General features: G+C 48.7%; 2 protein-coding genes, 1 non-coding gene and 2 pseudogenes across 7 annotated transcripts; all 5 read left to right on the top strand.

Annotated features, from left to right (window-relative positions):
- Positions 1 to 1,867: 1,867 nt before the first annotated feature.
- On the top strand, positions 1,868 to 2,001 carry LOC115892174. The gene has a single exon (XR_004052058.1). It is a non-coding gene; the product is annotated as a small nucleolar RNA SNORA70 (small nucleolar RNA).
- Positions 1,885 to 2,485, top strand: LOC104674518 (annotated as a pseudogene).
- Positions 2,486 to 5,942: 3,457 nt separating this feature from the next.
- On the top strand, positions 5,943 to 32,394 carry RNPEP (arginyl aminopeptidase). 4 transcript variants are annotated; one of them, XM_030930126.1, is made up of 11 exons: positions 5,943 to 6,440; positions 12,298 to 12,438; positions 12,777 to 12,925; positions 21,581 to 21,697; positions 22,727 to 22,965; positions 26,224 to 26,337; positions 27,641 to 27,753; positions 27,924 to 28,032; positions 29,537 to 29,761; positions 30,606 to 30,748; positions 31,791 to 32,394. In XM_030930126.1, the coding sequence occupies exons 1-11, from the start codon at positions 5,994 to 5,996 to the stop codon at positions 31,947 to 31,949; spliced, it is 1,956 nt and encodes a 651-aa protein (XP_030785986.1). In that variant the 5' UTR covers positions 5,943 to 5,993; the 3' UTR covers positions 31,950 to 32,394. The 4 variants fall into 4 exon arrangements, with proteins under 4 accessions (XP_030785986.1, XP_010377156.1, XP_030785994.1 ...); XM_010378854.2 differs by having other exon boundaries at positions 22,730 to 22,965; XM_030930134.1 differs by having other exon boundaries at positions 5,943 to 6,404.
- Positions 32,395 to 37,101: 4,707 nt separating this feature from the next.
- On the top strand, positions 37,102 to 42,929 carry ELF3 (E74 like ETS transcription factor 3). 2 transcript variants are annotated; one of them, XM_010378851.1, is made up of 9 exons: positions 37,102 to 37,306; positions 37,728 to 37,898; positions 38,885 to 39,106; positions 39,276 to 39,368; positions 39,572 to 39,691; positions 39,879 to 39,968; positions 40,113 to 40,229; positions 40,732 to 40,927; positions 42,135 to 42,929. In XM_010378851.1, exons 2-9 carry the CDS (start codon positions 37,736 to 37,738, stop codon positions 42,247 to 42,249), a joined length of 1,116 nt encoding a protein of 371 aa, XP_010377153.1. In that variant the 5' UTR covers positions 37,102 to 37,306; positions 37,728 to 37,735; the 3' UTR covers positions 42,250 to 42,929. The 2 variants fall into 2 exon arrangements, with proteins under 2 accessions (XP_010377153.1, XP_010377154.1); XM_010378852.1 differs by lacking the exon at positions 38,885 to 39,106 and having other exon boundaries at positions 37,166 to 37,306.
- A 15,490-nt stretch (positions 42,930 to 58,419) lies between these two features.
- Positions 58,420 to 58,728, top strand: LOC115897468 (annotated as a pseudogene).
- The last annotated feature ends 10,956 nt before the right edge of the window (positions 58,729 to 69,684 follow it).

Consider the following 69,684-nt stretch of genomic DNA (forward strand, 5'->3'; position numbering starts at 1 on the left):
CCAGCCTGGCCAACATGGTGAAACCCCGTCTTTACTAAAACATACAAAAATTAGCCAGGCATGGTGGTGCACGCCTGTAGTCGCAGCTACTCTGAAGGCTGAGGCACAGGAATTGCTTGAATCCTGGAGGTGTAGATTGCAGTGAGCCAAGATCGTGCCACTGCAATCCAGCCTGGACAACAGAGCAAGACCCTGTCTCAAAAATAAAGGAAAAAAAAGGGCCAGGTGCAGCGATTCACACACCTGTAATCCCAGCACTTTGGGAGGTCAAGGCAGGTGGATCACCTGAGGTCAGGAGTTCGAGACCAGCCTGTCCAACATGGCAAAACCCCATCTCTACTAAAAATACAAAAATTAGCCAGGCGTGGTGGCTTGCACCTGTAATCCCAGCTACTTGGGAGGCTGGGGCAGGAGAATGGCTTGAACCTGGGAGGTGGAGGTTGCAGTGAGCCAAGATCATGCAACTGCACTCCGTCTTGGGTGACAGAGCAAGATTCCGTCTCAACAACAACAACAACAGTATTCTCTGATCTGTTAATTACTGGGAGAGGTGTGTAACGTTTCTTACTCTGTTGGTGAATTTGTCCATTTTCTCTTGTATTTTGTTAATTTTTTTATTTTTTGATACAGGGTCTTGCTCTGTTGCCCAGGCTGGAGTGCTGTGGCATGATCTCAGCTCACTGCAGCCTTGACATCCTGGGCTCAAGTGATCCTCCCACCTCGGCCTTCCAAGTAACTGGGACTACATGTGTTCACCACCACGCCCAGCTAATTTTTGTATTTTTCTTAGAGACAGGGTTTCACCATGTTGGCCAGACTGGTCTCAAAATCCTGAGTTTAAGCAGTCCACCTGCCTTGGCCTCTCTTAGTGCTGGGATTACCGGCATGAGCCATTGTGCTCAGCCAGTTTCTATTTTATTTGTTTGATACTGTATTATTAGATAGATAATACTCCAACATGTGAGTTAGAACACTAACAAGCAATTTATACCTAGGTATTTGTGAACTCCTTACCATCCCAGGTTTCTGCCTCCTCAACTTGAAGTAATACCATCCTGTCTTATTATTTCTTTTCCTTGAGTGTTTTGTTTTATTTTGTTTTTTAGGTAAACTCTTACTCTGTCGCCTAGGCTGGAGTACAGTGGCACCATCTCAGCTCACTGCAACCTCGGCCTCCGGGTTCATGTGATTCTCCTGCCTCAGCCTCCTGAGTAGCTGGGATTACAGACATGCGCCACCACACCGGGCTAATTTTTATATTTTTGATAAACATGGGGTTTCACCATGTTGGCCAGGCTTGTCTCAAAGTCCTGATCTGCCTACCTCAGCTTCCCGAAGTGCTGGGGTTACAGGTGTGAGCCGCTGTGCCTGGCCGAGTTTTTTTTTTTAATTTTAAACTACGTATTTCCCCATTTATTGGTTTGTGAGTTATATACTGTCCTCAATTTATATTACTTAAGTGGTTTCCTTTAAAACTTTAATACAGGCCGGGCGCGGTGGCTCAAGCCTGTAATCCCAGCACTTTGGGAGGCCGAGACGGGCGGATCACGAGGTCAGGAGATCGAGACCATCCTGGCTAACCCGGTGAAACCCCGTCTCTACTAAAAAATACAAAAAACTAGCTGGGAGAGGTGGCGGGCGCCTGTAGTCCCAGCTACTCGGGAGGCTGAGGCAGGAGAATGGCGTAAACCCGGGAGGCGGAGCTTGCAGTGAGCTGAGATCCGGCCACTGCACTCCAGCCTGGGCGACAGAGCGAGACTCCGTCTCAAAAAAAAAAAACCAAAATCTTTAATACAGATACTTAAGATCTCACATTTATTCCTACTCTCCATCTAATAATACAAGGAGCTTAGAATGCCTTAACTTCCTGCAGCCAATTAAGCCGACTGAGTTCCTTTCCTCATGGGGGCCCAGTGTGCAATGGCTGCAAACAGCAGCTTCCCTGGTAGTGATGCAACCTGTTTGTTGTATGGGTTGCTCTAAGGGACCTTGGAGACAGTCCTTTCAGATGGATGTTCATGTTTCTGACCTTGCACTACCCCAGTGTAGGCTCCAAACAGGCATGCGAGGTGCCATTGGAAAGCCCCAGGGCACTGTGGCCAGGGTTCACATTGACCAAGTTATGTCCATCCGCACCAACCTGCAGAACAAGGAGCATGTGATGGAGGCCCTGTGCAGGGCCAAGTTCAAGCTCCCCAGCTGCCAGAAGATCCACATCTCAAAGAAGTGGGGCTTCACCAAGTTCAATGCCAATGAATTTGAAGACATGGTGGCTGAGAAGCCGCTTATCCCAGATGGGTCAAGTACGTTCCCAATCGTGGCGCTCTGGACAAGTGGCAGGCCCTGCACTCATGAGGGCTTCCACTGTGCTGCCCCCTCTTAATACTCACCAATAAATTCTACTTCCTGTCCACCTAAAAAAAAAAAAAAAATGCCTTCACTTCAATTACCCCTCTTTCTTACGTACTTTGTCTGTTATTTTAGTTTTATCCTGATTCCCTCAATAAATATTTAGTATATTATTAGTGTTGTTTCTATACAGTTGTTTAAATTTATCTACTTTGTTTGCTCACTGTTCCTTTTTGCATCCCATTCCTTCCTTCAGTGATTCCTTTCCTTCTTGAAATAATTCCTGGCCTAGCGCAGTGGCTCACATGTGTAATCCCAGCACTTTGGGAGGCCGAGGCGGGGGCGGGTCGGGGGGTGGGGGGGGTGGATCACCTGAGGTCAGGAGTTTGAGACCAGCCTGGCCAACATGGTGAAACCCCATTTCTACTTAAAATACAAAAATTAGCTGGGTGTGGTGGCAGGTGCCTGTAATCCCAGCTACTCGGGAGGCTAAGGCAGGAGAATTGCTTGAACCCGGGAGGCAGAGGTTGCAGTGAGCTGAGATTGTGCCACTGCACTCCAGCCTGGGGGACAAGAACTAGACTTCATCTCAAAAAAAAAAAATCCTTTAGAATTTCTTTAGAAGTCTATGGATGGTAAATACTCTCAATTTTTATCTAAAAATCTGTTTTTCCCTTTTTAATAGTTCATTTTTAATTTTATTTATGTTATTTTTATAAAGACAGGGTCTCCCTATGTTGCCCAGGCTGGTCTGGAAATCCTTGGCTAAAGAGATCTTCTTGCCTCAGCCTCCTAAAGTGCTGGGATTACAGGCTTGAGCCACTGCATGTGACCAAATAATAGTTTAGTTGGGTATACAATTCCAATTTGACAGTTGGCTTTTTTTTCTCAGTATTTTGAAGATAATGTCTCCGGCTTGTATCTTATTAATGAGAGGTCTGCCCTTGGTCCAATTTCTTATTTTGAGATGGAGTTTTGCTCTTGTTGCTCAGGCTGGAGTGTAATGGTGTGATCTTGGCTCACCACAACCTCCGCCTCCCTGGTTCAAGTGATTCTCCTCCCTCAGCCTCCAAAGTACCTGGGATTACAGGCATGTGCCACCATGGCTGGCTAATTTTATATTTTTAGTAGAGACAGGGTTTCTCCATGTTGGTCAAGCTGGTCTTGAACTCCCAACCTCAGGTGATCCACCCACTTCGGCCTCCCAAAGTGCTGGGATTATAGGTGTGAGCCACCACGCCTGGCCCCTTGGTCCAATTTCTAATTGCCATTCTTTTGTAGATAATCTGTCTCTTTTATTTCACTGCTGTAAGATCTTTATGTCTTGGTTTTCTTCATTTTAACTAAAACATGTCTATAGGTAGCTTTATTTTTATTTTTGCTTATAATTTATTGTAACTTTTTAATTTTTTTTTTTTTTTTTTTTTTTTTTTTTTTTTTTTTTTGAGACAGGGTCTCACTCTGTCACCCAGGCTGGAGTGCAGTGGCACAATGTTAGCTCACTGCAACCTCTGCCTCCCAGGCTCAAGCAATTCTCCTGCCTCAGCCTCCCGAGTAGCTGAGATTACAGATGTGTGCCACTACTGCCCGGCTAATTTTTCGTATTTTTAGTAGAGATGGGGTTTCACCATGTTGGCTAGGCTGATTTTGAACTCCTGAGTTCAAATGATTCACCAGCCTCAGCCTCCCAAAGTGCTGGGATTACAGGCGTAAGCCACTGCGCTCGGCCCTGTAACTTTTAAATCTATAGAATTATGCCTTTCTATAGAATGGAAAATTTGTGGCCATTATTTTGAAATATCCATCATATGTTACATTGTAATCATTTACAAATAAAGAAAATGCATTGGGGGAGAGGTGGGTTGTGCCCACAGTGTCCCCTTTCTATAATCCTGAATTCCTGAATCTCTCTGCCGTAAGTTATTACAGTACCTTCTACAGGCCAATTCTGAGGCAAACTAGACACTGTGGGAGCCATGCAGGGAAGCAGAAGTGGAAATGAGGTTCCTGGTATTCCTAGGAAGAAGGAAGGCTATAAGGGGAAATAATATAATTCCTAAAATCTTTTTTTTTTTTTTTGATACAGGGTCTTGCTCTGTTGCCCCAGCTGGAGTGCAATGGTATGATCATGGCTCACTGCAGCCTTGACCTCCCAGGTCAAAGCAATACCCCTACATCATCTGAGTAGCCAGGACCACAGGTGTGCATCACCACACCCGGCTAATTTTTAAAAATATTTTTGTAGAGAGGGGATCTCCCTCTGTTGCCTAGCCTCGTCTTGAACTCCTGGGCTCAAGCGATCCTCCCGCCTCAGCCTCCCAAAGTGGTGGGATTACAGACGTGAGCCACCACACCTGGCCTAAAATCTTTTACCCTTTAGCCAAGGATGACATCCTCTTCCTCTGTCAATATTTAACTAGAAGGATCAGGCTAGGCATCTCTTCGTTGTGCTCCCCAGCCTCCTTTTCTTCCCATATCAAGCACAGCACGTGGAAGTGTCATGACCTGTTTTCTTGTGCATGTGCTAAAATGTGAGGCTATGAACACCACAGGGAGAGGAATTGTGCCAGACTTAATTCCAACTGTACCCCAGGCACTTAGCTTAACAACTGGGGTCTAGTAGATACTCAGCAAAAGTGCATTGCATCAAAGACTGAATAATTTCAAGATAGGAGTATTCAATGTCTAATATGTACCAAGCATATCTACCATAAGCATTATTTCATGAAATAAAATAATTTCAACTCTAAAACTAGGAAGCACAGAATAGAATACTATTTCCCTTAATGAAAAACTCACTACATTGTTCTTTTTAAAAATCTCATTTCCTAGCTGAACAGTAAAAACGTCATCACTGATTAGCTCCTGTTCATAGAAGACCCACTGCAACCCACTGGTACAGAAGAGAAACAAAGTATTCAGTGGAGATGTCCCTAGCACAATAAGCGGTACAATACAGTAAGGGAAATAGAAGTGACATGCGATGGACAGCCAGGTCTAAAATTGCGCGTGCTGATTGCTGTCCCTTAACTCAACAGTAGAAAGATAGGCGTGCCTGGAGTTGCTGGGGGACAAGCCTCGATCCAGTGTGAATTCCGTGGACTTGTGCAGGGTTTTACTGTTTGCCAAGTGTGTTAGACACGTTACCTGGTAGAGTTCTCACATTACTTCGTGAGATACACAGATATTATGACTCTATTTTACTGATGCAGAAAGAGGCTAGGGAAGAGTCATGTTTCTTGTGCGACTTGCCCAAGGTGATACATAGTCCTAACAACCGGCCTACCGCAGGGTGTGTGATCTCGAACTCAGACCTTCCCAGCCGGGGCTCAGTCCTCGCCGCTGCCTAGATGATGAGGCAGCAGGAAGGGTCAGCAGAGAAGGGTGCCCCACCGGGACGACTGGAACACCTCAGTAGGATATAGGTGGGCAAACGTGGGCCACACGATCCCACCGGCCTCTTTTGTCCTAAGCGCCGAGGCAGTGGTGCAGCTAGAAGAGTGGGCGGTAGACCGCAGGGAGGGGATGCGATCTGGCACAGATTTCGGGGGCGGGGCCCGCGCGGCGGGGGCGGGCCCGCGGCGTTCGGGGCGGGGCTCCCCTAGGGTTCGTGGCCCGGCTGGTGAGCAACGGCGCTGCGGACCATGGCTAGCGGAGAGCCTTCCCCTGGCGGCGGCGCGGCCCGGCGACCGCTGCACTCGGCGCAGGCGGTGGACGTGGCCTCGGCCTCCAACTTCCGGGCCTTTGAGCTGCTGCACTTGCACCTGGACCTGCGGGCTGAGTTTGGGCCTCCAGGGCCCGGCGTTGGGAGCCGGGGGCTGAGCGGCACCGCGGTCCTGTACCTGCGCTGCCTGGAGCCCGAGGGCGCCGTCGAGCTGCGGCTGGACTCGCACCCGTGCCTGGAGGTGACGGCGGCGGCCCTGCGGCGGGAGCGGCCCGGCTCGGAGGAGCCGCCCGCGGAGCCCGTGAGCTTCTACACGCAGCCCTTCTCGCACTACGGCCAGGCCCTGTGCGTGTCCTTCCCGCAGCCCTGCAGCGCCGCCGAGCGCCTCCAGGTGCTGCTCACCTACCGCGTCGGGGAGGGACCCGGGGTGAGTGAGCCCTGGACTGCGCCCGCGGCTGCCTGCCCGCCCTTCTGGCCCCGAGCCGCCCTACGCCCGCACCTACCCCACCCGGGAGGAGGGACAGGGAGGACCCTTCCAGAGCGTCCCTGGAGGGGCCGAGCTCCCGGCGCGCCGCCTCTCGGCCTCCTCCCCTTGCTTCCTGTTTTCCACCCGGGCTGCCTGATTTCCTTCTTCTGAACTTGCTCCAGTCATTGGGCGGTGCACCCTTTGCCTTTTCCATCCTTCCGCGTCTCCTCCCTGGCCTCGGCGGCTTGTCTACATTGCGCCGCATTCCCGCTCATCGCACACTGCCGTTTCTGACATCTTCCGTGGCTTCCTGGATGACCTATTGTTCATGCATTTCACTTAGTGCTGTCTTGGACTTTTGGGCCGAGGTCCCTGATTATCAGCCACCTTATCTCTGCTTTATGGTGGCTCTGGAATTAGCCAGATGCTGATCTAGGTCTTTGTTCTGTGTGACCTTCTAGTTCCACGGTTAAAGCTTATATCTTTGTTTTTGTTTCCTCCTGTGAAGTCCTGGGTTTGATTAACGAAAGAATTTGAGTAAAAGTGAGAACCGGAATTAGGGTGCTATAAGTAATAATTTGGCCTTCTCACTGTTGGTTAGCTCTTTAATTTTTTTCGGAGTTGGGGGGCAAATACTGGAAATAAGAGATGGAGTTAGGTGGCTTATGTCTGTAAGAGTCAGAAAATCCTTCCTGGAGAGTCCTTAGGCTGGGGCTGCCAGTTATCTCTCAGGTAGAGTGGGTTGCAAGTTTCACAGTAAACTGCTTGCTTACAGTTTAATTTTTCTTTTATTTATTTATTTGAGGCAGAGTCTCACTCTGTCGTCCAGGCTGGAGTGCAGTGGCAAGATCTCGGCTCACTGCAACCTCTGCCTCCTGGGCAGAGGTTCAAGCCATTCTCGTATCTCAGCTTCCCTGGTAGCTGGGACTGCCGGCATGCGCCACCACACCCGGTGAATTTTTGTATTGTTTAGTAGAGAAAATTTCACCATGTTGGTCAGGCTGATCTCGAACTCCTGAGAACTCCTGACCTCGAGACCTGCGCCGGGCCCACAGCTTGGTTTTGTACGTTAGGGAGACATGATACATCAATCAGTATATGTAAGAAGTACATTGGTTAGGTCTGAAAAGGCGGGACAACTTGACGCAAAGGCAGGAAGACTGGAAGCAGGAAGGAGCTTCCGGGTCACAGATAGGTGATACACAAATGGTTATATTCTTTTGAGTTTCTGATGAGCCTTTCCAAAGGAAGCAAATCAGATATGCATCCATCTCAGTGAGCAGAGGAGTGGCTTTGAATAGAATGGGAGGCAGGTGTGCCCTAAGCGGTTCCCAGCTTGAGTTTTCCTTAGTGATTTTGGGGCCCCAGAGATTTTCCTTTCACAGCCTGATAACACCACCGCACTCCATCCTGAGCAACAGAGTGCAACCCTGTTTTAACAAAAAAAAATCAAAGATGATGAGTAAGCAATTTTGGTGGAGGTGGGGATTATGGCTAATATTTATTTATTTATTTATTTATTTTTATTTTTTTTGAGGCGGAGTCTCACTCTGTCGCCCAGACTGGAGTGCAGTGGCCGGATCTCAGCTCACTGCAAGCTCCGCCTCCCAGGTTTACGTATGGCTAATATTTAATAAGATGAACCAGGCACCAGTCTTAAGTGCTTGACATATGTTAAATGAGTTGTCTTTCCGTAAGTGGCTAATATGGTGCCTGGTACATGGTGAGTAAACTGTGTTAGCTTTTACTGCTAACTTTTGTATTTATTTATTTATTTATTTATTTATTTATTTATTTATTGAGACAGGGTCAAAAAGCTTCCTACATTGTTCTTTTTCAAAATCTCATTTCCATGCTAGGTGCCGTAGCTCACATCTGTAATCCCAGCACTTTGGGAGGCCAGGGCTGGCAGGTCACCTGAGGTCAAGAGTTTGAGATCAGCCTGGCCAACATGGTGAAACCCCATCTCCACTAAAAATACAAAAATTAGCTGGGTGTGGTGGCTCATGCCTGTAATCCCAGCTACTTGGGAGGCTGAGGCAGGATAATTGCTTGAATCTGGGACACGGAGGGTTGCAGTGAGCCAAGATCATGCCATTGCATTCCAGCCTGGGTGACAGAGCAAGACTCCATCTTAAAAAGAAAAAAAAATCTCATTTCCTAGCTGATCAGTAAAAACATCACTGATTGATGGCGTTCAATGATCAGTCAATTGATCAATCATCATTGACTGATATAGTGGCATCGTCTCAGCCCACTGCAGCCTTGACTTCCCTGGCTCAAGTGATCCTCCCATCTTAGCCTCCTGAGTACCTGGGACCAACCACAGACCTGTCACTTCCACACCTGGCTAATTTTTGTTATTTTTTTATAGAGATGGGGTTTCACCATGTTGCCCAGCCTGGTCTCGAACTCCTGGGTTCAAGTCATCTGCCCGCTTTGGCGTCCCAAAGTGCTAGGACTACGAGCGTGAGCCAACATACCTGGCCTAATTTTTTTTTTTTAATAGACTTTATATTTTAAAACATTAACAGAAGAATTGAGCAGCTAGTTCCCATATACAGTCCAGTACTCCCTACATACTCATATACACACAGATTCCCCTCTTGCTACCATTTTACATTAGTATGACACATTTGTTACAATTAACCAATGCTGATATATTATTAACCAAGACTAATTTTTACATTAGTATAATAATATATTTGTTATAATTAATAAACCAGTACTGATACTGGAGTCCATAGTTTTTTCAGAGTCCCTTAGTTTTTACTTCGTGTCTGTTTCTGTTCCAGGAAGCCATCCAGCATTCCACGTTATATTTAGCTGCCATGTATCCTCTTGGGACTCTGACAGTTTCTCACACTTTCCTTGTTTTTGATACAACTTTGACAGTTTGTTTTTTGAGACAAGGTCTTGCTCTGTCACCCAGGCTGTAGTGCAGTGAGCGACACAATCATGGCTCACTGCAGCCTTGATCCCCCTGGTTCAAGCGATCCTCCTGCTTCAGCCTCCCCACCAAGTAGCTGGGACTACAGGTGCATACAACTGCGCCCAGCTAATTTTTTGAATTTATTATTTGTAGAGATGAGGTCTCACTGTGTTATCCAGGCTGGTCTCAAATGCTTGGGCTCAAGCAATCCTCCCACCTTGGCCTCCCAAAGAAAGTGCTAGAATTACAGGCATGAGCCACTGCTCCCAGCCAGTTTTTTATTTTTATTTTTTCTATGGAGACAGGGTCCCCCTGTGTTGCCCAGGCTGATCTCAAACTCCTGGCCTCAAGCGATCCTCCTGTCTTGACCTCCCAAAGTGCCGGCATTACAGGTGTGAGCCACTGAACCCAGTCAACCTTGACAGTTTTGAGGAGTGTTGGCCAGGTATAGTGTAGGATGCCCCTGTATTGGAACTTATCTGATGTTTTCTCATGATTAGACTGGGATTATGAGTTTTGAGGGGCAATTCACAGAGGCAAAGTGCCTTTTTTTTTTCTTTTCTTGAAATGGAGTTTTGCTCCTGTTGCCCAGGCTGGAGTACATTGGCGTGATCTCGGCTCACTGCAACCTCCGCCTCCCTGGTTCAAGAGATTCTCCTCCCTCAGCCTCTGAAGTAGCTGGGACTACAGGCACGTGCCACCACGCCAGGCTAATTTTTGTATTTTTAGTAGAGACAGGGTTTCCCTATGTTGGCCAGGCTCGTCTTCAACTCCTGACCTCAGGTGATCTACCCGTGTCAGCCTCCTAAAGTGCTGGGATTAACAGGTGTGAGCCACCGCCCCCAGCCAAAGTGCCATTTTCATCGGGTATTGAGGGCGCATAGTATCCACGTGATTTATAACTGTCAGCGTTGATCTCGGTCCCCTGGCTGAAGCAGTGTTTATCAGCTTTTTCCACTCTGTCTCATCCCTTTCTATACTGCACTATACCTGTTATAAGGACACTAATTAATTTTTTCACACACAAAAACTCAAAGAAAAACCCAGCATCCCAACGTAGCTTCCTTATGCCTCTTAAAATAGGTCTCAGACACCGCTGTGTTCAGAGCCCTTCATTAGACTTGCCCAGGCCTGCCTCTCTCACTCTGCATCTGGAGCCTGCATCTGTTTATGCCTCTGCTCATGTTGCTCCTTGTCTCCTTGTGAATGTCTCCTCCCTGCCTTTCCAGCCATCTCAATCCTGCTTGTCTTTCAAGGTCCAGCCAGAAAGTTTTCTTTCTTCCTCTGTGAAATCATCCTGGAATAATCGAATCCATTTCTAAATTCTAAATGGTATTTGTTACTGACATATACTCCACCCTGCTCTGCTTCCAGGTGAATGAAAGCCTGTTTGCTCTAGGCAAAAACTGGGTTTTTTTATAATCATTCAGATTTGACTTTTTTTTTTTTTTTTTTTTTTGAGGCAGAGTCTCGCTCTGTCACCCAGGCTGGAGTGCAGTGGCATGATCTCAGCTCACTGCAACCTCTGCCTCCCGGGTTCAAGCGATTCTCCTGTCTCAGCCTCCTGAGTAGCTGGAATTACAGGTGCATGCCATCACGCCAGGCTAATTTTTGTATTTTTAGCAGCAACAGGGTTTTACCATGTTAGCCAGGTTGGTCATGAACCCCTGACCTCAAGTGAGCCACCTACATCGGACTCCCAAAGTCCTGGGATTACAGGCGTGAGCCACTGCACCCAACCCAGATTTGCCCTTTAAGAGCTAACAGAATGCAGATAAAGAATCATATAACCAGTGCCTATCATATAGAATACATTTCTTCTGAAAAGGTAAATTTTAGGAATAGAAAACAAATATTAAGCCAGGCGTAGTGGCTCATGCCTGTAATCCCAGCACTTTGGGAGACTGAGGCGGGCAGATCACCTGAGGTCAGAAACTCAAGATGAACCTGACCAACATGATGAAACCCCGTCTCTATTAAAAATACAAAATTAGCCGGGTGTGGCGGCACATGCCTGTAATCCCAGCTACTTGGGAGGCTGAGGCAGGAGACTCGCTTGAAACCCGGGCAGTGGAGATTGCAGTGAGCCAAGATCGCACCATTGCACTCCAGCCTGGGCGACAAGAGTGAAACTCTGTCTCAAAAAGAAAGAAAAAAGAAAACATATATTAGGCTGAGCATGATGGCTTATTCCTATAATCCCAGCACTTTGGGAGACTGAGGTGGGCAGGTTGCTTGAGGCCAGGAGTTGGAGACCAGCCTGGCCAACATGGTGAAACCCTATCTCTACAATACAAAAATTAGCTGAGCTTGGTGGTGCACGCGCCTCTGGTCCCAGCTACTTGGGAGGCTGAGGCATGAGAATCACTTGAACCTGTGAGATGGAGGTTGCAGTGAGCCGAGATTGCACCACTATACTCCAGCCTGGGCGACAGAGCGATACTCTGTCTCAAAAAAGAAAAGAGAATACATATTAATCACTGACTCCCAGTTGAGTTTTGCTTTTCTGAGTCTTATCACAAGTCCAAATGCAGTTCAGTAGTTTTTTGTTTGATGAGAAACTACCATAGAGACAAGGACACAGACAGGGTACAGATGAAAGGGTCAGAGGCTAGGTCCAGGGTCCCTGAGATGACCCATGGGATGCCGTGAGGAAAGTACCCTTACTGGTGGCTCTGCCCTGTGAAGTGGGTGTCATACTTTGGCCTGGATTCCAGGATGAACTAAATACACAAGAGGAGAGAGCTTTCTAGTTCGAACCAGACTGGCTGGCAGAAAGGTTTTAAGGATGACCTAAAATTCTCATTCCAGCCAGCTCACTTCTCTGGCCAGACTGAGCTCGTGTGGGAGAGATGTCAGTTCTGAAATGTTCTTCTTTTCGCTTAGGTTTGCTGGTTGGCTCCCGAGCAGACAGCAGGAAAGAAGAAGCCCTTTGTGTACACCCAGGGCCAGGCTGTCCTAAACCGGGCCTTCTTCCCTTGCTTCGACACGCCTGCTGTTAAATACAAATATTCAGCTCTTATTGAGGTAAGGAGACTAAGATTAGGTGCACCTGCCCTTGGGATTAAGAAATAATTTCAGATCTATCAAACAGGTCACATTTCAGTGGTAAATTATTATATCCATTCAGTAGTACTTCTGAAAAATTGCTTACTTTTAAATTCTTCCACCTCCTGAAGTTGTATGTAGCCTTCCTCTAAATCCCATCAGTTGAGCACAGATTTAGTTTCTTGAAACCTTTGTGTTCTCCAAGATAGACTCTGGGCCATTATCATCACACACAGGTGGCTGGTCATGCTTTATTCAAACTAATCAAAAGGAGACTCTCTCCAGGTAAAAATCTCCTAAGCTTTCTCTGTTGTCAGGTCCCAGATGGCTTCACAGCTGTGATGAGTGCTAGCACCTGGGAGAAGAGAGGTCCAAATAAGTTCTTCTTCCAGATGTGTCAGCCCATCCCCTCCTATCTGATAGCTTTGGCCATCGGAGATCTGGTTTCGGCTGAAGTTGGACCCAGGTAGGAGACAAAGACCCCACAGGCAAGGTTGGATTGGCCTCAGAGGCAAGGAGGACTCTGACCAGTGGACCTGCTGGGGTGGTTCTTGGGGAGTCTTGGATCCTCTGTCTGAGTCCAGAGCCTTTCTGCAGCTCATGCAGCATGAGCACAGCTGGAGGAAGTGCTCGTTTTCTCCCCGCCTTTCCCACTCCCTCTTTCCAGTTCTAATCCTGCTGCCTGGAATAACATCATCAGCCCTGCTAGCAGTAGTGTTGTCCTGGGCTGCCTTACAGAGGGATGTTGGAATTTAGGCTGCAATTTTGGGAAATTGTTTTTTTTTTTTTTTTTTGAGATGGAGTCTCGCTGTGTTGCCCAGGCTGGACTGGAGTGCAATGGCATGATCTCGGCTCACTGCAACCTCTGCCTCCTGGGTTCAAGCGATTCTCCTGCCTCAGCCTCACAAGTAACTGGGACTGCAGGCATGCCCCACCACACTCGGCTAATTTTTGTATTTTTAGTAGAGACGGGGTTTACCATGTTGGCCAGGCTGCTTTCAAACTTCTGACCTCAGGTGATTCACCTGCCTCGGCCTCCCAAAGTGCTGGGATTACAGGCATGAGCCATCATGCCCGGCCTGGGAAATGGATCTTCATTAATATCTTTAAGTTTTAATGCCCTTCTAGCAGCTATATCTACTTTCCTATCTTCGTACCAAATCTTCCCCATTTTCTTTTGCACTTAAGTTACTGGAAATATACAACTTTGGTATCATTATTTCCTTCTAAGAGGGAAGTGGACTCTCCTTCCTGTCTGCAGCAGATGCGTGAGTCTAAGCCTACGGTGACAGCAATGCCTCCGTGAGGTTAGATGGATCTTGTGAAGATAAAAAGTGATTTTGTAAGGTTTCCTGAGAAAAGAGGTGTGACTAGGAGTCTAGGTTTTTCCTGGCTCTCATGTAACCTGCCACCATAGCTTGGTCCCAATGTGGGAGCATCAAAGGCTGGACAGTTGGACAGTGAAACTGTGACCTTTTCCTGGTGCTGTTGCTGTTCTTTATCTCTAGCCCTGCTCCCAGTTCCTAGAGGCAGTGGTGTCATTGACAAGATTAGTTACAAGCCTCAGACTTCATAATTGGGCTCAGTGGCACTGCTGGTATCATGAGTCTTAGTTTCTGGTTATCAGATGGAATAATAGATGGGATTCCACTGGCATCTGCTCCCAGTGCACACACTCAAAACAATACCAGTCTGGAAAGACAAAGTGTGCTTCTCTTACGAAGGGCTGTCTTCCTAATAGGCAGGGTAGGAAATAACCAAAAGGATGTCATCTTTGCAACAGACAAGCAAGTAGATAAGTAAAGGAATGTCGTTTCCAAGAATACCCTTACTAAGGTTCTATTTGTGAGAGTATGAACTATTAATGGGAAATGAGAGAACAATAGATTCTAAAGATACTGAATGATAATGATTTCTTTTTATACTGCCTGTAATAAAAGACAACATGGTATATTGAACTAGGTGACAGGATCCACTTAACTGGTGGTAATGACTTATTCCTTCCCTGATTAGATGGACAGTCCTTGCCTTCTGGGTCACATTGTAGGGTCTTTTTTTTTTTTTTTTTTTTTTTTGAGACGGAGTCTCGCTCTGTCGCCCAGGCTGGAGTGCAGTGGCCAGATCTCAGCTCACTGCAAGCTCCACCTCCTGGGTTCACGCCATTCTCCTGCCTCAGCCTCCTGAGTAGCTGGGACTACAGGCGCCCGCCACCTTGCCCAGCTAGGTTTTTTTTGTATTTTTTAGTAGAGACGGGGTTTCACCGTGTTGGCCAGGATGGTCTCGATCTCCTGACCTCGTGATCCGCCCATCTCGGCCTCCCAAAGTGCTGGGATTACAGGCTTGAGCCACCGCGCCCGGCCACATTGTAGGGTCTTGTGGGGGGTTTATTATTTTTGAGACGGAGTCTTGCTCTGTTGCGGACGCTGGAGCGCAGTGGTGCGATCTTGGCTCACCATAACCTCCGCTTCTCGGGTTCAAGCGATTCTCCGGCCTCAACCTCCCGAGTAGCTGGGCCTACAGGTGCGTGCCACCGTATCTGGCTAATTTTTATATTTTTAGTAGAGATGGGGCTTCACTATGTTGGCCAGACTGGTCTTGAACTCCTGACCTCGTGATCCACCCACCTCAGCCTCCCAAAGTTCTGGGATTACAGGCGTGAGCCACCACACCCGGCTGTGGGGGTTTATTAAATGGGAGGGTTTTCTGGCAAGGTATGCCACCTATCCCAGTCCCTGTTACTGCAAGAGGAAAATCCTGGGCAGAGGGGAATTATGGATATATCCCAGTAGGCCCTTTTATGTATAATCTCTTCTAATCCTTACACAGACTCCATGAGGATGATACTCTCTACATTTTAAAAATAAGCAAACCAAGGCTGTGGTGAGTGGCTTGTGCAGGACCACTAGTTGGCAAAACTGGAATTAAAATGCAGGTATTTCCATTGCAAATCCAGTGCTCTTTGCACTATACTACGGGTGATGAGATTGCAGCTTGACTGAGAGCGTCCTCATTTATTTTGACAGAAATGTGTGTCCTGGTGGAGGTATCTTGGATGACTGTCTTAAACCTTCTAGTTATAGCAAGCTGAAGTCCACTGGGCTGAAGGACTATGGTAATTTTGATATTCAAGGTGGTGGTAGGACAGTTCACAAAGTAATTCCTTGAAGACACTGACTGCCGTCCCATGGTCTTTTTCTGTCTGGTGTCCTGTCACATCATCTTTGGCAACTTTTATCTCCTAACACCCGGGGTTGAGGGTGGCTGCAGGGTTTCTTGTGCTCTGACCTGCCCTTCTTGTTTTCCCCTCTCTCCCTCCCTCTCTCTCTTTCTTTCTTTTCTTGTCTCGCTCTCTTGTCCAGGCTGGAATGCAGTGGCACAAGAGCCCTCTGGCTACCAGGCTCAAGCAATCCTCCCACTTCAGTCTCCAGAGTAGCTGGAACCACAGCTACTCTGTCACCATGCCCAGCTAATTTTGTTTATTTTTTGCAGAAGCAGGGTCTTGCTATGTTGTCTAGGCTGATCTTGAACTCCTGTGCTCAAGAGATCCTCCCACCTCGGCCTCCCAAAGTGTTGGGATTGTAGGCATGAGCCACCGCACCAACCTTCAGGGTTTCTTGACCTCTACTCAGAGAGCCTTCTTCACTCTGTCAGCCACCCATATTCACAGCCATGCTCTGGAATCTAGAGCTAGACATCGTCATTGTCATGAACTGTACCATATCTGAACTTTTAAGCCACTGGTCCTCATTCATCCTGACTCTGCTAACCTTCCAGCTCTCTGACAGCCTCCCTCCCACTATATTCCACCACGTCTCCTCCTTGAGCTCATGGCAGCCTCCCTTCCGGCAAGCCACTCATTTCTCCTGGGCAGTCAAGACCCTCCTGACTGGGCTTCCCTCCCTGGCCCAAGTGTGTGGTTGGTTACCTCTTACCAACACCCCAAACCTCCTTGCCCACTATTCCGCTGCTGTAATGTCCCAGTCCCTTGTTATACAATTCCTTTTCTCTACTTCTATGAGTGGGTATTTGGGAGATATAGAAAACAGTGAAACTACACAGTAATACCACTATAACTTTCTTTTCTTTTTTTTTTTTTTTTTTTTTGAGACGGAGTCTTGCTCCGTCACCCAGGCTGGAGTGCAGTGGCGTGATCTTGGCTCACTGCAACCTCTGCCTCCCGGGTTCATGCCATTCTCCTGCCTCAGCCTCCTGAGTAGCTGGGACTACAGGCACCTGCCACCACACCCAGCTAATTTTTTTGTATTTGTAGTAGAGACAGGGTTTCATCATGTTAGCCAGGATGAGCTTGATCTCCTGACCTCGTGATCCGCCTGCCTCAGCCTCCCAAAGTGCTGGGATTATAGGCATGAGCCACCATACCTGGCTACCACTATAACTTTCAATTCTTCATGAAAAATTGGAATTAAAGGAAAGTCAAAATAGACATTTGTGAGGTTTTCCAGAAAAATGTAACAGATGTACAGTCTTCAACAGCAGGTGTGCTTTCAAGGTTGTTCAATAGTCCTTTTATTTATCTTTCCATCTCACTCCCTTTACACTGTTCTAAGACTGTACTCTTCAAGTTTACTGTCCAATCCCATCCCCTCACTTAAGCAGAAGATCTTGTCTCCTGTTTTACTGAGAATATTAAATTCATCAGATATGATTATGTCAGCTTACTGTCCTCCACTTAAAAAGTTATCTTCATCTGCTTCTATCCTTCCAGACTGCGATGAGGGTCCTTCCTTCTATTTAAAGCCAACTCTCTTCCCTCACATGTCCTCTGGGACTTTGCCTCATCATTTACGTCTCTGTCTTCAGATCTGCAGCCTCCCCCTCTAGACAAGCACCAGTTTCTCTTAGATCTATAGCAAAGCGAAAAACAAACTCAAGGCTGGGCGCGGTGGCTCACCCTTGTAATCCCACCTCTTTGGGAGGCCAAGGTGGGTGGATCACCTGAGGTCAGGAGTTTGAGACTAGCCTGGCCAACGTGGTGAAACCTCATCTCTCCTAAAAACACAAAAATCATCCCGACATGGTGGTGCATGCCTATAACCCCTGCTACTCAGGAGGCTGAGGCAGGAGAATCACTTGAGCATGGGAGGTGGAGGTTGAGCCGAGATTGCACTACTGCACTCCAGCCTGGGCGACAAAGAGAGACTCCACCTCAAAAAAAAAGCCAAAAAAAAAAAACAACAACAAACAAACTTGGCTGGGTGCAGTGGTTCATGGCTGTAATCCCAGCACTTTGGGAGGCTGAGGTGGGTGGATCATGAGGTCAGGAGATCTAGACCATCCTGGCTAACATGGTGAAGTCCTGTCTCTACTAAAAATACAAAAACAAAAATTAGCCAGGTGTGGTGGTGGGCGCCTGTAGTCCCAGCTACTCAGGAGGCTGAGGTGGGAGAATGGTGTGAACCCAGGAGAGGAGCTTGCAGTGAGCCTGGATCGCGCCACTACACTCCAGCCTGGGCGACAGAGCAAGACTCCGTCTCAACAAACAAATAAACAAAAACTAAAAAAACCCTTAACTCCATATTCTTTTCTGGCACAACACACTGTCCTTCCCTCTGTAGCCAGGTGATTTGAGTAGGATGTATACTCACTGGCTGCACTTCTTGAAACCCCCCCAACCCACCATCATTTATTGCTACAATCTACAATGGAATCCAGCCCCCTCCCTTGCCATGCTGTTGAAACTCTGTAGTAAGAGAGGTCATTTGCCTGAATACAGGTAACACATGTGATGCTTTTTAGCCCTCGCCTTCATGTTCTGCTGTTTTTCTTCAGCCCCGGTGGACCCTCCTCTAGCTTCTGTGACACCACCCATGCTGGTCGTCAGGCCTCCTGGTTAGTCCTTTCTCATCTTCTTCCCTGACCCTTTGCCCAGCTCCTTGTGTGTTGGTGTTGCCCAAGGCTCTGTCCTTGACCTGTTCTTTTCTCCTACATGCTTTCCTTGGAGAAACTCACTCATTCTTGTAGTTTAACATATTTTCTGTGTCCTGCAACCAGAATGATCTCTTAAAACTCAATCTGATAATGTCACTTGTTGCATTAAAATGCTCCCATGGCTCTGAAGGTCCAGTTCTGTAACAGGGCATCTGAGGCTCTTTGTGACCCGACCCTCTTGGGCCTCTCATGTCCCACCTCCTGCCACTGCCTCCCCCACTGCAGTCTGATCCTGTCCTCAAGTAATCCCAGACCCTCGGTGCTTCCTCACATGCATATGCAGCCTTCCATGGCTGGGTCTTTGCTTTTGATATTTGGGAAGTGCCTGATACTGGTTTCCCTATATCTTTTCTTCCTGTTAGAATAGTTCCTATGCTTCAGGCCGGGTGCGGTGGCTCAAGCCTGTAATCCCAGCACTTTGGGAGGCCGAGACGGGCGGATCACGAGGTCAGGAGATCGAGACCATCCTGGCTATCCCGGTGAAACCCCGTCTCTACTAAAAAATACAGAAAAACTAGCCGGGCGAGGTGGCGGGCGCCTGTAGTCCCAGCTACTCGGGAGGCTGAGGCAGGAGAATGGCGTAAACCCGGGAGGTGGAGCTTGCAGTGAGCCAAGATCCGGTCACTGCACTCCAGCCTGGGTGACAGAGCGAGACTCTGTCTCAAAAAAAAAAAAAAAAAAGAATAGTTCCTATGCTTCAGCAAAGGCAGAGAGGAAGTTTTCCCTCATCCTGGCCTGGACCCATCCCACTTTGCCATCAGTCCTTTTTTTTTTTGGAAACAGTCTTAACTCTTGCCCGGGTTGGAGTGCGATGGTGCGATCTTGGCTCTCTGCAACCTCTGCTGCCCGGGTTCAAGCAATTCTCCTGCTTCAGCCTCTCAAGTAGCTGGGATTACAGGCACGCATCACCATGCTCTGCTAATTTTTTTTTGTATTTTTTTTTTTTTTTTTTTAATAGAAACAGGGTTTCACCATATTGGCCAGGTTGGTCTTGAACTCTTGACCTTGGCCTCCCAAAGTACTGGGATTACAGACGTGAGCTACCAGCCCAGCTAGTCTCTCATTCATATGTCCATATGGAAAAGCAGTTCTTTTTTTTTTTTTTTTTTTGGTTGAGACAGAGTCTCGCTCTGCCGCCCAGGCTGGAGTGCAGTGGCCGGATCTCAGCTCACTGCAAGCTCCGCCTCCCAGGTTTACGCCATTCTCCTGCCTCAGCCTCCCGAGTAGCTGGGACTACAGGCGCCCGCCACGTCGCCCGGCTAGTTTTTTGTATTTTTTAGTAGAGACGGGGTTTCACTGTGTTAGCCAGGATGGTCTCGATCTCCTGACCTCGTGATCCGCCTGTCTCGGCCTCCCAAAGTGCTGGGATTACAGGCTTGAGACACCGCGCCCGGCACTGGAAAAGCAGTTCTACAGTGCAGCCAGGGACTCTTGGTCAAGCAGAGCCTTTGGCTGCAGGAGCCGAGTCCATTGCATCTTTCCATTAGACTGGATCTTCTTGTTTGTTTTTGTTTCCTCCAAGCCACCTTTGTTTCTCTATCTTTTTATTATGTAAATTTCAAACATCTAGAAAATTGAAAGGATGATGCATTGAACACCTTTAGAACCATCTACTTTGTTATATCAGTTATATGAGTGGATTTGTTTTTATTTTTGCTAGACTGTTTAAAAGCAAGTAAATCTGTGTGCCTCTCTGAAGAATAGAGGCATTCTCCTGTATAACCACAATCCCATTATTGTACCTAAGGCAGTTAACAAATTTCTATTAACATTAGTAGGTTTGGATCGGACACAGTGGCTCATGCCTATAATCCCAGCACTTTGAGAGGCTGAGGCAGGTGAATCATTTGAACCCAGGAGTTCGAGACCAACCAGGGCAACATAGCGAAACCCTGCCTGTACAAAAAGTAAAAAAATTAGCCAGGCATGATGGCATGTACCTATAGTCCTAGCTACTGGCATTGGGGAGCTGAGGTGGAAGGATCACTTGAGCCCCAGAAGGCAGAGGTTAGATCACACCACTATACTCCAGCCTGGGCAACAGAGCAAGAACCTGTCTTAAAAAAAAAAAAAATAGGTTTGTCTCTTAAAGTTTTATTCAATTCCAGATTCTATTATTAGAATCCTTTCTTTTTTTTTTTTTTTTTTTTTTTGAGGCGGAGTCTCACTCTGTCGCCCAGGCTGGAGTGCAGTGGCCGGATCTCAGCTCACTGCAAGCTCCGCCTCCCGGGTTTACGCCATTCTCCTGCCTCAGCCTCCCGAGTAGCTGGGACTACAGGCGCCCGCCACCTCGCCCGGCTAGTTTTTCTGTATTTTTTAGTAGAGACGGGGTTTCACCGGGATAGCCAGGATGGTCTCGATCTCCTGACCTCGTGATCCGCCCGTCTCGGCCTCCCAAAGTGCTGGGATTACAGGCTTGAGCCACCGCGCCCGGCCTAGAATCCTTTCTTCTTCTTCTTCTTTTTTTTTTTTTTTGAGGTGGAGTCTCCCTCTGTCGCCCAGGCTGGAGTGCAGTGGTGCCATCTCGGCTCACTGCAAGCTCCGCCTCCCGGGTTCACGCCATTCTCCTGCCTCAGCCTCCCGAGTAGCTGGGACTATAGGTGCCCGCCACCACGCCTGGCTAATTTTTTGTACTTTTAGTAGAGATGGGGTTTCACTGTGTTAGCCAGGATGGTCTCGATCTCCTGACCTCATGATCCACCTGCCTCGACCTCCCAAAGTGCTGGGATTACAGGCGTGAGCCACCGCACCCAGCCTTAGAACCCTTTCTTATCTCTCCTATAAGTAGAGAGAAAAAAACTAACATTTACTGTATAAACAGCTGTTTGAAGGGCTCTTGTGTGTTGTCTTGTTTAATCTTCACTCATTTTACAGATGAGGAAACTGAGGCTCAGAAAGGTTAAATCACTTTTGCAAGATTGCATTCAGTAGTGAAACCATAACCATGTAGCACGGTTCCACCTCCATGAGGCTGTCTGGGGTCCTTGTTTCTCTGGTGTGGTGAGCGGTCTCTTGGATCTATGTGGTGATCTGATCTTGTACCCCGTCACTGTGGCTGACTGCATTGTCACATTCACTTGTCTGAGGCCAGTTTTCTACGGGTGCTTTCAGGATCGGGTCACTGTGATGGTCTCTAAACACCATTCTGCTTTTTCTGTTCTCTTGTCTTTAGGAGCCGGGTGTGGGCTGAGCCCTGCTTGATTGATGCTGCCAAGGAGGAGTACAACGGGGTGATAGAAGAATTTTTGGCAACAGGAGAGAAGCTTTTTGGACCTTATGTTTGGGGAAGGTGTGATATCACATTGACTCTAGTGTCTCCTGTTAAACTGAGTCCCTGGTTTCCATTCTCCCTCTTTGTGTGGCTTCTCCACCTCCTGCCTCCCAGAACAAAGTTTCCCTGATCCCAGAAGTGAAGGAGAGGAGCAAAAGAGGAGGATGTGAGCCAGGCTCCGCACTGTTGCTGAGGAGAGGACCTAGGAGACAAAGTTCTTTTTTTTTTTTTTTTTTAAGATGGAGTCTTCTTGCTCTGTCGCCCAGGCTGGAGTGCAGTGGCATGATCTCAGCTCACTGCAACCTCCACCTCACCTCCCAGGTTCAAGCGATTCTCCTGCCTCAGCCTCCAGAGTAGCTGGGATTACAGACGCCCCCCACCACACCCAGCTAATCTTTGTATTTTTAGTAGAGACAGGGTTTCAGCCTGTTGGCCAGGCTGGTCTCAAACTCCTGACCTCAGGTGATCTGTCCACCTTGGCTCCCAAACTGCTGGGATTACAGGTGTGAGCCACCAGGCCCAGCCGAGAAGAGGTTCTTGAGGTGATGAAAATGTGACCTGCAGTTGCCAAGTTTGAGATGGGGCAGCACCGTCAAGATCCTTTGTTGACCTGTGTTTTCCCATTGCTGCAAGTTTCCCCACACTCTGTTTTTAACTTTGACATCTTCAGACTTAGGCTCCTTAGATAAAAGGGTGCACATTGGTCTTTATGACCCCAAGTTGGCCTCCAGGGGACTCCATGTGATGGAGCTGATAATATACTTACCACCTCCACACCTGCTTGGAAGGAGAGAGGGAAACAAATGCCTGGAGAGTGAGCTCCAGGAGAGCAGACACCACCTGGATGAGGGAAGTCCCGGCAAGGCAGGGGAGCCACCTGGGAGAAGCACTGAGGAGCCTGGCTTTATTTTCTGCACTGGGCCCGAAATCATGCTCTTCCTGTTTAGTGACTGCTTCTCTTAGGGCTTGGAAATAGGCTGGTAAAGGAAGCGAGGTAGGGTCTACTCCAGGAAGCCAGGGCCTCTCGGTGACCTCCCTGCTTCTCAGCAGGTACGACTTGCTCTTCATGCCACCGTCCTTTCCATTTGGAGGAATGGAGAACCCTTGTCTGACCTTTGTCACACCCTGCCTGCTAGCTGGGGACCGCTCCTTGGCAGATGTCATCATCCATGAGATCTCCCACAGTTGGTTTGGGAACCTGGTCACCAACGCCAACTGGGGTGAATTCTGGCTCAATGAAGGTTTCACCATGTACGCCCAGAGGAGGATCTCCACCATCCTCTTTGGTAAAGTGTCCACCCCTCTCCTAAGGACTCTGCATCCCATTCTTAACCTGTGGGGCCAGTGTGTTCTCCTTATGGGGTTTCAGAATACAAGTGGGGTTTCAGAATACAAAGCACATACATGGTTTGACAACTGACTTTTTCTTTCTTTCTTTTTTTTTTGAGGCAGAGTCTTACTCTATCGCCTAGGCTGGAGTGCAGTGGCCCGATCTCGGCTCATTGCAAGCTCCACTTTCCAGGTTCATGCCATTCTCCTGCCTCAGCCTCCTGAGTAGCTGGGACTGTAGGCGCCCACCACTATGACTGTAGGCGCCCACCACTATGCCCGGCTAATGTTTTTTGTATTTTTAGTAGAGATGGGGTTTCACCATGTTAGCTAGGATGGTCTTGATCTCCTGACCTCATGATCCGCCCACCTCAGCCTCCCAAAGTACTGGGATTACAGGCATGAGCCACCGCGCCAGGCCGACAACTGACTTTTTTTAAAAAAAACATTTCCCCAGGTCATTAAGTGTTTTTTTTTTTTTTTTTTTTTTTTTTGAGACGGAGTCTCGCTCTGTCACCCGGGCTGGAGTGCAGTGGCCGGATCTCAGCTCACTGCAAGCTCCGCCTCCTGGGTTTATGCCATTCTCCTGCCTCAGCCTCCGCAGTAGCTGGGACTACAGGCGCCCGCCACCTTGCCCGGCTAGATTTTTGTATTTTTTTAGTAGAGATGGGGTTTCACCGTGTTAGCCAGGATGGTCTCGATCTCCTGACCTCGTGATCTGCCTGTCTCGGCCTCCCAAAGTGCTGGGATTACAGGCTTGAGCCACCGCGCCCGGCCTTTTTTTTTTTCTTGAGACACAGTTTCACTCTTGTTGCCCAGGCTGGAGTGCAATGGCACGATCTCGGCTCACTGCAGCCTCTGCCTCCTGGGTTCAGCAATTATCCTGCCTCAGACTCCCGAGTAGCTGGGATTACAGGCACGTGCCACCACACCTGGCTAATTTTGTGTTTTTAGTAAAGACGGGGTTTCTCCGTTTAGGTCAGGCTGGTCTCGAACTCCCGACCTCAGGTGATCCACCTACCTCGGCCTCCCAAATTGCTGGGATTACGGGCATGAGCCACTGTGTCCGGCTCATTAGATTTTCTTCTATAGCTGCATATATGGATGTTTTTTAATTTACTGGTTGTTTCTAATTTTCTGTTGAAATATGTTGACAAACTTCCTTACCTATAAATGTCTATTCATATCAGATGATTTCAATAAGGATAAATTCTTAGAAACACAATTTCTGGGTCTGAACTTTTTTTTTTTTTGAGACAGAGTCTTGTTCTTTTGCCCAGGCTGGAGTGCAGTCTTGCAATCTCGGCTCATTGCAACCTCCGCCTCCGTGGTTCAAGCAATTCTCTTGTCTCAGCTCCCCCACATCCCACCCCTGTAGCTGGGATTACAGGCGTGCACCACCACGCCTGGATAATTTTTATGTTTTTAGTAGAGACGGGATTTTGGCATATTGGCCAGACTGCTCTTGAACTCCTGGCCTCAAGTGACCTGCCTGCCTAAGCCTCCCAAAGTGCTGAGATAACAGGTGTGAGCCACTGTGCCTGGCCCTGAACATTTTAAATTACAGAGTCTTTTTTAGTATATATTGTCCATTATCTTCCAGAAAGTTTGTACAAATCTGTACTTTCATTCAGAATATATATAGCAAGAGCCTATTTGTGAATATCTTAATCAGCCATTAGGAATCCTGCAAGCAAATATTTTTATCCCATTGTACAGTTGAAGAAACTGAGATTGAGAGAGGCTGAGTCACTTACTCAGAGTCAAAACATCTAGGAAAGGGCAGAGCTGGCTGGTTCCAAAACCCTGTCCCCCTCCCCTCCACTATTCCCTCAGTCATTGTTTTTAATGCAGAAGGAGACTTAGAGATCCTTAAAATTTTGGGGTTGGTAATTTCTTTTGTCTGACAGAAACAGTCAGATGAAAATAATTCTAAGTTTTCACAGAAGATCAAATCATTGCCAAGCACGGTGGCTCACGCCTGAGGCGGGTGGATCACCTGAGGTCAGGAGTTTGAGACCAGCCTGACCAATATGGTGAAACTCCGTCTCTACTAAAAATACAAAAAGTAGCCAGGCATCGTGGTGTGCGCCTGTAGTCCCAGCTACTTGGGAAACTGAGATAGGAGAATTGCTTGAATCCAGGAGGCGGAGGTTGCAGTGAGCTGAGATTGTGCCACTGCACTCCAACCTGGGCAACAGAGCAAGACTCTTGTCTCAAAAAAAAAAAGAAGATCAGGCTGGGCGCGGTGGCTCAAGCCTGTAATCCCAGCACTTTGGGAGGCCGAGACAGGCGGATCACGAGGTCAGGAGATCGAGACCATCCTGGCTAACACGGTGAAACCCCGTCTCTACTAAAAAATACAAAAAAAAAACTAGCCGGGCGAGGTGGCGGGCGCCTGTAGTCCCAGCTACTCAGGAGGCTGAGGCAGGAGAATGGCGTAAACCCGGGAGGTGGAGCTTGCAGTGAGCTGAGATCTGGCCACTGCACTCCAGCCTGGGCGACACAGCGAGACTCCGTCTCAAAAAAAAAAAAAAAAAAAAAGAAGATCAAATCATTTTCTAAAAATAAGGCCGGGGACCGGGCGTGGTGGCTCACGCTTGTAATCCCAGCACTTTGGGAGGCCAAGGCAGGCAGATCACCTGAGGTCAGGAGTTTGAGACCAGCCTGGCCAACGTGGCGAAGCCCCCTCTCTACTAAAAATACAAACGTTAGCTGGGCGTGATGGTGCACACCTGTAATCCCGGCTACTCGGGAGGCTGATGCAGGAGAATGGCTTGAACCCGGGAGGAGGTAGAGGTTGCAGCAAGCCGAGATCGCGCCATTGCACTCCAGCCTGGGCGACAGAGCAAGGCTCTGTCTCAAAAAATTAAAATAATAAATAAAATAAGATAAAAATATAGTACTTTGATAAGGAAAGGTAACTGTCAGAAAGGTGCGATTCTCCCAGTCCTCATCTAAGAGAGAGACTAACAGCCTGAGTTAACCAAGTCCTTTGTAGCCCACAGCAACAGGGAGCTAGGGACTTAATCAGGCTCTTTGTAACTGTCCCTGTTTGCCCTGGGTCCCCAGGAGGGTAATGTTATTAAGCTTCAGGTATCTGTTGCTGTTCTTCTTGAAGCCACAAAGAGGCAGCACAGTGTCTCTGTCAGGAAAATACACTTGGATGTGGTGACAGACTTTTTCCTGGGGGCTTATGTTTGATTCTGCACCAGGCGCTGCATACACCTGCTTGGAGGCTGCAACGGGGCGAGCTCTGCTGCGTCAGCACATGGACATCACTGGAGAGGAAAACCCACTCAACAAGCTCCGCGTGAAGATTGAACCAGGTCCAGGAGGCTCCTCTGTCTGACACCCACTCCCCTCAATTGAGCTTGGAGCCCCAAGTTAATGTGAACTTCATGTTGATCAGTGCACACTTAGAATGCTGTATTCGGAGGGAGGGGCACTCCAGAGCTCTTTCTGGCCAATTCTCTGGCCACTAGGATAACTGAACCCAAGCTACTGCAGCCAGATAGGAGTTCTGTCCAGTCTGTATGGTTCGTGATGACTTTATCATTGCTTTGCATTTGTACAAGTCTGTATTATTTTACCAGGCTCTTTCCCATTCCTTCATGATCATCAGGGCAGATCTGTGGATTCTGTAGAGTAAAAGCATTAGCCTTATTTTACAGAGGACGGGACTGAGTGCCAGACAAGTTAAGTGTCTTGTCCAGGTCATATACCTAATCAGTGCATGACTGCAACTGAGATCCGGGTCCTCTCTCTAAATTCAGAGCTTTTTACTTCCTAACATTTTCCTTCATTCCATGTGTGACTAATCTGAAACCTTTTTATGCAGTCGAAGCTCATGTTCCTTAATGCTGTTAAGTGTGCAGATGAATTTCTTGGAGACTGGTAATTAGTTTTAGCCTGGAACAGCTGTGAAAACAGCACATTGTCTGGGCATGGTGGCTCATGCCTGTAATCCCAGGTCGAGGCGGGTGGATCATGAGGTCAAGAGTTCAAGACCAGCCTAGCCAATATGGAGAAACCCCGTCTCTACTGAAAATATAAAAATTAGCTGGGCGTGATGGTGCTACTGGGGAGGCTGGGGCGGGAGAATCGCTCGACCCCGGGAGACAAAGGTTGCGGTGAGCCGAGATTGTGCCACTGTACTCCAGCCTGGGTGATAGAGCAAGACTCTGTCTCAAAAAAAGAAAAAGAAAAAAAAAAAAAAACACTGATCTGGGACGGGAGGTTGAGTATTTAGGTGGTGACCAATAGGGATGGAAAAGACACAGCCTGGTGCTCAGTGGGAAGAGTTGATGGAACCTACCCACACAAAGTATATCCTGGGACGAAGGAAATGTGTCCGCTCCTCTGGAAGGCTGGTTTCTTTGTCTTCATATTAGATCCACAGTAAATGACCCTCTGAGATCTCCTTGGAAGCACCTTGAGAGAGGCCAAGATCTGGAGAGAGATCTTGACCTTGAGAGAGAGATCTTAAGAGAGAGATCTTGGCCTTGCTGTCCCTGGGGAAGCTGAATTCTGATCTCTTCCATTGCTAGTCTTTGACTCTAGAGCTAGAGAAGAATGTTACGGGTGACAGGCTACAAAAGCTTAAATCTTGTCTGCTTTCTGTTCTGCCAGGTGTTGACCCGGACGACACCTATAACGAGACCCCCTACGAGAAAGGTTTCTGCTTTGTCTCATACCTGGCCCACTTGGTGGGTGATCAGGATCAGTTTGACAATTTTCTCAAGGTATAGTCACATGAGGGGAGAAGGAAGAGGAGTGGATAAAGCCACTGGGCCTGAGCAAGGGTAGAGGCAGGGGGCGAAAGAGGTAAGGGGTTGGAGGAGAACCCAGGACACAGAAGGACTTCACTCCCCACGGGGCCAGAGAGGGTCTGAAGAGCCTTCCCTCCTCACAGGCCTATGTGCATGAATTCAAATTCCAAAGCATCTTAGCCGATGACTTTCTGGACTTCTACTTGGAATATTTCCCTGAGCTTAAGAAGAAGAGAGTGGATATCATTCCAGGTAAGCAGAGGAACTGGCCCACAGGCTTCTAAAAATGCGTAGAGAATGATATCTCATATACACTCGGAAAGATGGTGGTGGGTGGGAAAACACTGGGTCAGAGTCGGCTAGGTAGGGGCATTTTGAGGAGCAAACCCAGAATCCTGGGATTTATTCCAGACAAATGACTTCTTTTGACTCCTCTCTGCCTCATTTTCTCCCAGTCTGTTTCCTTACTCTCTCCTCTCCGCTCCTCTTGTTTTCCTCATACCTGGACACACATAGTCAGACCCTTAACTTGCCCAGAGAGCTGCCACTGCTGCTGCTGCTGCTGCGCCACTGCTCCGAGCTAAAACTCACAGGGCAGGAGCGGAGGCAGTGCCCCCTCCTATGGTCTTCTGAGTGAAGGCAATCCCAGTAGCTGTCCTAATTTCTTTCTTTCTTTCTTTTTTTTTTTTTTGAGATGGAGTTTCACTCTTGTTGCCCAGGCTGCAGTGCAATGGCATGATCTCGGCTCACTGCAACCTCTGCCTCCCGGGTTCAAGCGATTCTCCTGCCTCAGCATCCCCAGTAGCTGGGATTACAGGCGTGCGCCACCACGCCAGGCTAATTTTGTGTTTTTGGTAGAGACAGGGTTTCTCCATGTTGGTCAGATTGGTCTCAAACTCCTGACCTCAGGTGATCTGCCTGCCTTGGCCTCCCAAAATGCTGGGATCACAGGCATGAGCCACCGCACCCAGCCCCCAATTTCTGCCTGGGAGGTACTGCTTCCAAAGAAAAAAGGAAAAATGTCCTGTCATGGATGACACAGTCCATTAGATAAACCCCCACTTTTTGCTGTGGCCTGAACCGCCCTGAGTCACTCTGTGTTGGTTTGACGAAGTCTGCGTCCTCTGACAGTAGGATTGGTCAGACCTTTAGCAGCACCTGTTGTTCGGTTGGAGGCTTGCATTTTAACGTCATGGGACTCCGGAGCTAATGGTAGTTAATAATTCCAGAGTACTTACTATGCATCAGGTGGTACGCTAAGCTTTTAATGTTTATTTGCTCATGTAATCCTCATAGCCATCACTGAGGCAGGGCCTATCACCCCCACTTTATAGATAAAACTGAGGTGCAAAGGTGAAGTAACATGCCTGTGGCCTCCCAGCTAGTTAATGGCAGAGCAGGGGTAGGAACCCAGGCAGCCTGGTCCTAGAGCCCCGGTGCTTAAGTACAGTGTGGTTCTGGTGATCGGTAGGAGAATGTACACGTGAATAGAGCATCCACCAACTTGGCTCTGACAACACGGTGCTAATTTGGAATGAAAAGCACTTTCACGGTCGAAACGGCACAGTCTCTAGATACCATTATAACTAGGACTCTGCTGGAGCAAGTGGTTACATGGGAAAGTAATGTTCAATGCTGGGGAAAGAGTTTGGGATGGAGAGAGGAGAAACTTGAGGTCTCTGGGAGTTGCTTGAACCAATTGACCATAACCTGGCCAGAGAATTCTGATAGTATCTTCTCTCCTTCTCCCAAACAGGTTTTGAGTTTGATCGATGGCTGAATACCCCTGGCTGGCCCCCTTACCTCCCTGATCTCTCCCCTGGGGACTCACTCATGAAGCCTGCTGAAGAGCTAGCCCAGCTGTGGGCAGCCAAGGAGCTGGACATGAAGGCCATTGAAGCCGTGGCCATCTCTCCCTGGAAGACCTACCAGCTGGTCTACTTCCTGGATAAGATCCTCCAGAAATCCCCTCTTCCTCCTGGTAAGAAAATGGTGAACCAGGGCTCCTTGTGTGCAGAGCTTTATGTCAGGGGCTAGAGAGAGACTCACAAAAGGTAGTGATGCCTGCCTCTAGGGGACTGCCACGTACAATAGGGAGGCTGGCCCTCCACAAGGAATGTGCCATCAGGAGGTTATGGGTTCTACCTACAAGCACCATAAGGACAAAGTCACAAAGCCTGGCATTGCTCAAGTCCGAAGCTTCTGCAGGTGACTCTTGTAAAGCCTTTGTGTCTATTAAGTCATTTAATTCACACAGCTCCTCTGGGAAGTAGGTGGTGTGATTTAAATACCCGAGTGACAGAGAATGAACTTGAGGTACAAACAGGTCGCACAGAACCCAGTCATCCAAAGCTGTCAACCACTAATGCTTTGTGGCTGCTCAGTCAAAATAATGTTCACCAAGAGGTTAAAAAAAATAAGTTAGAGCCAAGATGACCTTTAGCAGGTGAGTGGCAGGAATACAAATGGGACAGGATATTGGGGGAATATGTCTGCTTTAATCTTGCCCTGTCGACCAGGCTGGAGTGCAGTGGTGCTATTGGCTCACGGCAGCCTCCGCCTTCTGAGTTCAAGCGATTCTTGATTCTAGCGCCTTGGCCTCCAAGTAGCTGGGATTACAGGCGTGCACCACCACACAGGCGTGCACCACCACAACGGCCAATTGTTTTTGGTATTTTTAGTAGAGACAGGGTTTCGCCGTGTTGACCAGGCTGGTCTCACACTCCTGACCTCAAGTGATCTGCCCACTTCAGCCTCCCAAAGTTCTAGGGTTACAGGCGTGACCCACCTTGCCCAGCCACAAATCATTTCTTTCTCTTCTCCAGGGAATGTGAAAAAACTTGGAGAGACATACCCAAGTATCTCAAATGCCCGGAATGCAGAGCTCCGGCTACGATGGGGCCAAATCGTCCTCAAGAACGACCACCAGGAAGATTTCTGGAAAGTGAAGGAGTTCCTGCATAACCAGGTGGGTGACCTCTGCCTCGCTCTTCCCGAAAGCACACCGGGACCCACTCGGCCATACGTGAAGTGATCATGTGGACCGGGCTCATCGAGGACTCATCTGAGGCACAGAGGGAGGGGCAAATGGCCTGAGGATCCTACCACTCAGCCTCTTTACTAGTGTGGCTTTGAAGGCATTGCCCTAGGGACAAGAGGAAGCCTGCAGGCCTGCGGAGCTTTCTGCAGTTCAGCTGGTGAGACACCAGGGGAAAAAGCTGGCCAGAGCCAACCCAGAGGCGGGAAAGAGGGTGATCGCATCATGCGGGAAACGCAAGAGGGAAAGGGGCCAGAGGTCGAGCAAGAAGAGCAAAGGCTTGGAGGATAGGTCCCTGCTGCCCTGTGACTTGGGCATGGTTGGGACAGCAGCCAGACCCTCTGTCACTATGTGGAAGTTGCCCTGTTGGGGAAGGGCCCCAGGCTCTCAGGATGAACTGAATGTCATCAGATTCTGGAGCAGGGAGGGGCTGGACTGGAGATGAAGCAGTGCTCTGCATAAAGTCAGGGCTGCGTGCCTGTTTGGGGATATTCTGAGCCCTCTGACGGCTTCCTCAAGGCTCTGGATTTTAGGAACTTGCGATGTCGCTGGCTTTTATTTGTGTGAATTTGACCTGTGGGTTTTCCTTTGTTTGACTGCAGTTGGACCGTATGCAGCTGTGAGCTTTATGTGCTGCAGCTGTTGATATCTGCTATTCACTTGGTGGCTCACCACCTACCCCTTTCCAAAAGTCTGGAGTCCCACTGTGTCAGCCCAACTCATTTGTTTTGTTGAGTGTAGACATCCCCAAGTTAGCATGGATTGGGATGCATCTCCCATGCATCTCCATGGATCTTTGGCCCCCCAAGAAGATGCCGGAATTAGAGCACTTCTGATGAGAAACTCCTCATTCCAACTGTGGTACCCACATCCCTTTTAGCACCTAGCCATGGCTGCTATTAGGCTGGTACAGGAGGGCTGGACAGACCCACCGGGCAAGCTTCTTAGGCATGTGTATGTGTGTTTCTTGCAGGGGAAGCAGAAGTATACACTTCCGCTGTACCACGCAATGATGGGTGGCAGTGAGGTGGCCCAGACCCTCGCCAAGGAGACCTTTGCATCCACCGCCTCCCAGCTTCACAGCAATGTTGTCAACTATGTCCAGCAGATCGTGGCACCCAAGGGCAGTTAGAGGCTCGTGTGCATGGCTCCTGCCTCTTCAGGCTCTGCAGGCTTTCAGAATAATTGTTTGTTCCCAAATTCCTATTCTCTGATCAACTTCCTGGAGTTTACATTCCCTCAGGATAATCTGTTCTCTAGGCTTAGGTATCTGTGACTCTTGAGCCTGTGCTCTGGTGGAAACTTACTTCTCTAGTCCACTGAGCCCTGAGACAGAGAACCTGCCCACAGCTCTCCCCGCTACAGGCTGCGGGCACTGCAGGGCAGTGGGCCTTCTCCGCCTCTCCGCCTAAGTCTCTGGGAAGAAGTGGAGAGGACTGATTCTCTTCTTTTCTTTTTTTTCCTTTTCTTTTTTCTCTCTCTCCTTTTTCTTGCTGATTTTATGCAAAGGGCTGGCATTCTGATTGTTCTTTTTTCAGGTTTAATCCTTATTTTAATAAAGTTTTCAAGCAAAAATTGTTATGGATTGAGTGACTGTTACATTTCTTCCACCAGGGGTCCCCACTGTGTTTGTTCAGGAAAGGTCACTGGGGGAAGCCCAGAGAATGACAGTGTTTCCCTGTCCTCAGCAAACAGCCAGCGTGAAGGAGGTGGGTGTCCCACCCATGCAGATGAAAAAATATATGGCAAAATGGCACAGCTGGTACAGGAAAATGAAAAAGGAATAGCATTCCAGTTCTCCTGAAGCAACTGAATTCTCTCCCTGCAGCAGCATTCCTATTATCATTTCCATCACTAAGAAAAAAAAAAAAATGGGCTGGGCACAGTGGCTCATACCTGTAATCCCAGCACTTTGGGAGGCTGAGGCGAGAGGATCGCTTGAGCCCAGGAGTTTGAGACCAGCCTGCCCAACATAGTGGGACCTCATCTCTACCAAAAAAAAAAAAAATGGTCAGGCGTGATGGTTCACGCCTGTAATCTCAACACTTTGGGAGGCTGAGGCAGGCAGATCACTTGAGGTCAGAAGTTCAAGACCAGCGTGGCCAACATGGTGAAGCCCCATGTCTACTGCAAAAATTATATATGTACAAAAATTAGCCATGCATGGTGGCGCACACCTGTAGTTCCAGTTACTTGGGAGGTTGAGGCAGGAGAATCACTTGAACCTGGGAGGTGGAGGTTGCAGTGAGCTGAGATCATGCCACTGCACTCCAGCCTGGGTGACAGAGCAAGACTTCTAAAAAAAAAAAAAAAAAAAAAAAAGATAGCTGGGCGTGGTGGTGCATGCCTGTGGTTTCAGCTACTCAGGAGTCTGAGGCAGGAGGGTCACTTAAGCCCAAGAGGTCAAGGCCACAGTGAGTCTTGACTGTGCCACTGAACTCCAGCCTGAGTGACAGAGTGAGACCCTGTCTCAAAAATAAAAATAAAAAACTGTCTTAACGACTTTTTCTCTACCCTTCTTCCCATCCCCAAGGCTTCACTGGGCCTCGCCTGTCTTTGCTCCTGGATGACTATTTGAATGGCGTGGTAATCAGTAGTCTTTTAGAACTTAGCACTAAATTCTGATTTCCTGGCCTCAACATGGGGACCTAAACAGTTAGCAATCTGGGTTTGGGAGTGGGATGAGGGGAGGGTTGGAAGAAATATTTAGTGTGTTTCAGTTGCCTTTCTTTAAATACAGGGCACCCCTGAACCAGCCTCTGTTCGCAGCTCTGCTCTGTCCTCGGCTTTAGGTTATCAAACAGGCTTTCTCCCTCCCCTGCACAAGGGTTGGGAATGAGTCGATTTGCTTTTACTCAGCAAGAGCAAGGGACTAGTGGTGACCAAGTGGTAGACTGGAGAGGCCTCTGCCCCATGGCACACTCAACTTCACCATCAGAGAGGGCGATGTGGGTCACAGGAGAGGAATCTGGAGGCCCAGGATCGGAAGAGCTACTCTAGGCACTGGCATTTTGACAGCAAACTCCTGTGGCTCTTTCAGGACTGTTCCTGGCAATATGTTATTGACAAGGACTATTTTAGGGCTATCCAGTTGCCTCCCCCTCTCCCCAACCTGGTATCTAGCTTATCAGTAGCTATCTTTCCTTGCTCTTTACAGAAACCTATAGCACCAACAGGCCCAGTAATCATGAAGGGTCACTGGAAGGAAAGGCTGGAAGTCCTTCTTCTAACAGCCGTTCTGTGACTCCACTAACTTTGTGGGGTCCCATTTCATAGCATGGGTATCCTGAGCTGTGTAGCCTGCCTCACCACCTTTGTACCCGACAGGCCTAATGGATGTGGCTGTCCTTTTGTAGGACATCCTCCCATCCCAAAGATGAGGCTGTGCTGCCATGTGGGCAAGCTCCGTGGGGAGAGGGGAGGCCAGTGGGCTGTTTTTGCCATCACAGAGTACTGGGAAGCCCCTGGCATCCTGCTCCGTAGCTCTCTTGACCACTATCCTGGAATCTTCTCCCCACCCCCATCCCCATGCTTCCAAGGCACTGACCTCAAATCCAAGTCTTTCCCACTTATCTCAAGCTGCTAGTCTGTAGGGATTCCTTATCTCAGCTCCATGTCACCGGTGAGGAAGCCCCAAGAAGGCAAGGGAGCTGACAGCCTTCTCATTTTTCTCATACATCCTCCTCTTCACCCTGCCATCCTGGGAGCCCCAGCCACATACTCTTCAGGGCAGGGAGCACGTGAGCAACCCTGGGGCTAGAAGCCGGTTCTCCCACATTCCTGGGTGAGGGACTGGGTGGAGGGTGTGCCTGCCTCAGGCTCCTTGGGGGAGGTCCCCTGAAGGGCTGGGGAAAATCCTACTGAGCCCCAGGCTCTCCTGCCTGCACTGGCCCAGTGCGGGGGTGGGGGGTGGGGGTGGGGTTGGGGGGGAATCCTGGACATTAACTCTCTCCTAGGCACCCAGGCGCTTCAGACAGGAGGAAGGTAAGAAGCAGATTCTCTGGGCAGGACTTTCTTCGTCCTCAGGCTATAGAGTTAAAGAAAGGAGTATCTGTGGAAGGTGGAGTCACCTTTTGTTTGAGTAACCATTTACCCACCCTGGCTGAGGGTGGCCAGGAACTCCGCAAGTTATGCATTAATGGAGGTGGGTCATACAGATCCTACATTTTTTTTTTTTTTTTTTTTTTTTTTTTTTTTTTTTTTGAGATGGAGTGATTACAGGTGTGAGCCACCGGATCCTACATTTTTAGATGCATAAAAATCTAAATCTGGGCTAGGCACGGTGGCTCATGCCTGTAATCCCAGTACTTTGGGAGGCCGAGGCAGGCAGATCACAAGGTCAGGAGATCGAGTCCATCCTGACTAACACGGTGAAACCCCATCTCTACTAAAAATACAAAAAGCCGGGTGTGGCGGTGGTCTGTAATCCTGGCTACTTGGGAAGCTGAGGCAGGAGAATTGCTTGAACCCAGGAGGCAGAGGTTGCAGTGAGCAGAGATCGCGCCACTGCACTCCAACCTGGGTGACAGAACAAGATTCCACCTCAAAACAAAACAAACAAAATGCTAGATCTGGAAGAGATCTTAGGGATTATTAAATTCAGACAACCTCATTTTTTATAGATGAGGAAACAAGCATAGACTCCAAGGGTCTCACCCAAGATGACACAGTTGCAGATGTTGGCTACAAGTCTCCTGCCTCAGCCACCTGTATTACCCCATTCAGGATCTCAAGGAGGGTCTATAAGACCCTGTCCATTGTGTTTCAGGCTGAGTCCATAGAGACAACCACAGACATGGGGGACTCTGCCCACAGGGAAGGCAAGGGCTCTGGCCATGGAGCTGGGAGGGAAGGCTCTGAGTCCTGTGCAGGGAAAGAGCAAGGGTTTCGTGTACAACACACCTGCATACCTGGGTGTGAATCTCAGCCCCACCCCTTCACCAACTCTGTGTGGCCTGGGCAAGCCATTCTAAGGGAACCCTCCACGCTGCAACTTTCTTGTCTATAAAATGGGAGTAACCATGCATTCCTTACACGACTTTTTTGGTGTGAGGATTAAATGAGAGACTATGTTGAAAAGTGCTTGGTGCCGGGCGCGGTGGCTCAAACCTGTAATCCCAGCACTTTGGGAGGCCGAGACGGGCGGATCACGAGGTCAGGAGATCGAGACTATCCTGGCTAATACGGTGAAACCCCGTCTCTACTAAAAAATACAAAAAACTAGCCGGGCGACGAGGCGGGCGCCTGTAGTCCCAGCTACTGGGGAGGCTGAGACAGGAGAATGGTGTGAACCCGGGAGGCGGAGCTTGCAGTGAGCTGAGAGCTGGCCACTGCACTCCAGCCTGGGCGGCAGAGCAAGACTCCGTCTCAAAAAAAAAAAAAAGAAAAAAAAAAAAAAAAGAAAAGTGCTTGGTAAATATATTAATACTATGCGTTCCCTCTTCTTTGAATGACGTGACCCAGATAGTCAGGCTTCTGACCACTAGAGGGCAGCAGAAGGCACTGGAAAACTGGGCAGAGTGAACCAGAGATTAGATGGAGTCCAGAGAGCAGGGATGAAGTTATCCGTGTGGATTCTGGCAACTCTGGCAGGGAGGGCTTCAGCAGGCGCTGAGGGAAGAACTTTCAAACAGAGCCGGGTCTCTTCAGGAGTGACTGCAGCAACCCGGATGCTTGGATGCAGTCCAGGCAGGTGATGGTAGTGAAGACCTTGCCAACAGATTGAGTGCTGGAGAAGGACCCCTTTAGTGGGGACCCTGGAGCCAAGGCTAGGCTGGCAGGCCCAGCCACCACCAATTAATCCATGAGTATTGCCCAGCGTTGAGCCTGGAGCACCTGCCAGCCCCTGGCCAGAGTCCTGGGTGTTCTGGGAAAAACCCCTAAACCTAGTAACTCCTCTCCCTACTAGGCCTCTTTGTTGCCGAATCTCTGGAATTTAGGGGCCAGCAGCTTTCTGATCCAGGTCAGCCAGGGGTTCACAGTCCCTCACTTTCCCTCCCCCTGCCTGGCCCATCTCTGGCCTGGCCCCTGGGAGGATTTTCCTGGGCCAGAGGGCAGCAGAAAGCACAGATGCCCACCCCAGCAATGTTCCCGCCACCTGCCCAGGCTAGTGCCCTGTGCCCAACCCCAGAGGGTGCGGGATGACAGACTCTGACAATCATTAAACCAGCCGGGCCTGATTTCCCAGCACCGCCTGCTAAGATCCGGGCCAAGTGGCACTGAATATGCAAATCACCTGGGGCCAGGAGCCCAGTCTGAAGGCCAGGAAATCCCCTCCGTCCAATGAGCCACCAGCTCAGGTTACTGCAGGGGACGTACTATAAAGGCCTGAGCTCAGGGAGGAGCTCCCTCCAGGCTCTATTTAGAGCCAGGTAGGGGATCACAGCGGCCAGACACCTCAGCACTACCTGGCAGAACTGGATTTCTCTCCCACCTGCGGCTTAAGCCTGACTGCCGGCCTGCCTGCCACAGCCAGACTCCACCACTCCGGTAGGATTCCCTGTCTGTCATTCCCTAGAACAGCTCTTGGGAAACTGCAGAGGGGTCCAGAGGATTTGCGGTTCTGAATCTGCGCACTCCAGTCTAGGATCTCCGAGCAAGAGCATAGGTGTTCTAAGTGTCGAAGAACAGAGAGAGATTGTCTCTGGGAGGGCAGAATGGCCACGACGCTGCCATTCTGGCTCCAGGGCCCCAGAGATCTGAGGAGGGAAGTCCAGCTGGAGGCTCCTGTGGTCCTGCCCTGGTCTGAGATCTTGGAGCCCTTCTTGAAGAGAGGGTGTCCGCAGGTTGATGATCTTCCTGCCCCTGGGGGCTACTCTTGCCCATCATTGGGCAAAGCAGAGTAGCTGGGAGTGTAAGGAGAGGACCCTCGTCCCCTCACCAACCTCATCCCCTCTCCCCCTATCCACAGGTAGCCTCATGGCTGCAACCTGTGAGATTAGCAACATTTTTAGCAACTACGTCAGTGCGATGTACAGCTCAGATGACTCCACCCTGGCCCCTGTTCCCCCTGCTGCCGCCTTTGGGGCCGATGACTTGGTGCTGACCCTGAGCAACCCCCAGATGTCATTGGAGGGTACAGGTGGGTCTCAGCGGGGTGGGATGGGGCACGGTGTGGGAGACAGATCCATCTAAGGTCCTGTTAGACAAATGGGAGAATGGGCAGGGAGGAGGGTCTCTGGGCGAATTCCAGGGCTAGAGGCTGAGACTTAGTGACTGAGGTGCTGGGGGTTGTGGGGCTGTGACAGTCAGAGGGAGGTGTCAGATACTAGGACAAGGGTGTTGTGAATGCTACCTCCTGCCCCTACTCTTGGGATGGCTCCAAGGGCTGAGGCGTGAATCCCCAGTGTGCTCCAGGAATGGGGCTGTGTGGGCTGAGAATGGTGGCTCACACCTGTATTCCCAGCACTTTGGGAGGCTGAGCCGGGCGGATCACCTGAGGTCAAGAGTTGGAGACCAGCCTGGCCAACATGGTGAAACCCCATCTCTACTAAAAATACAAAAAATTTTTTAGCCCATCTTGGTGGTGGGCACCTGTAAGCCCAGCTACTCGGGAGGCTGACGCGGGAGAATTGCTTGAACCCAGGAGGTGGAGGTTGCAGTGAGGTGAGATCGCGCCATTGCACCCCAGCCTGGGCGACAGGAGCGAAACTCCATTGCAAAAAACAAACAAACAAACAAACAAGGCCGGGCGCGGTGGCTCAAGCCTGTAATCCCAGCACTTTGGGAGGCCAAGGCGGGTGGATCAGGAGGTCAGGCGATCAAGACCATCCTGGCTAACATGGTGAAACCCCATCTCTACTAAAAATACAAAAAACTAGCCGGGTGAGGTGGCGGGCACCTGTAGTCCCAGCTACTTGGAGGCTGAGGCGGGAGAATGGCGTGAACCCGGGAGGCGGAGCTTGCAGTGAGCTGAGATCCGGCCACTGCACTCCAGCCTGGGCGACACAGCGAGACTCCATCTCAAAAAAAAAAAAAAAAAAAAACACCAAACAAAGAAACAAAACAGGGCTGTCAGGTCTGCTGGGTGGCCTGGGCTGAGCCTGTTGCCATGCCTGGCCCTTGCAGAGAAGACCAGCTGGTCGGGGGAACAGCCCCAGTTCTGGTCGAAGACACAGGTTCTGGACTGGATCAGCTACCAAGTGGAGAAGAACAAGTACGACGCAAGCGCCATTGACTTCTCACGGTGTGACATGGACGGGGCCACCCTCTGCAATTGTGCCCTTGAGGAGCTGCGTCTGGTCTTTGGGCCTCTGGGGGACCAACTCCATGCCCAGCTACGAGACCTCAGTGAGTCCAGGCCCCTGGAAGCGGGGGAGCAGCTCCATATGTTGAGCTGAGTTGAGTTCAGTGTGACAGTGGGCAGGCCCTGGAGCTCTGGGCCAGAGGCACAGCCAGAGAGAGCTCTTGAGGGAGGGATGAAGGGAGTGTGACCCTTCCTTCCTTCCTTCCTTGTCAGCTTCCAGCTCTTCTGATGAGCTCAGCTGGATCATTGAGCTGCTGGAGAAGGATGGCATGGCTTTCCAGGAGGCCCTAGACCCAGGGCCCTTTGGTGAGAACCCGTTTTCTCCTTCCTTCCCCAGCCTGTCTTGTCCCATCCCTGCCCCTCCACAGAGTGCTAAAGATGACCCCCTCCCCGGACTTCTTCCTCCCTCAATTAGAAAAATTGCAGCAGGTCATCAGACCCATGGGCAGCCTCACCTGTCCTGGTCTGGTCCCCTGAGCCCTCTCTGAGTTCTCACCTCCTCTTCCCAGACCAGGGCAGCCCCTTTGCCCAGGAGCTGCTGGACGACAGTCAGCAAGCCAGCCCCTACCACCCCGGCAGCTGTGGTGCAGGAGCCCCCTCCCCCGGCAGCTCTGACGTCTCCACCGCAGGTGAGAGTCCTCTCTGGGCCACAACCTCTCTTCCCCAAAGTGTCCCTGGTTCCCTCTGGCTCCCAGCACCAGAACTCAGGCCTTCTGGCAGGAATAGGAACAGGCTGGGAAGTGTGTCCTGAGAGCCAGGAGCATGGTTCAGCAGAGGGTGGGCCGGCAGGGGACTTACTCTGACCCCACCCCCCAGGGACTGGTGCTTCTCGGAGCTCCCACTCCTCAGACTCCGGTGGAAGTGACGTGGACCTGGATCCCACGGACGGCAAGCTCTTCCCCAGAGGTGAGTCGAGGGAGGTCCCCAAGAGAGTGTCCCATTTAGCAGTGTACAGAGGGCCCGGCTCTTTCTGCAGCCTTTTCCTGTAGAGGGGCTGCTTTCCCTAACTCCCCCCTTGCCCTCCTTGATCTTCCACCACCGTCCCCACAGATGGCTTTCCTGACTGCAAGAAGGGGGATCCCAAGCACGGGAAGCGGAAACGAGGCCGACCCCGAAAGCTGAGCAAAGAGTACTGGGACTGTCTCGAGGGCAAGAAGAGCAAGCACGGTGAGCTCCAGGGGCACCTGGGTCCTCCCTGCACCGAGGCTGAGGTGCTTCCTGGGGCACTGCGGGTCATTGTGGGTATCCTTTCTCCCGTTTTCTCTGGCCTCCGCGCGGCCTTTGTTAAGGCTGTGCACAAGCTGGGGGCTCTATGGTATTGGTCACCACCTAATTACAGAGCCTGGCTTGGTGGTCCTGGAAAGGAGGAGGAAATAAGGCTCCCAGGGGGAGGCTCATGGCACTAGAGTCCTGTCCACTGACTCCAGCCTTCTCTGCATTTGACCACTGTGCTGCCTTCTGAGACACCCTCGGTGTAAGGAGGTAGCTGGTGGGTGCTCACGTGGGCTGAGGAGAAAAGCAGTCACTGCAGTACCCACACAGAGGGCACTCTGCAGGGGCTTGCTCCATGCTGTGGCCGAGGCAGCAGTGCGCTGGGGCGGGCAGGGCCAGCTGGCCTTGAGTGAGAGGGGACACCTGGATGGCAAACTGATGGAGGCTGGCCTTGTAGCACCCAGAGGTACCCACCTGTGGGAGTTCATCCGGGACATCCTCATCCACCCAGAGCTCAATGAGGGCCTCATGAAGTGGGAGAATCGGCATGAAGGCGTCTTCAAGTTCCTGCGCTCCGAGGCTGTGGCCCAACTGTGGGGCCAAAAGAAAAAGAACAGCAACATGACCTATGAGAAGCTGAGCCGGGCCATGAGGTGAGCTGGCGGCCAGGACCCTCACCATGCAGCCAGACACGGGGACAGTGCTCACACTCCCACTGCCCTCCTCCTGGATGCCACTTGGCTTCATGCAACAAGGCTGAGTCCTGTAGAGTGAGGACAACATCTGGGTTGGCCTACTTGGTGGATTAAATGACAACATGGAGAAAGTTTTAGCCTGGCAGACAGCAGACACAGTGTGCTTGAGCTAACAGCAACATTTCTTGTATCACCTGTGAGGCTGGTCCTCAGGAAGGCACCTGGAGAGTCGGGAAGTGGGCGGGAGCTGTGCCCACCCAGGGCCTGGCTCTCTCCTCGTCGAAGCACTTAGGTTGCTTTTCTCTGGGCCTCAGTTTCCTCCTATGTCCAGGGGTAGAGTAGGTCATCTTAAGGTCCCATCCAGCCTTAAAATCATGTACTTTCTTTCCTTTTTTTTTTTTTTTTTCTTTTTTAAATAGAGACAAGGGTCTCTGTGTTGGCCAGGCCAGTCTCAAACCCCTGGTCTCAAATGACTGTCCTGCCTTGGCCTCCCAAAGTGCTGGGATTACAGGTGTGAACCACTGTGCCTGGCCTTTTCTTTTTTCTTCTTCTTCTTCTTCTTTTTTTTTTTTTTTTTTTTTTTTTGAGATAGGGTCTTGCTCTGTTGACCAGGCTGGAGTGCAGTGGTACAATCTTGGCTCGCTACAACCTCTGCCTCCCAAGTTCAAGTGATTCTTATGCCTCAGCCTCCCAAGTAGCTGGGATTACAGGCACCTGCCACCATGCCCAGCTAATTTTTGTATTTTTAGTAGAGATGGGGGTTTCACCCTGTTGGCCAGGCTAGTCTTGAATTCCTGACCTCAAGTGATCTGCCTGTCTCGGCCTCCCAAAATGCTGGAATTACAGGTGTGAGCCACCGTGCCCAGCCACCTGGCCTTAAAAATCATGTACTTTAATGATCAGACCCCAGTCATAGCCATAGGATACAAAGAAGCAAGAGCAGAGAGCCATGTGTCCTGGGCACAGTTACTGGCCAGTATAGGGACAGAGCTTCTGCTTACGGGTGGGAAGAACAGAGGAGTTCAAGAAGTGTGAGTCAGGCTCAGCTTAGGCAGATACCAGTGGGCATGGGTCACCTGAGGGTAACGCAAACTAGGTGGGAGGGCTGGCAACTTGGGGCCCGTTTCCTGCCTAAGCACCTCTGACCATCCTTCTCCCCACCCAGGTACTACTACAAACGGGAGATCCTGGAACGGGTGGATGGCCGGCGACTCGTCTACAAGTTTGGCAAAAACTCAAGTGGCTGGAAGGAGGAAGAGGTTCTCCAGAATCGGAACTGAGGGTTGGAACTATACCTGGGACCAAACTCACGACCACTCGAGGCCTGCAAACCTTCCTGGGAGGACAGGCAGGCCAGATGGCCCCTCCACTGGGGAATGCTCCCAGCTGTGCTGTGGAGAGAAGCTGAAGTTTTGGTGTATTGTCAGCCATCATCCTGGGACTCGGAGACTATGGCCTCGCCTACCCACCCTTCTCTTGGAATTACAAGCCCTGGGGTTTGAAGCTGACTGTATAGCTGCAGATGTGTCTCCTTTAATCTGGTGCCTCCTCAAACCCAGTCTCAGTAAATACAGACAACACCTTCCTCCTGCAGACACCTGGACTGAGCCAAGGAGGCCTGGGGAGGCCCTAGGGGAGCACCGTAATGGAGAGGACAGAGCAGGGGCTCCAGCACCTTCTTTCTAGACTGGCGTTCACCTCCCTGCTCAGTGCTTGGGCTCCACGGGCAGGGGTCAGAGCACTCCCTAATTTATGTGCTATAAATATGTCAGATGTACATAGAGATCTATTTTTTCTAAAACATTCCCCTCTCCCACTCCTCTCCCACAGAGTGCTGGACTGTTCCAGGCTCTCCAGTGGGCTGATGCTGGAACCCTCAGGATGGGACTCCCGGCTCCTTTCTCCTGTGAATGGAGGCAGAGACCTCCAATAAAGTGCCTTCTGGGCTTTTTCTAACCTTTGTCTTAGCTACCTGTGTACTGAAATTTGGGCCTTTGGATCGAATATGGTCAAGAGGTTGGAGGGGAGGAGAATGCAGGTCTACCAGGCTGAGGGTGAGGGTAAAGGCTGACGAAGAGAGGAGTTATAGATTTCCTGTAGCAGGTTTGGGCTTACAGACACGTGGACTGGGCTGGGAGGCGAACAAAGGAAGCAGGTGAGACTGTCAGAGAACGCTTACAAGACTTCATGCAAGCAAGGACATGAACTCAGAAAACTGAGGTCAGGAACATCCTGCTGTCGCGACACCACTTGGGTGACCTTGACCTTGACCAAGTCTGTCCTGTTTGGGACTGATTCTTCCTATAAGGCTAGGGTTTGGACCTGATGTTCTCAAGATGTCTAGAATTGCATGGCCGGCCTTGTGGAATAGATGGTTTTGCATTCCAGCCAAGTGGGCTGTAAGCTGTCTATCTGTAATATAAATAAATCCCAGCTTTTGAGTCTGACAAAATCAGAGTTAGGATCTTGTAAAGGAAAAAAAAAAAAAAAAAAAAAAAAAAACATAATGGAGATGAGTACTTGCTGAGAAAGAATGAGGGAAGGAGTCGGCATTTGTTGAAAGTATAGCCTGTTTCTCTTTATTTAATAATTGCAACTATTACTCTAGATTTAGGAGGTACGTGTGCAGGTTTGTTACATGGGTATATTGGGATGCGAATGATCCTGTTACCCAGGTAGTGAGTATAGCACCCATTGAAAGTGTAGTCTCATGCCAGGCACTGTGCTGGCCCACTCTGGCTCATTTAATCCTCTCCCAAGGAGAGAGGAGACGCAGTATCCCCATTTGACAGATGCGGAAAGAGGTTCCACACGTGTGCCTTGATTCTGTCCTAAAACTGTTTCCTGGGAGCTTTTCCTGGTGTAGGCTCTCCTAACCTAATCCTCAGCCAACTCTAGAACTATTATTCTGCTTCCACAGCGATAATGTGTCTAGGTTTTAGGGAGGACAGTTCATTGATGTTACTTATGAAGAATGCTTTCCAGGTGAAAAGTTCCTTAAGTTTGAGGCTTAAAATTCCATAAAGCACATTAAAATCCCATTCATGAGTTTGAAATACTGCTCTGTTGTCTTGGAAATACCAACCAGATTATTGGCTGAAGTGATGTGGGTAAAGAAGGGATCGTAGAAAAACTAAAGCTTGTGTGTGGATTTCTAGAAATGCAGCTTGCTCTGGAGAAGCAAGAAATGGTAGAAAAGAGAGTGGGGAAGTTGATTGGAGAGAAAAGTGAGATCATGAGAGAACCCAGAATCCTGGAGCCATTTGGAAAAAGACTTTTATTTACATTTCCCTTCTGAAGTGTGAGCCAGTTAGACAAAGGGGATGCGGGCCAGGGCGTAGGTTTAGCCTCAGAAGCTGGGGAAGCTTTCACAGCTACTCAGTCTAAAAATGACCCCATTTCTTGAAAGTTATGCATTAGACTCTGGTCTAGTTTCCCTAGCCACAATATCTCAGGGTCCTTGCACCCTTAAGAGATGTGGCCCAGCTGGGCACGATGATTTATGCCTGTAATTCTAGTACTTTGGGAGGCCGAGGCAGGAGGATCACGAGGTCAGAAGATCCAGGCCATCATGGCCAACACGGTGAAACCCCGTCTCTACTAAAAATACAAAAATTAGCTGGGCATGCTGGCACGCGCCTGTAGTCCTAGCAACTCAGGAGGCTGAGGCAGGAGAATCACTTGAACCCAGGAGGTGGAGGTCGCAGTGAGCCGAGATCGCGCCACTGCACTCCAGCCTGGCGACAGAACGAGACTCAGAAAAAAAGAAGAGAGGTAACCCAGTGTGGCCTGAAGTCACCTAGCCAAGAAGTGGGGGAGGGGCCTCTGAACCCTGGGACATGCTTGTTCGGCCTCCCTTGACTCCCAGCGTCTTCAGCTCCTAAAGGAAATCGTAGCAGGGAGGAGGGCTGGGAATATGGCGCTCAGCCCCTTCACCCTCTTCTGGAGGGCTGAGGGCAGGTGCTGCCCGCTGCGCACTGACCTTTGTCCTGCCATTTGCGGTTTATGAGGTGTTTTCCTCATCCCATTATCTCATTTGATCCGCCCCACAGCTCTCTGAGGAGACCGGGCGTCCCCATTTTACCGACAAGGTGGGCCGAAGTCACTGGCTGGGTGAAAGCAGGGACCAACTGACAGCATGCCTGCCCCCACGCTGCAGCTCAGTGAGGCCACCTGGGCAGCGCCTGGGACAGCCCAGAAGACAGCTGCTCTGGGAGGGACGTCTTTCTCCCCAACAGTTCTCTCCCCTCTCACCCCTCAGGATGCTGCATAGTCCTGGCACAGACCCCTGGGCTGGCCTCTGTGCTGCCCTCTCTGTCAGTCACCAGACACCCTTACCCCAACGCTCACCAGCCCAGGGACCTCCGAATGGACTCCTCCTAGCAGGAGACGGCCCGTCTCTCGCCCACCCCAGTCTGCATCCCCTCAGGTGTGTCCTGGGCTGGGGAGTGGGGGTGGGGAGGAAGCCACAGGGCCGGGCTGTTTATATCCTACCCTGCTGGAGCTGCTGGTCACCTCTTATCTGCTTCTGTGGGATTGGGTGTGTCGCTGTGCAGGTCAGAGGGAGGTCACCCCTCCTGTGGTGTTTGGGTGTGCCTGAGGAGGGGCTGGGGTCGGCCTCCTGGGACAGTTCCCGGCTTTTCCCACAGCCCCACCTGTCCCACCAATTCTGGGGAAATCTGGCTTCTCCTGGGGGAAGTGGGTGAAGGGTTTGTATTTCTGAGGAGTCTGGTTTCAATCTGCTCTCTCACTGCAGTTGTCTGTTTACACATCTCTCTCCCTCGCCTGGCTGTGAGCACCTTTGGGCAAGTGCTGGGGCTTACTCACCTCAGCACCTTGCACAGCGCCTGGCACAGAGGAGGTGCTCAATAAATATTTGTTAAATAGCCCCGTGACTCTCCCTGCCCTGGCCACCACCTCCCCCACAAACCACACACATTCATACACACTCATGGGAACCAAAGTCACACACACACTCACACTCACAAAGATAAATATCCACAAGCCCTCACTCACATGCCCCTGCAGTCACCACAGACACTGCCTGCTCTCACACACTTGCGTGGACCATATTCACAGCCTCACACTTGCACACACTGGTGCATACAACACACTTCCACCTCACAGTCTCACATAGCCACACCCAGGCCTACTTGCAGGACTTGCCTCCTCCCTCGGGGTCCTTCTGTGAAGCATTTCCTGACTCCTCTTTGGCCCTTTTCCACCACCAGATGGGTTCAGCCCTTGCCTCCAGTCAGGACAGGCTTGGTAATTTGCAGAGCCCAGTGCAAAGTGAAAGCCTGGGCCCTTGTTAAAGAATTATTAGGCCGGGCGTGGTGGCTCACACCAGTAATCCCAGCACTTTGGGAGGCCGGTGGATCACCTGAGGTCAGGAGTTCGAGACCAGCCTGATCAACATGGCAAAACCCCATCTCTACCAAAAATAACAAAATTAGCTGGGTGTGGTGGTGTGCGCCTATAATCCTAGCCACGCTGGAGGTTGAGGCAGAAGAACCGCTTGAACCTGGGAGGTGGAGGTTGCAGTGAGCCAAGATCAAGCCACTGTACTCCAGCCTGGGCAACAAGAGCGAAACTCTATCTCAACAAATAAATAAGTAAAAAATAATAATTAAAAATTTCAAAATGGCAATAGCAGAGCAGAGCATGAACCATGTGTGAGGTGCGGTCCTCCTCCAAGTGCAGGGCCCTGTGGGACCACTGTACAAGTTGCACTCAGGAAGCCACCCCGCCACCATTTGCCACTGGCCCATAAGAGCTCCACTGAACTAACTACCCACCATGACTTCTACTACAGATATGTTTGCCACAGTCACAAAGAAATTTTGTTTTTGAGACGGAGTCATGCTCTGTTGCCCAGGCTGGAGTGCAGTGGCGCCATCTCAGCTCACTGCAACCTCTACCTCCCAGGTTCACGCCATTCTCTTGCCTCAGCCTCCTAAGTAGCTGGGACTACAGGTGCGCACCACCATGACCAGCTAATTTTTTTGCATTTTTAGTAGAGACGGGGTTTCGCCATGTTAGCCAGAATGGTCTCGATCTGCTGACCTCATGATCTGCCTGCCTTGGCCTCCCAAAGTGTTGGGATTACAGGCGTGAGCCACCGCGCCTGGCCCAAGTTGTCAAGTTTTTAAAAGTAGGAAAATTTTCACAGGAAAAAACCCTGAATTTATGGCTTGTCTTTTTAAAAAATTGGCTGTGCGAGGTGACTCACATCTGAAATCCCAACACAGGGAGGCCGAGGCAGGAGGATCACTTGAGCCCAAGAGTTCAAGACCAGCCTGGGCACAATAGGGAGACCCTCTCTCTACAAATAATTTTTTAAAACTTAGCCAGGAGTGGTGGTATGCACCTGTGGTCCCAGCTACTCAGGAGGCTGAGGCAGGAGGATCGCCTGAGCCTGGGAGGCTGAGGCTTCAGTAAGCTCTGATCGCACAATCCAGCCGGGGCATGATTTGTAACTTTGAACAAGTTACCTTCCTTTTCTGAGCCTCAGTTTCCTCACCTACAAAATGAAGATTGTGCTACTTCGAGTGCTTTGTCCTACAAGTCACCAGAGTGAGACCTGGTCTCAAAACAATTTAAAAATAAAAATAAATGTGAAAAAAAAGAATCAGAAGATTTGGCCCAGCTGAGTTAGCTCTCCCTGGACCACAATCTGTCAGAGTGGAGTCAGGCTGCTCCATACAGTCTTGAGTTTACCACCGTCCCCACCATGCAGTACGTGTATGGCCCCAGAAGCGCTAAGATTTCAACTCCTGGTTAAAAACATCTAAGCCTCTCCCACCTACTGCTCCCAGACTAGGAGCACATTTTGTACCCTCTCTACTTGGCAAAAGGATGTCTCGTTGGGCATGTTAACAAGTAAATTAATGAAGTGGGTTGGGGGGATGGGAGAATGCTCATGAGTATGAAAGCCCAGCCAGCTCCTTCTATTATGAGGGTCTGGGATGGACACCAGAGCCCTTGATACTTACTGGGAAATATTGAGTTTTCTTAGCTCCAAGACCATTGACTTTTAACCCAATTCAGTGCATGGCATAGCATGGGCCCTCATACACACTGGACTATCTCTGCATGGTCTTCTGGGCTGTGCATGGCTGCTTAACCCAGGGTGCCCAAAGATGCCACCACTGCCCAGCACTCTTGTCCCATCTCCTCTCTCTGCTGAGGGAAGAGAGTTGGCAGAACTTCATTGTCCGTGATAGCTCTGCATGTATTTCCCCCTCAACCCATCTTTTCTCAGGAAGAACAAGCACCTTAAATTGGTCCTTACATCGGCTGGGTGCAGTGGCTCACGCCTGTAATCCCAGCACTTTGGGAGACCGAGGCAGGCAGATCACCTGAGGTTGGGGGTTTGAGACCAGCCTGACCAACATGGAAAAACCCCGACTCTACTGAAAACACAGAATTAGCCAGCTGTGGTGGCGCACGCCTGTTATCCCAGCTACTCACGAGGCTGAGGCAGGACAATTGCTTGAACTTGGGAGGCAGAGGTTGCGATGAGCCGAGATCGTGCCATTGCACTCCAGCCTGGGCAACAAGAGCGAAATTCCATCTCAAAAAAAAAAAAAAAAAATTAGTCCCTACATCATAACTACCAGTGATTTGTAGGACAGAGCACTCAATGTAGAACACTTTTCACTTTGTAGATGAGGAAAGTGAAGCTTAGAAAAGAAAGGTAACTTGTTCAAAGTCACAAATCTTGTCGAATGGAGCTTGAGCTTCATGTTGACAGGTTACCACTTACTGAGTATCTACTAGGTGCCAGGCAATGTATCAAGTTATGCTTTATATACATCATTCATTCTCTCTGTATTCATTAACTGTCTGCTGTGTGCATGACTCCATGCTGCGTGCAGAAGACCCAGTAGGGAAGAGGTCACTCAGGGGGAGTAGGAAGCCTAGACTGTGGCTGGGCGCGGTGGCTCATGCCTGTAATCCCAGCACTTTGGGAGGCTAACGCGAGTAAATCACTTGAGGGCAGGAATTTGAGACCAGCCTGGCCAACATGACGAAACCCCATCTCTAGTAAAAATACAAAAATAAGCCGAGATTGGTGGCGGGTGCCTGTAATCCCAGCTACTTGGGAGGCTGAAGCAGGAGAATCGCTTGAACCCAGGAGGAGGTTGCGGTGAGCCGAGATCACGCCTCTGCACTCCAGCCAGGCGACAGAGCAAGATTCCATCTCAAAAAATAAAAAATAAAAAATAAAAAAAGTTCAGGAGCAGTGGCTCATGCCTGTAATCCCAACACTTTGGGAGGCCGAGGTGGGTGAATTATGAGGTCAGGAGTTCAAAACCAACCTGGCCAAGATGATGAAACCCCGTCTCTACTAAAAATACAAAAAATGTAGCCAGGCATGGTGGCGGGTGCCTGTAATCCCAGTTACTTGGAAGGCTGAGGCAGAGAATTGCTTGAACCTGGGAGGCAGAGGTTGCAGTGAGCTGAGATCACGCCACTATACTCCAGACTGAGCGACAGAGCGAGACTCTATCTCAAAAGGAAAGAAAGAAAGAGAGAGAGAGAAGGAAGGAAGGAAGGAAGGAAGGAGGAAGGAAGGAAGGAAGGAAGGAAGGAAAGAAAGAGAAAGAGAGAGAGAGAAAGAAAGGAAGGAAGGAGGAAGGAAGGAGGGAGGGAAGGAAGGAAAGAAGGAAGGAAGAAAGGAAGGAAGGAAGGAAGGAAGGAAGGAAGGAAGGAAGGAAGGAAGGAAGGAAGGAAAGAAGCCAGCCTAGGCTACAGCCTAGGAAATTCCAAAGACATCTATATAAACCTCTCAACGAGGTAGAGGATGAGTGCCTCATTTCACAGATGAGCAAACTGAGGCTTCAGAGAGGTTAAGAAACAGCTTAAGCGCTCATGCCTGGGGTGGAGGGCGGATTCAATGAGCATTGCTTTCCAGGGACCCTTGGATCCTGCAGGGTAGATGGAAAGTGAGTTTTCAGTTCTTGAGAACCTCACTGTGGCCGTCCCTTGGGAGTGCTGCCCTCTCATTCTTTTTTTTTTTTTTTTTTTTTTTTTTTTTTTTTTTTTTTTTTTTTTTTTTTGAGACGGAGTCTCGCTCTGTCACCCAGGCTGGAGTGCAGTGGCCGGATCTCAGCTCACTGCAAGCTCCGCCTCCCGGGTTTACGCCATTCTCCTGCCTCAGCCTCCCGAGTAGCTGGGATTACAAGCGCCTGCCACCTCGCCCGGCTAGTTTTTTTTTTTTTTTTTTGTATTTTTTAGTAGAGACGGGGTTTCACCGTGTTAGCCAGGATGGTCTCGATCTCCTGACCTCATGATCCGCCCGTCTCGGCCTCCCAAAGTGCTGGGATTACAGGCTTGAGCCACCGCGCCCGGCCCTCTCATTCTTATCCTACGCTCCTCCTCCTCCTCCTTCTGCTTCTGCTATTCTTATCCTATGCTCCTCCTCCTCCTCCTCCTCCTGCTACCTGCAGGGCTGGGCTGGGGCACCAGCAGCAGCAATTAGCCCAGCTCAGCCACCCGTTACTGGAACCTGCATGTCAACTCTGGAGCTGATCCAGGAAACCACACCCAGTGTCCTGCATGACTCAGCCTCACCTGCCCCCTCCACACCTGCCAGCCTCAGTGACCCAGGCCACAGTGCCCAGGGGAAAGTCCCAGCATCCTTTGGTCAGTCCTCATCTACTCCATGTGTTTGTAAGGCAAGTTGGGATTTAGAGTCTTTGTATCACAGGCTTGATTCCAGGCTGATTTCTAGCCAGGAGAGAATGCTCCAGGCAGAGCAAATGCTGGTGTTTGGAAAACTAGACTCTCTATGGCAAACGCAGACAGTTGGACCTCCTCTTCACTATCATTGCTTGAAACGTGAACAGCTTAAGGCCATGGGAGATATTACTTTTCATATGTCAAACTGGCAAAGAATTAAAGAATGCCCCTGATGTCTAGAGCTGGTGAGGATGTGAAGAAACTCAAACTTGACACAAACCACTAGTCAAGGTGTGAATTGAGAGACACTTTTTTTTTTTTTTTTTGAGATGGAGTCTTGCTCTGTTGCCCAGGCTGGAGTACAGTGGTGCGACCTCAGCTCACTGCAAGCTCTGCCTTCCAGGTTCAAGCAACGCTCCTGCCTCGGCCTCCTGAGTAGCTAGGATTACAGGCATACCACCACGCCTGGCTAATTTTTATATTTTTAGTAGAGACGGGAGTTTCACCACGTTGACCAGACTGGTCTTGAACTCCTGACCCCAGGTGATCCGCCTGCCTTGGCCTCCCAAAGTGCTGGGATTACAGGCGTGAGCCACCATGCCTGGCCGAGAGACATTTTCTTTCTTTTTAATTTTTTAATGTTCATTTTTATATATTTTTTAACTTTTTTTTTCTTTTGAGATAGGGTCTTACTCTAGCACCCAGGCTGGAGTACAGTGGCATGACCATGGCTCATTGTAGCCTTGATCCCCGACTCCTCCAGGCCCAAGTGATCCTCCCACCTCAGCCTCCCAAGTAGTTGGGACCACAGGCATGTGCCACCACACCCATGTGCCACCACACTCAGATAATTTTTTCATTTTATTTTATTTTTGTAGAGACAGGAGTCTCACTGTGTTGCCTAGGCTGGTCTTGAACTCCTGAACTTAAGTTATCCTGCCTCAGCCTCCAAAAGTGTGGGGACTACAGGTGCGAGCAGGATAAACTTTCTAAAGAACGATTTCACAGAGTGTTTAAAAGCCTTAAAAAACGGCCGGGCGCGGTGGCTCAAGCCTGTAATCCCAGCACTTTGGGAGGCCGAGACGGGTGGATCACGAGGTCAGGAGATCGAGACCATCCTGGCTAACACGGTGAAACCCCGTCTCTACTAAAAATACAAAAACTAGCCGGGCGAGGTGGCGGGCGCCTGTAGTCCCAGCTACTCGGGAGGCTGAGGCAGGAGAATGGTGTGAACCCGGGAGGCGGAGCTTGCAGTGAGCTGAGATCTGGCCACTGCACTCCAGTCCGGGCGACAGAGCGAGACTCCGCCTCAAAAAAAAAAAAAAAAAAAAAAAAGCCTTAAAAAACATGCATATGCTATTACACAGCAATTTCATGTCTAAGAATTTTTCCAAGAAAAATAATTGGAAAAGTACACAAGGATGCTTGTTGTGGTGGTGTTATAACCGAAGACAAAAGCTAGCAACCCAGTGTCAACCAAAAGAGGACTGGTGGCTGCTCTGCCTGTGAAGTAGCTGTTCTTTTATTTCTTTACTTTTTTTTTTTTTTTTTTTTTTGAGACAGAGTCTCACTCTGTAGCCCAGGCTGGAGTGCAGTAGCGCTATCTCCTCTCACTGCAAGCTCTGCCTCCTGGGTTCACTCCATTCTCCTGCCTCAGCCTCCTGAGTAGCTGGGACTACAGGGGACCACCACCACATCCGGCTAATTTTTTGTATTTTTAGTAGAGACAGGGTTTCACTGTGTTAGCCAGGATATTGTTTTACTTTCTTAATAAACTTCCTTTCAGTTGAAAAAAAAAAAAAAAAGGATTGGTGACAGAGTCTCTCTGAACTTATTCTGGTTCAGGACATCCTTAAAAAAAAATTATACATAGGGCTGGGCATTGTGGCTCAAGCTCTTTGGGAGGCTGAGGCAGGAGGATCACTTGAGACCAGTTCCAGACTATCCTGGGCATATAGCAAGACACCATTTCTAAAAATATAAATACATAAAAATTTGTAAGTAAATTTTTAAAGAGAGGATTGGTGAAATAAACTACAATAGAGGTATTTATTCAAATACTAGGCAGTCATTAAAGTGATGCTGTGGACTATATTTATTGACATGTAGCATTGTCCATGATATATTATTAAGTGGAAAAAAAGTAGGTTTGTACTCATTTTGTATAGAATGATTCTACTTTGTAAAATGTTAGTGGTTATCTCTGGGTGGTATCAAACATACATCTTCTGAAAAGAGTTAAATAGAGCATATGTTATCATAAAAAAGTAAGCTGTTTTCCATATTGGGAAAGAAAAAAAAAAAGCATCAATGGGACTGAGGAAAAGCTTCCAAAGGCTGTTATTTACATCTCCATAACACTTTAAAAGTGTCTCTAGGCCAGGCGCAGTGGCTCACACCTGTAATCCCAGCACTTTGGGAGGCCGAGGTGGGCAGATCACAAGGTCAGGAGTTCGAGACCATCCTGGCTAACATGGTGAAACTCTGTCTCTACTAAAAATACAAAAAATTAGCCGGGCATGGTGGTGGGCGCCTGTAGTCCCAGCTACTTGGGAGACTGAGGCAGGAGAATGGCGTGAACCCGGGAGGTGGAGCTTGCAGTGAGCCGAGATGGCACCACTTCACCAAAGCCTGAGCGATAGAGCAAGACTCTGTCCCAAAAAAAAAAGCGTCTCTAGGGCCAGGCTTCATGGTTCATACCTGTCATCTCAACACTTTGAGAGACCAAGGTGAGAGCCAGGAGTTCAAGTCCAGCCTAGGCAACAAAGTGAGACCCCCATCTCTGCAGAATCAAAATAATTTTAGGCTTGGTGCGGTGGCTCACGCCTATAATCTCAGCACTTTGGGAGGCCAAAGTGGGCGGATCACCTGAGGTCAGGAGTTCGAGACCAGCCTGCCCAACATGGAGAAACCCCGTCTCTACTGAAAATACAAAATAGCCGGGCATGGTGGCGCATGTCTGTAATCCCAGGTACTCGGGAGGCTGAGGCAAGAGAATCGCGTGAACCCGGAAGGCGGAGGTTCCAAAAAAAAAAAAAATTAGCTGGATCTGGTGGCATGTACTTGTAATCCCAGCTACTTGGGACACTGAGACAGGAGGCAGAGGTTGCAGTGAACCAAGATCAAGCCATTGCACTCCAGCCTGAGCAACAAGAGCAAAATTCCGTCTCAAAAAAAAAAAAAAATTAATGTTTCCAGAGACATTTCTTTCTCTTAGGTACTCAGAGACAAGAATTGTTCTTTTCAATTTGGCAAGAAACCTTTGACTCCGAAAAATTAAAACTTTGTCCCAAGATTCACAGCCAATTGTACTGTTTTTAAAATTTATTCTTTTGGGCCAGGCGTGGTGGCTCACGCCTGTAATCCCAGAACTTTGGGAGGCCCAGGTGGGTGGATCACGAGTTCAAGAGTTTGAGACCAGCCTGGCCAACATGGTGAAACCCTGTCTCTACTAAGAATACAAAAATTAGCTGGGGGTAGTGGTGTATGCCTGTAATCCCAGCCACTCAGGAGGCTGAGGCAGGAGAATTGCTTGAGCCCGGGAGGCAGAGGTTGCAGTGAGCAGAGATCACGCCGCTGCACTCCAGCCTGGGCGACAGAGCAAGACTCTGTCTAAAAAAAAAAAAAAAAATTCATTCTTTCCTCAGCTGTTTTGAGTCTACTGATGAGCCCATTGAAGATAGCCTTTATCTCTATTTCCTTTGTGTTGTTGTTGTTTTTTATTTTTAATTTTTGACAGGGTCTCACTCTGTTGCCTAGGCTGGAGTGCAGTGGCACCATCTTGGCTCACTGCAACCTCTGCCTCCCGGGTTCAAACAATTCTCATGTCTCAGCTTCCTGAGTAGCTGAGATTACAGGCACGCACCACTGCACCTGGCTAATTTTTGTATTTTTATTTTTATTTATTTTATTTTATTTTGAGACAGAGTCTCGCTGTGTCGCCCAGGCTGGCATGCAGTGGCACAGTCTCAGCTCACTGCAACCTCCACCTCCCAGGTTCAAGCAATTCTCCTACCTCAGCCTCTCGAGTAGCTGAGATGACAGGCACGCACCACCATGACCAGCTAATTTTTGTATTTTTTAGTGGAGATGGGGTTTCACCATGTTGGCTAGGCTGGTCTTGAACTCCTGACCTCAAGTGATCTGCCTGCCTCGGCCTCCCAAAGTGCTGGTATTACAGGCATGAGCCACCATACCCAGCCATGTTTGAATTTTTGTGTGCATCTCATAATTTTTTATAAAGTGTTAGACATCTTTTTTTTTTTTTTTTTTTAAGACAGTGTCTCACTCTGTTGCCCAGGCAGGAGTGCAGTAGTATGCAATCTTGGCTCACTGCAACCTCTGCCTCCCAGGTTCAAGGAATCCTTCCACCTCAGCCTCAGCAGGGGAGATCACAGGCATGCACCACCATGCCCAGCTAATTTATTGTATTTTTGGTAGAGATAGGGTCTTGCCATGTTGCCCAGGCTGGTCTTAAACTCCTGAGCTCAGGCAATCCCCTCGCCTTGGCTAACCAAAGTGCTGGGATTACAGTCATGTGTCACCATGCCTGGCCAGATGCTGGACAGCTTATGTAGAACAGAAACTATTTAATTTCTAGTGACTTATTCTTCAGATATCAGATAATATACTTTTTTTTTTTTTTTTTTTTTTGAGATGGAGTCTTGCTCTGTCGCCCAGGCTGGAGTGCAGTGGCCAGATCTCAGCTCACTGCAATCTGCGCCTCCCGGGTTCATGCCATTCTCCTGCCTCAGCCTCCCGAGTAGCTGGGACCACAGGCGTCCGCCACCTCGCCCGGCTAATTTTTTGTATTTTTAGTAGAGACGGGGTTTCACCGTGTTAGCCAGGATGGTCTCGATCTCCTGACCTCGTGATCCGCCCGTCTCGGCCTCCCAAAGTGCTGGGATTACAGGCTTGAGCCACCGCGCCCGGCAGATATACTTTCATATTGGTACAAGGAGAGTCATTGCACTATTTTTTGGAAAACAATTATTTGTATTTGGAGACAAATAAAAAATAAGTCATTTGCCCAGGTGTGAGGCTCATGCCTGTAATCCCAGCACTTTGGGAGGCCAAGGCGGGAGGATCACTTGAGCCCAGGAGTTTGAGACCAGCCTGGCCAACATGGCAAAACTCTGCCTCTACAAAAAAATACAAAAAATTAGCTGGGCGTGGTGGCATGAGCCTGTAGTCCCAGCTACTGGGGAGGCTGACTGGATCACTTGAGCCCAGGAGGCAGAAGTTGCTGTGAGCCAAGATCACACTATTGCACTCCAGCTTGGGTGACAGAGCCAGACCCTGTTTCAAAAAAAAAAAGAGAGAAGAAGTCGTTCTATAAGTGGTCCTATGTGCCAGATCTTGTTAGTGTTTTACAGATGCAAACTCTGAATCCTCACAACCGCATTTTGAGGTGAGTCTATGTCATTTCCATTTTATTGATGAGAAAACCAAGGCACTAAGAATGTCAGTCAATTGCTCAAGATTTTACAACTAGTAAATTGTGGAGCCGGTACTCAAACTCAAGCAGTCTGATTTCAGAGCTTATGCGTGAATCTTAAGCATGATGCCTAGATCTCTGCTAATATAGAAGTAGTTAAAAAAAATTACAGTGCACTGAAAAAAAAATGAGGTGATTCTGCATGAATTTATGTGGGCCAATCTCCAAAACAGATTAAGTGAAAAAAGCAGACGTAGAACAGTGTGTATAGTTTACTGTGTGTATGTGTGAGTGACAAAGAAAGGAGAGAATCTCTGGAAGGGTGTAAAAGAAACTGATAAACTGTGTTCCTTCTGGAATAGGAATGGAAGTCAGAGTAGGTGAGGAGACTTTTTATAATATAACCTATGGGACCACTTGAAATTTTTTTTTTTTTTTTTTTTTTTTTTTTTTGAGACTGAGTTTTGCTCTTGTTGCCCAGGCTAGAGTTCAATGGCATGATCTCGGCTCACTGCAACCTCCGCCTCCCGGGTTCAGGCCACCCTCCTGCCTCAGACTCCTGAATAGCTGGGATTACAGGCACCTGCCACCACACCCTGCTAATTTTTCTATCTTTAGTAGAGATGGGGTTTCCTCATGTTGGTCAGGATGGTCTCAAACTCCCAACCTCCAGTGATTCACCTGCCTCGGCCTCCCAAAGTTCTGAGATTACAGGCGTGAGCCACCGCACCTGGCCCCATTTGAATTTTTTGCCATAGAAAAGTATTTTTAGGCCGGGTGCAGTGGCTCACGCCTGTAATCCCAGCATTTTGGGAGGTCGAGGCAGGCGGATCACTAGGTCAGGAGATTGAGACTATCCTGGCTAACACGGTGAAACCCCATCTCTGCTAAAAATACAAAAAAAAAAAATTGGCTGGACACAGGGCCGGGTGCCTGTAGTCCCAGTTACTCGGGAGGGTGAGACAGGAGAATGGCATGAACCTGGGAGGCGGAGCTTGCAGTGAGTGGAGATCACGTCACTGTACTCCAGCCAGGGCAACAGAGTGAGACTCCACCTCAGGAAAAAAAAAAAAAAAAGTATTTTTAATGCTTTTAGCTTTTTTTTTTTTTTTTTGAGACAGAGTTTTGCTTTTGTTGCCCAGGCTGGAGTGCAACGTCTCCCAGTACTTTGGGAGGCCAAGGTGAAAGGATTGCTTGAGCCCAGGAGTCTGAGACCAGCATGGACAACATAGTGTGACCCCATCTCTATTTTTAAAAAGCCCAAAGATAGGTGATCTGTTAAATAAATTGTCATATCCCTAAAATGAAACACTATGCAATCATTATAAACAACGATCTGTATTTAATGACATGGAATATTGTTCATTACATACTGTTAAGTGAAAAGACTGATTGCAAAACACCATGCATAGTATTTCTCAATTTTGGTTTTAAAATGTAGAAATAACTATGGGTATAAGTATGCATAGAAAACAGTCTGGAGCTAGGCGAGGTGGCTCATGCCTGTAATTGTAACACATTGGGAGGGCAAGGAAGGCAGTCAAGAGTTTGAGGCCAGCCTGGCCAACAAGGTGAAACCTCATCTCTGCTAAAAACACAAAAATGAGCCAGGCGTGGTGGCACACACCTATAATCCCAGCTACTCTGGAGGCTGAGGCAGGAGAATTGCTTGAACCTGGGAGGCGGAGTGAGCCTAGATTGCACCACTGCACTCCAGCCTGGACAACAGAGTGCAACTCCTTCAAAAAAAAAAAGAAAGGAAAAGAAAACGGTCTGGGAGGCCGGGCGCGGAGGCTCACACCTGTAATCCTGCACTTTGGGAGGCTGAGGTGGGCGGATCACCTGAGGTCAAGGGTTCAAGACAAACCTGGCCAACATGGTGAAACCCCCTCTCTACTAAAAATACAAAAATTAGCCGGGCATGGTGGCAGGCGCCTGTAATCCCAGCTACTCAGGAGGCTGAGGTAGGAGAATTGCTTGAACCTGGGAGGGGAGGTTGCAGTGAGCCAACATCATGCCATTGCACTCCAGCCTAGGGGGAAAAGAGCGAGACTTCATCTCAAAAAAATAAAGAAAAAGAAAAAAGAAAAAAGAAAACAGCCTGGGAGGATGATATCAGTTTAATAACAACAACTATCTTTGGATAACGATATGATGCATAACTTTTACTATTGTCTTAATGCCTTTCCATATTGCCTGAATTTTCCTTTATAAAAAGCCTATATTTCTGTTAAAATAAAAAAGAAGACATCATGTAGGATGTAGTTGGAAGGGGAAAAAAAAAAGAAGAAGAAAATGAGGCGGGAAAGGGCACAGGGTTTGAAATATGGCAGAAGACATAGACCAGCATCAAACTACCAACACCGTAGAGGAGCCCCTGGATCTTATCAGGCTCAGCTTAGATGAGCGAATTGATGTGAAGATGAGAAATGACTGAGAGCTTCGAGGCAGATCACATGCTTATGATCAACATTTAAATATGACCTTGGGAGATGTGGAAGACACTGTGACTACTATAGAAAGTGATGAAGAAACATATGAAGAGATATATAAATCAACACAACAGAATCTTCCAATGCTCTTTGTCCGGGGAGATGGCGTTGTCCTGGTTGCCCCTCCACTGAGAGTTGGCTGAAGCAAAGAATTTGTCCTGTATGGAAAGCAGGAGACTTTGCACAGTGGACGCTCTAAATGTAGAAGACATTCAAAAGAGAAACCTGCATACATGTTGATATTAAGAAATAATTACAGGGATTCTTCCACTCCTGAGACGAGTTGATTTGCAGATAACTCACAACTTCTTCTTTTTTTTTTTTTTTTTTTTGAGACGGAGTCTAGCTGTATCACCCAGGCTGGAGTGCAGTGGCGCGATCTCGGCTCACTGCAAGCTCCGCCTCCCGGGTTTAGGCCATTCTCCTGCCTCAGCCTCCCTAGTAGCTGGGACTACAGGCGCCCGCCGCCTCGCCCGCCTCATTTTTTGTATTTTTAGTAGAGACCAGGTTTCACCATGTTAGTGAGAATGGTCTCGATCTCCTGACCTCGTGATCGGCCCACCTCGGCCTCCCAAAGTGCTGGGATTACAGGCGTGAGCTACTGCACCCGGTCTAACTCACAACTTCTTAAGCTAAATGGTATTTTCATTTTTCTCAAGCTCTTCCAATAAACATGACCAAGATGCAGGACTCTTTTTAAAGACTTGTTTTGCTCCATTATTCTCACAGATATTTTTCTGATTTTTTTTTCTTTAAATTAAAATTGGTGTTTCCTCAGAAAAAAAAAAAAAAAGAAGAAGAAAATGCTTCCTTCGTTTTGAAAAATAAACATTAGTAATTCAAAAAAAGTAAAATAAACAACATGTCTATATTTGGAGTGAGTTAACCGAAGTATGACTCATCTATTTCTAATATGGAATACAATGCCTTCATTAAAAATGATGATTCATTGAAGAATCTGCTTTGTGCCAGGCATTGATGATATAAAAGAAACCAAGACGAGGACAAGGACTCTCCCCTCTTGAGGTTATATGAGTAAACAGATGCTTAACACATAATGGGAATAATTGTATGACAAAAGTGTCTATAGTGACACTGAAAGCATAGAGAATGACACAGACTTTGGAACCAGGTGCATGGGGGTTCTGGGAAGATAAGTAGGAACTCACCAGGGCACAGAGATGGGGGTCACTTAGGCAGAAAGAACATCACGTGCAAAGGTCAAGATGCATGAAATGGTATGATTTAAACAGAGGACAGGAAGAAATTGAATAGGATAGGAGCCTAGCATTTCGGGAAGGAGTGGCCAGAAATGAGGCTGAGAGATTTGTAGATCATGAAATGTAAGATAACAGAGTCAAAAGAGCTTTTTGGTAACGTCTCACTGATGGCAATGTGGAGGGTAGCGTGATGGGATAGTATTGAAGAAAGGACACCACCCAGAAAGCTGTTACAGTTCCCATGAGAAGGGGATGAGGGCCTAAGTGGCAGCGATGACAGCAGAGATGATGGCTGGAATGGAGCAAGGGATCGGGAGACATCACAGAGGTCTAAAGGGCAGGACTTGGTGAGTGGTGAAGGGGAGGGCAGAGTCAAGATAACACAGACAGTCTGACAAGTGGCTGGGTAGGCCGGGTTCTGGTCTTCAGGGGGAAGAGCAGACTGGGTGCTGGATCTGATTACTGTGCTTTGAGGGGCCTGAGATGTTCTGTAGGCAGATGTTCAGGAGGGAGGCTTGGGTCAAAAAGTAGCTTTTAGGGTCTTGAAGCATTTAAATGATAGTTGAAGCTAAGGGTTTGAACACAAATCAGGGAAAATGGGCAGAAAAATACAGGGGAAAATAGTCCAGGGATAGAACTTCTGTATGTTTAGGGACTAAATGGAGAAAGAAGGGCTGGTAGATTGAGAAGGTGAGATCACCTAGGTAGGAAGAAAACAGAAACGAGGGAGGATGGTGTCAGAGAGACCCAAGAAGTAGAAACCTCAAGGTAGAAGTGGTCAATAGTATCAAATGTCAAAAGATGCTCGTAGGCCAGGCCCGGTGGCCTACACCTGTAATCCTAGTACAAAAAAAGACACTATGGTGGGCATATTGTCTCACACCTGTAATCCCAGCCTTTTGGAAGACTGAGGCAGGAGGATCAATTGGGCCCAGGAAGTTAAGGCTGCAGTGAGACATGATCGCACCACTGCACTCCAGCATGGGTGACAGAGCAAGACCTTGTCTAAAAAAAAAAAAAAAAAATACATACATACATACATATATCTATATATATATATATAGTCCTGCTGGGTGCGGTGGCTCATTCCTGTAATCCCAGCACTTTGGGAGGCTGAGGCAAGTGGATCACCTGAGGTCAGGAGTTCAAGACCAGGCTTGCCAACATGGTGAAACTCCATCTCGACTTAAAAAAAAAAAAATTAGCTGGGCATGGTGGCATGTGCCTGTAATCCTAGCTACTTGGGAGGCTGAGGCAGAAGAATCGCTTGAACCTGGGAGGCAGAGGTTGCAGTGAGCTGAGATTGTGCCACTGCACTCCAGCCTGGGTGATAGGAGCTAAGACTCCTGTCTCAAAAAAAAAAAAAAAAAATAGCCCTATGGACTTAAGACAAAACAAAAGAAATCATTTCCAGGCAAAGAGAAGATCCAGGGCACTGTCAGGAAACATTGTCTGAAGATGAAATCAAGGATGTGACTGAAAAACCCTTTGTTAAGACTTCAGGGGGTTTGTCCTCCACATTAATTCAACTACAGACTCCCTTGGTCATCTCTCTTTTTTTTTTTTTTTTTTTTTTTGAGACGGAGTCTCGCTCTGTCGCCCAGGCTGGAGTGCAGTGGCCAGATCTCAGCTCACTGCAAGCTCCGCCTCCCGGGTTTACGCCATTCTCCTGCCTCAGCCTCCTGAGTAGCTGGGACTACAGGCGCCCGCCACCTCGCCAGGCTAGTTTTTTGTATTTTTTAGTAGAGACGGGGTTTCACCGTGTTAGCCAGGATGGTCTCGATCTCCTGACCTCGTGATCCGCCCGTCTCGGCCTCCCAAAGTGCTGGGATTACAGGCTTGAGCCACCGCGCCCGGCCTTGGTCATCTCTTAAACCTTGTCATTACCAGACACCGAACATCTTAATATTCTCAGTTTCACTGCCTCTCATTTTTATTGCTCACCTCTGTGGAATTATAACTCCAGCACCCCTTCAGTTTCACAGGGATCTCTAATCCATTGACCATTCTGTCTTTTCTCTGTCCCTCATCCCTTCATGTTTTCTCTCCCTTCTTTACCCAGATTAAATTTTATGATCTATCGTTACAATCACTTTCTTTCAGAAACCCTCAACTCTCTTGGCTCCTTTTGCTTTGCGCTTCTCGCTTGGCAGAACCGCAATCTTGATAAAATCCAACCCTCCATCCATTCCAAGTATGCACCTGTGCTGATCAACAGACACATTGACTGTTCTCAGTCTAAATCGGTGGTTCTCCATAGGGAGCAGCTTTGTACCTGGCACACCCACCCCCCGCCCCCATCAGGGACATCAGTGTTTGGAGACATTTTTATGATCACACCTGACGGTAGGTGCCACAGGTATTTAGTGGGTAGAGAGCCCAGCCATGTTAAGCATCCTGTAGCTCACAGGCCAGCTCCCCACAACAAAGACTTAACTGGCCTAAAATGTCAATAATGCTGAGATTGAGAAATGCTTCTCTAAATTATTGATCATGAATTTTATGTGGGCCCTAGTGTTACCTGACAATCATACTACATTTCCCAAGTTGACTCACCCTCTTGTTTTCTCAGAGGAATATTTTATACCTTCTCTCTTATCAAACCTTCATCTCCTTTCCACTTCTCACTCAGGGAGGATCTTGCCTCCTAGTTCACTGAGAAAATGGAAGCAACCAGAGGAGGACTCCCTCCAATGTCTTACCCCTGCACCCATCCACCTACCTGCCTTCACACCTAAACCCTCTGCCTTCTCTCCTGTTACTGCAGATGACCGGCTGGGCTCCTGGCTGAGGTCAACCCCTCTGCTTGTGCACTAAATCCCCTCCCATCTCGCCTACCCAAGGACAGTGCTCCAGCAACTCTCCCCTTTCTCAAAAATTTCCTTTTTACTTGATTATTTACATTGGCATATAAACATATTATAATTGCCCCCATCTTAAAAACAGGCTGGGCACAGTGGCTCACACCTGTTATCTTAGCATTTTGGGAGGCCTAGGGAGGATCGCTTGAGGCTGAGAGTTTGCGATCAGCCTGGTCAACACAGGGAGATTCCAGTCCCTACAAAAAAAAAATTTTTTTTTTTTTTGAGATAGAGTTTCGCTCTTGTTGCCCAGGCTGGAGTGCAATAGCACGATGTCGGCTCACCGCAACCTCCGCCTCCCAGGTTCAAGTGATTCTCCTGCCTCAGCCTCTCGAGTAGCTGGGATTACAGGCATGCGCCACCATGCCCAGCTAATTTTGTATTTTTAGTAGAGACGGGGTTTCTCCATGTTGATCAGGCTGGTCTCAAACTCCCGACCTCAGGTGATCCACCCACCTCGGCCTCCCAAAGTGCTGGGATTACAGGTGTGAGCCACTGCGCCCGGCCTCTACAAAACATTTTTAAAAGTTAGCGAGGGCCAGGCACAGTGGCTCATGCCTGTAATCCCAGCACTTTGGGAGGCTGAGGCAGGCAGATCACTTGAGGTCAGGAGTTCAAGACCAGTCTAGCCAACATGGTGAAACCCTATCTCTACTAAAAATACAAAAATTAGCTGGGCGTGGTGGTGCACACCTGTAGTCCTAGCTACTCAGGAGGCTGAGGCAAGAGAATCGCTTGAACCTGGGAGGCAGAGGCTGCAGTGAACCAAGACTGTGCCACTGCACTCCAGCCTGGGCAACAGAGCATGACTCCATCTCAAAAAACAAAACAAAACAAACTTAGGTGTGGTGGTACATGCTTGTAGTCATAGCTGCTCAAGAGGCTGAGGCAGGAGGATGGCTTGAGCCCAGGAGTGAAAGGCTATAGTATGCTATGATTGCACCACTGCACTCCAGCCTGGACAATAGAGTGAGACCCAGTCTCTCTCTCTCTTTTCTTCTTTTTTTTTTTTTTTTTGAGATGGAGTTTCACTCTTGTTGCCCAGGCTGGAGTGCAAGACGGCGCGATCTCAGCTCACTGCAAACTCCACCTCCCAGTTTCAAGCAATTCTCCTGTCTCAGCCTCCCAAGTAGCTGGGATTACAGGCGCCTACCACCATGCCCAGCTAATTTTTGTATTTTTAGTAGTGATGAGGTTTCACCATGTTGGCCAGGATGGTCTTGATCTCTTGACCTCGTGATCCACCCGCCTCAGCCTCCCAAAGTGCTGGGATTACAGGCATGAGCCACCTCGCCCAGCAAGACTCAGTCTCTTAAAAACAACAACAACAACAACAACAACAAAAGACCGGTGGGATAGCATTAGGAGAAATACCTAATGTAATGACGAGTTGATGGGTGCAGCAAACCAACGTGGCACATGTATACCTGTGTAACAAACCTGCATGTTGTGCACATGTACCATAGAACTTAAAGTATAATAATAATTTAAAAAACAAACAAAATAATTAAAAAATAATTGTAACCCATTGCCCACCCCAGTCCTGCCCGCCTCCCTATCTTCTTTCTTGGTTTTATTTTTCTCTATAGCATTTATCACGCTCAGATACACAAAATATTTATCTATTTTTGCCGTTTTTAATTGTCTTTCTCCTCCCACTAAAATGAACACTCCGTGAGGCCATGGCATTTTGCCCGCTTTGCTCACAATGCCTACCACTGAAGACATTCAATAAACAGTTTATCGAATGAATGAATGCATCTACCTGATACTTCATTGAGAAATTGGTGGCCACTAATTATCATCTTTGAACCTCTGATTGGTGACCTCTGGCGAGGCTGAGGACCTTTAGCTCTAATCAATGGGCAAAAGGTTGACCTCTTTGCTACTGATTGGCTTTTCTTCTTCATTATACCCTTGGGCTGGATGGGGAAGCTGTGTGAATCAACGCTTCATAAACCTTCCTCTTTGAGAACTAGGGCTTCCAAGGAATTGGATATGAAAAGGCAGGGAGGAAGGAGGAGGATATGAGATGGCAGATGGGAGAGGGCTGGGGCACAGGTCCCAGAAGAGGTCAGCTGGGGCCCAGGCAGGATGGCATTGTGGCTGCGGGTGCCAGAGCCAGTCTGCCTGGGTTAAAGTCCTCAGTCAGCCTTGACTGCTGGGTAATCCATGGTAAGTACCCACTGCTCCTGCCTCAGCTTCCCCACCTCCCACATGCGACTGATCCTCACAGCCATCTCTTGGGGTGGTTCTGAGGATGAAATGAGATCATCTATGTAAGCAGCTGGCACTTAAAAGCAGAGAGAGGGCGCCAAGGAACGTATGGTCTGTCCTTATCTGGGGAACGGAGGTGGAAGTCGCCCAGCAGGGCATGGGGCGTGGTATGGCAGAGCCAGGACCAAGGGTCTGTAGCCTCCTAAATCAGGGCTTTCTCTGCAGGAGTTCCCATGTTCTCACCATCTACAGAGTCACTCCACTCCACTTGTTGCCCCCTTCCACCAAGTGCCCCTCAAACTAGGTGGAGGAGCTCTCACAGATCTCTTCCCTTTAGCCTGCGGTTCTTTCTGCAGCACCAGGGCCCTGGGACCAGCTGGTGGTTTCCACCAGAGCAGACTAGGGGTGAATTTTATCAGGAATGTGCCCTTAGCTCAAGAGAATCCATCCCCCATCTTCCACTCCCCATCCCCACCCCCAACCACAGGTTTCCCACCCACCCGTGTCCTGGCCAGCCAGCAGCAACCTCCGCTAGCTGCTAGCTCACTAGCTCAGTGACGGTGACATCAGCCCTGCAGTGCAGGTTGGGCTGGTTTACCAGCAAGTTTCGCCTCTCCCTGGGGAGACTGGATTACCTCACCCTGGGAGCACAGTGAATGGTTAACCAGCCTCATCCTGGAGGGCCTCAAAGGCCCGTCCTCAGGTGCAGACCTACAGGGCAAGGGGTTGCATGGTCACATCCCTTAGTGTGCGTGGTCACATACCCTAGTATGCGGGGTCACATACCCTAGCCAGGGCTGGGGTGTGTGACCCCCCCCCTTGGCCACTGCCCTCTTATCTGCATCGCTGCTCACAAGTGTCATAAAAATTTGTCTATAGCATATATAAATATACATATGACATGGAAGGCTTCCTGACGGCAAATAACATTTTTCATTTTGCATAAGCTTGGGTGGCTTTTTATTCATCTATTGTTGTTTTAAGTACATATTTCCATCTAAACTTAGATATAAGTTTAGGCCAGCCGTGGTGGCTCACGCCTGTAATCCCAGTACCTTTGAGGGGTTGAGGCGGGTGGATCATTTGGGGCCAGCAGTTCAAGACCAGCCTGGCCAACATGATGAAACCCTGTCTCTACTAAAAAATACAAAAATTAGCCAGGCGTGGTGGCAGGTGCCTGTAATCCCAGCTGCTTGGGAGGCTGAGGCAGGAGAATCACTTGAACCCGGGAGGCGGAGGTTACAGTGAGCTGAGATTGCACCACTGCACTCCAGCCGGGGCGACAGAGTGACATTCTGTCTCAAAAACAAAAACAAAAAAACAAACAAGCAAAAAAAAAAAAAAACAAAACAAAACTTAGATGTATATTTAAAAATTGCTTTTTACCCCTGAAGATCTCAGCATTCTACCTGCTCTATTCATTAGTATTTAGATTACCCATGACACCAAAAGTACTTTCCAACCCAGAAATAGACCCAGGAATTGATATAAAATATAGAACTACAATAATATTAGCAACTTGGAGCAGCAAATTCTTGACTTGGGAAAGTAGGAATTCCTCTCATTAAGAGATGTTTGCCGGGCATGGTGGCTCACGCCTGTAAGCCCAGCACTTTGGGAGGCCAAGGCTGGCAGATCACAAGGTCAGGAGATTGAGACCATCCTGGCTAACACGGTGAAACTCCATCTCTAGTAAAAATACAAAAAATTAGCCGGGCGTGGAGGCGGGCGCCTATAGTCCCAGCTACTCAGGAGGCTGAGGCAAGAGAATGGTGTGTACACGGGAGGCAGAGCTTGCAGTGAGCCAAGATCCGGCCACTGCACTCCAGCCTGGGCAACAGAGTGAGACTCCATCTCAAAAAAAAAAAAAAAAAAAAGAGAGATGTTTGCCCACAGGGAATGCTATATAGAAAAGAATTTGGCTGGAATTCTTTTTTTCCATTATGACTCCATTCACACTTGAATTGTTTCCTTTTACTTTTCTTTTTCTCTTTCTCTCTTTTTTTTTTAATGAAGTGGAATTAACTTAGAGTCATAATTTAAATCTATATTTGAACTTTTCATAACTAAATTCAATATATATAAAACATTAAAATGCTGCACAAATACAATCACTCAAAGTTTTACATGGCTGAACCGTTTTGAGAGGTTTAAAGGCTTTTTTTTTTTTTTAATTATTATTATACTTTAAGTTCTAGGGTACATGTGCATAACGTGCAGGTTTGTTACATATGTATACTTCTGCCATGTTGGTGTGCTGCACCCATCAACTCGTCAGCACCCATCAACTCGTCATTTACATCAGGTATAACTCCCAATGCAATCCCTCCCCCCCTCCCCCCCTTTTTTTTTTTGAGACAGAGTCTTGCTCTGTCACCCAGGCTGGAGTGCAGTGGCATGATCTCAGCTCACTGCAACTCCGCCTCTCAGGTTTAAGTGATTCTCCTGCCTCAGCCTCCAGAGTAGCAGGGATTACAGGCGTGCACCACCATGCCCGGCTAATTTTCGCATTTTTAGTAGAGATGGGGTTTTGCCATGTTGGTGAGGCTGGTTTTGAACTGCTGACCTCAAGTGATCCACCTGTCTGGGTCTCCCAAAGTGCTGGGATTACAGGCGTGAACCTGGCATGTTTCGTTTTTCAAAATAAGATTTGTCCTGATTGCTGTGAATTTTTTTTTTTTTTTTTTTTTTGTTGAGACGGAGTCTCGCTCTGTCGCCCAGGCTGGAGTGCAGTGGCCAGATCTCAGCTCACTGCAAGCTCCGCCTCCCGGGTTTACGCCATTCTCCTGCCTCAGCCTCCCGAGTAGCTGGGACTACAGGCGCCCGCCACCTCGCCCGGCTAGTTTTTTGTATTTTTAGTAGAGACGGGGTTTCACCGTGTTAGCCAGGATGGTCTCGATCTCCTGACCTCGTGATCCGCCTGTCTCGGCCTCCCAAAGTGCTGGGATTACAGGCTTGAGCCACCGCGCCCGGCCTGCTGTGAATTTTTAAAAGAGAATTATTTTCCATGACACATTCTGTGTTCAGATGTACTGACTTTAGGAGCTGATAAATAGTCCTCTAGCAATGCAAATTATATATTAAAATATGAATTTTTTTCCTCCAGAAACATCACAAGATTCTGGATTTTTAAAATCATAAAGCTAACAAATTATACATATATGTATGTAAAGATGTGTGGTGTGTATTACACAAATGTATAAGTATAAACCTTGAAAGAACACAATGGGGGCCAGGCATGGTGGCTCACACTTGTAGTCCCAACACTTTGGGAGGCTGAGGCGAGCAGATTACTTCAGCCCAGGAGTTTGAGACCAGCTTGGGCAACATAGTGAGATCCTGTCTCTAAAACAAAACAAAACAAAAGCCTGGCATAGTGGTGCGTGCCTGTTGTCCCAGCTACTCAGGAGGCTGAGGTGCAGGGATCGCTTGAACCTGGGAGGTTGAAGCTGCAGTGAGCCATGATCGCGCCACTATACTATAACCTGGGTGAGAGAGGGAGATCTTGTCTCAAAAAAACAAAAAACAAAAAACAAAAAAACAAAACAAAACAAAACTATAAAAGAAAGGCATTCAATAAAACACATCAGGATTGATGATCATGTATACATTGATTTATTCACAAATATTTAATGAGCTACTGTTATCCATGAAGTACTGTGCCAGATACTGAAGGTACAAAGGGCAAAGAGAACAGAGTGATCCCTTCTCTCAAGGCTTTATAGCGTGTGAGATTAGCAGATGACATCCAGTAAACTGCACTGTTGAGTGAGGCCTGGCAGCTAGTTAGAGATCATGTGAATCAGAAAGTATAATCAATTGGTTTGCAGGGCTGGGCTGAATGGAGGTATCCAACGCACAGATGGAGCAGTAGCACCTTCCACAGGCCTGGGGCACATAGGGCCACTCAGCATGAGAGCCCATCCCTGGCAATGAACATTCTCCTTGGAGAGAAACCTCACATCCCAGTATTTCTGGATCATTGTGCCTAGAGACCATAGTTGGTAGGAATGATATGGTTTGGCTGTGTCCCCACCCAAATCTGAACTTGAATTGTATCTCCCAGAATTCCCACATGTTGTGGGAGGGACCTGGTGGGGGCGGGTAATTGAATCATGGGGCCTGTCCTTCCTGTGCTATTTTCGGGATAGTGAGTAAGTCTCACGAGATCTGATGGGTTTATCAGGGATTTCTGCTTTTGCTTCTTTCCCATATTCCCTTGCTGCTGCCATGTAAGAAGTGCCTTTCATCTCCCCCCATGATTCTGAGGCCTCCACAGCCACATGGAACTGTAAGTCCAATTAAATCTCTTTTTCTTCCCAGTCTCGGGTATGTCTTTATCCGCAGTGTGAAAACAGACTAAAATAGTCTGCCTATTGCAACTTTGACTGAGGATTCTCTGCAAGGACCCCAATCCTCCAGGGAGATTGGCTCCCTCTCCGTTCTGGAAATGGCTTTGTTTTCAGTGCAAGTCCCTGGAGATTTCCCAATCTCAGTCTTCTCACTGCACGGATCCTGCCCTAAGTGTTATCTCTGCTGTTGACTCAGAACCTTGAGATATGGGACATGTAGTCATTGGGTTCTACTTGGTTTCTGGGATGTATATGGATCCACGACAGTATGAAGTCCCTTGGATGGCTTTGTTTGGGCACATTCCAAGCCTGCTGGTGCCATTTTCTCACACCAGTCAGACAAGTGTGAGAAAATGGCACCAGCAGGCTTGGAATGCAGCCCACAGACGGGCCACCTATCAGCTGTTTGTCAGGTGTGTACAGAGTGGATGGCCAGCCCTGTGTCAAAG

This window comes from Rhinopithecus roxellana, chromosome 1 (assembly GCF_007565055.1).
Source record: "Rhinopithecus roxellana isolate Shanxi Qingling chromosome 1, ASM756505v1, whole genome shotgun sequence".
Lineage (NCBI taxonomy): Eukaryota > Metazoa > Chordata > Mammalia > Primates > Cercopithecidae > Rhinopithecus > Rhinopithecus roxellana.

What these genes read in the sequence shown, in the direction of transcription:
- RNPEP (XM_030930126.1), top strand. Translation starts at nt 5,994, where the DNA reads ATGGCTAGCGGAGAGCCTTCCCCTGGCGGCGGCGCGGCCCGGCGACCG. An exon ending in AATATTCAGCTCTTATTGAG is followed by an intron (nt 12,439 to 12,776) that starts GTAAGGAGACTA and finishes CTCTGTTGTCAG; the next exon opens with GTCCCAGATGGCTTCACAGC. An exon ending in GGACCTTATGTTTGGGGAAG is followed by an intron (nt 21,698 to 22,726) that starts GTGTGATATCAC and finishes CCTGCTTCTCAG; the next exon opens with CAGGTACGACTTGCTCTTCA.
- ELF3 (XM_010378851.1), top strand. Translation starts at nt 37,736, where the DNA reads ATGGCTGCAACCTGTGAGATTAGCAACATTTTTAGCAACTACGTCAGT. An exon ending in TGCCCAGCTACGAGACCTCA is followed by an intron (nt 39,107 to 39,275) that starts GTGAGTCCAGGC and finishes CTTCCTTGTCAG; the next exon opens with CTTCCAGCTCTTCTGATGAG. An exon ending in GGGCAAGAAGAGCAAGCACG is followed by an intron (nt 40,230 to 40,731) that starts GTGAGCTCCAGG and finishes CTGGCCTTGTAG; the next exon opens with CACCCAGAGGTACCCACCTG.